A 60,397-nucleotide genomic window follows, 5' to 3' on the forward strand; every position below is an offset into this window, starting at 1 on the left:
GCAATTACAGAAGCAATGAGAGACCTTTAACATCAAATATGAAAGAATAGAACACAGACAACAAATAACAAGACATAATTAAAATACCATATTAAACTGCAGCGTAGCGTTAGAGGAGGAAATGCAGTTAACACATTGACAACCGAAGAATTCCAGATTGATGCATGCTCAAAGGGCAACGATCCTTTCCTTTTTCTTTTGTAATGGCGCTCTCTCTTCTGTTATCATTCTCTTCATTGATTAATGAGTGTACCGACGGCACCTTGTGATGGTGCTGCATCCACGTCTGTAAGGATTAGCCCTTTGCCGCTTGTTACAGTTGTAGTAAGAACTACCGCGACGATTGCAAGGGACCGAGTTAGCCCTTAGGGCTCCATAGCTAATGTACCTTGTCTTCTGAGCCAGCAACCTGTGATTGATCTCAGAATCCATCATCATCTCAGTGCTGAATTCGAATCCGTTATTGTCATGGCCTAAAGTGGACAGGCCCCAGAGGTCAGCATCATCCATCAAAGTTGTCGACTCAACAACCAAGGCCGTAGCCAACATGAGGAAAACAAGCCAGAACTTAGAACCCATTATGGGCATGGGAACAAACACAAGAGAGGGTTTTAAAATACGCCGACACCCTGCCCTTCCAAATAGAGGAGGGGAAGAGAAGGATACACAAAAAGAAAAGATGGGATGATTTTCAGCTTGTTGGGATAAAAGAAGGGAGGGATGGAGCTAGGAGGTGAAGGGTAAGATTTTTGGTTGTGAATTTGGGGGGTGTCCGTTTCTTACTCCTTGTTTCCATGCCAAGATCTGTTGATTTTAGGTTGTTCTTTCTATAGTTTAGGATTTGTGTTGTTGTCAACCCTTTTATTAGAAACCAATCTTTGTTGTTTTTGACTGTCCATTATTAGCAATCTGGATCCCCTTTTTCTGTCCTCCAACAATTTGCCTGTTCGTAGTGATGCTGGATGGAGACTTGAGAGAGAGGGTTGAGCTAGTTTTATGTGTCCCATGCATCACCCATCGAAAGTTGCTAAGAAAGGAGGGTATGAGAGGCATGGTGTACAAGATTCACAATACACAAAAAACTTTGGAAGCATCATGCCTGCTGCTGCTGCACACTTTAGCATAGTTCGGCTGTTCAAGCTAATACCGGTTGGACTGCGCTAACACCTTAATTCTTGGGCTATATGCATAATAAAAATAAAGATATATGCATGTTATTGTGTCCACTTTCCGGGAATTAACAAACCAAAATACGGAACTCAGATCATAATCTTCTTAACTCATAACGTAAAGCCATCATCTTTTAATGATAAGAGCATTTTTCATTTGTTCGATTTGCACAATCAAAATAGATAAAAAAAATTTAGAAATATTTAATATTGTTAAAAAATAAAGAATAAGTAATAACATGCATACATATATTTGGAATAAAATTTAAAAGAGAAATTCATACTCTTTTCTATATATATATTTTTTCAATCCTTAGAATACAAGACAAATAATTTATTTATAAAAGAAGAAGTGAAAATATTATAAAGAACACTAGAAAATTCAAGTTTCATGATAAACCAAGAGACTAAACTCAAGAATCAAAAAATATAAAAGATTCTAATGAGCATTCAATATATATAATTATAGATTTTATAACATTTCCCCTTAAATGACTATGTATTAAAAATATGTCTCATTAAAATCTTACAAAGAAAAATCTAATGGGAAAAAACCTAAGCGAAGAAAAAAAAGTACAATATTTTTGTGTGATTTCTGAATATTTTAGAATTTCATAGAAGATTTAATATAGATACTTCAAGATCCATATTTGAATACTTTAGGATTCACAAAAATAACAAATTGCCTTATTAAAACCTTGCAAAAAAAAAAAAAACCCAAAGGGAAAAATTTAAGCGAAGGAAAAAAGAGTATAATTTGCATTAACTTCACATCAAAAGTACATGTCTTATGATAAATCTTTAAGACTTTGTACATAAGTTTACTAAATTATCACTTGACCTGATTTGCTTGATATCAATTTTCCTTTCTATTGAAGCTCGCGACTATAAAAGAACTTTGGTGATATATGTTTTGTTTTGTCTCCTTTAATGTAGCCTCCTCTAAGTTGAGTGATGCAGGCGGCATTATCTTCAAACAATAATGTGAGACTATTTTCAGTGGTTGACAATCCGTATTTTTTGTATGTGTTGGATAATTAACCTTAGCCATATACATTCTCGACTTGTTTCATGGATTGCAATAATTTCTAAATGATTTGATGAAGTAGCCACTAATTTTTATTTGACAGATCTTCAAGAAATTGCAGTACCTTCATCGGTAAATTGATAACCTGTTTGTGATCTCCCTTTTATGGGGATCAGAGAGATAACCTGCATCTGCATATCCAATCAATTATGAATTTGATCCACTATAAAATAATTTCATTTTAGTTGTTCCACGGAGATAGCGAAGTATATATTTGTCCCCATTCTAATGTTTTTTTTTTATAGTGGAACTATATCTTGCTAATAAATTGAGTGCAAAAGCTATATCTGATCTTGTACAATTTGCAAGATACATGAATGTTTCAATAGCACTAAGATATTGTACTTCTAGACCAAAAATTTCTTCATCCTCTTCTAACAGTTGAAAAGGGATTTTTCTTCGCATCAAGTGATCAAACAACTATAAGTATACTCAAATGATAAGCATTGTCCATGTAAAAATACTTCAAAACCTTTTCTGTATATGTCGATTGATGAACAAATATTTCATTTGAAAGATGTTCAATCTGTAAGTCAAGATAAAATTGTCTTTTTGTGATCTTTCATCTCAAATTCATCTTTCAAATAGGTTGCAGTTTTTATGAGCTCTTCAGAAGTACCAACAAGATTTAAATCACTAATATATACTGCAACAATAGTAAATCCGGATGTGATTTTCTTAATAAAAATACATGGGCAAATCTCATTATTCTCAAACCCTTTTTCTAGTAGGTATTCATTAAAATGATTATACCACATTCGACCAGATTGTTTTAACCCATATAAATTTTTTTATAGTTTAATAGAATAAACATTTATGGGATTATCATAAAAAGCTTCAGGCATTTTGAATCCTTTAGGGATTTCCATATGAATATCTTTATCTAACAATCCATATAAATATGTTGTAATTACATCCATTAAACTCATATCTAGAGTTTCTGAAACTATTAAACCAATCAAGAATCTAAAAGTAATTGCATCCATAACTAAAGAATAATTTTCCTCGTAATCAATGCTAGGCTTTTGTGAGAAACCTTGTGTAACAACTTGTGCAACAAGTCATGCTTTGTATTGAACAATTTCATGGTTCTCATTTTGTTTTCAAACAAAAACCCATTTATATCCAACAGGCATAACACCTTTAGATGTATGAACTACATGTCTAAATACTTCATGTTTTGCAAGTGAGTTTAACTCTGTTTGGATTGCTTTTTTCCACATTGGCTAATCATTTTTATGTCGACATTCTTTGACAGTATGTGGTTAAATTTCATCATCACTTTTAGTGATGTCAAAAGCAACTTTAAATGCAAATACATCATTTATGACAATTTTATTTCGATCCAAAATCTCTCATGTGTGAACATAATTTATGAAGATCTCATTATTTTCAAGTACATGGATCTTTTTAAGAGATGCCTCTTCAGGAGATCTCTCTTTAGGAGGATCAATGTTAAGAGATTATTTTAAGACAATATTTATCGCATGTTTTATAGATGAGGAATCTTCAGGAGTACCATAATCTATTTGTTGTAATTTTTGTTCTCTATGATTTTTTTCCTTAGCACCAATAGGTCCTCCACGCTTCAGGTGTGGTATAGATTCATTTGCTACTATGTTTTTTGTCTTTTTTCTTTAGGGATTTCAATTCTAGATGGAGCATTTGCAACTAAAATATAGGTTTTAACCATATTTTTATTGTTGGTGAAAACTTTCGGCAATTGATTTGCAATATTTTGTAAATGAATAATCTTTTGAACTTCAAGTTCACATTGATTTGTCCATGGATCAAAATAAGATAACTTCGGGTTATTCCAATTAATTTATTGTCGTGCTTTAGGCGCTAACTTTTCTTTCCCTTCAGGTTATTCCAATTAATTTCTTGTAGATGAAATATATTTGGTGGTATACAAAGAACAAGTTATAAAGGAAAATATTTATGATAAGCACTTGATTTAATTCTAACCAATGATGCAACATGTAATATAGTATATCCCCATACAAATATAGGCAATTTTAATTTCATAAATAATGGTTTAACAATTAATTGAAGGCGCTTTGTAAATGATTTTGCTAAACCATTTTGAATATGTATATGGGCAACATGATGTTTAATATCAATTCCAATAAAAGTGCAAAAATTATCAAATGCTTGAGAAATAAACTCACCAGTATTATTCAAGTGAATTTTCATAATTGGATAATCAGAAAATTGCACCCATAGTATAATAATCTATGCTTTTAATCTAGCAAATGCAACATTTCAACTAGAAAATAAACAAACATATGGCCATTTACTTGATGCATCAATCAATACTATAAAATATCTAAAAGGTATACATGGTAGATGAATAGGTTCACATATATCTCCTTGAATTCTATGATGAAAAGATGATGATTCTATAACAACCTTTGATGGAGATGATTTGGTAATTAATTTACCTTGAGAACATGCAGCGCATGTATTTTCACTTGGTAAAAGAATCTTCAGGTTTTTTAAAGGATGTCCATGTAAGTTTTTAATAATTCATCACATCATTATTGATCCTGAATGTCTAAGTCGATCATGTCAAAGCATAAATATTTTTGGGTCGGAACACTTTTGGTGTATCACAACATTTATTTCAATAGATTTCATGATCATATAGTAAATTCTAGAAAAGAAAGCAAATAATTTTCCAAGTACAAGCTTCTGGCTTGAAATACATGAAATAATATAAAGATATATTTTTTTTGTCTTCATCTATTATTTTAATATGATAATCATTAACACGTATATCTTTAAAAGTGAGTAAATTTCTTCTAGACTCGGGTGAATGTAATGCATCTTTGATGTCAAGTTTTGTGTTATTTGGTAATAAAATATTAGCTCTTCTGAAGCCTTTATTCATGTCTGATGGACATAATATTTTAGTGACAACAGCTTTGGTTAATGTCAAATATTCAAAGTATTTCTTTTCCTTGAGAATTGTATGCGTTATTGCACTGTCTGCCAGGCATAAATCTCCATCATGAAAAGTCATGCTTCTATTCAAAATATAATTAAAGTTTATTATTTAACTGAAATAAAATTGACATTATTTATTAAAAATACAATAAGATAAATATCCTAATACAAATAAAAAAAAATATTAATCATCCTTAAGGATTCCACCACTAAGCATGCTATTTGTTTTACTGAGTTTTCAAAGAAATAAAAAAAACATCAAGATAAGCATTAACATCAAAATCATTTTTATGAATAAAATTAGTTTTAACTGTATTTTGTTTAAGAGAGGCTTGATATAAATATGTAAAATGTTTAGGTATGCGACAAGTGCGAGATAATGACTATGCATACCACACCTATGACACTTATCTTCAAGTTTATGCAAATACTTGCCCTTTTCTTGTTTGGGTTCAATATGTCTCCATTTCTGGTGGTATGGTGGGTTGTCTTTTGAAGAATTATCTCTTCTTCTTTTCCATTTATTTTCTTCATATCTATAACCTTAGTTCTTTCTTATCTTTTGGACAAATGTTTCATTCATTTCAGGAAATGGTTTAGAACCTGTGGGATGTGATTGATGATTTTTCATAAAAAAACTCATTATTTTGTTCAGCCACAAGAAGACATGAAATTACATTCTTTATATTGTTGTTGCAAGATAATATTTGAGGCATGAAAAGTAAAGAATGTTTTCTCTAACATTTGGTCTTCTGTGATATTTTTATCATATAATTTCAGTTGTGGGGTAATTTTAAAAAGAACTTAATTATATTCACTAACAGATTTAAAATCTTGTAACCTTAGGTGTAACCAATCATAACGAGCTTGAGAAAGTATGGTAAACTTTTGGTGGTCATATATTTCCTTTAGATTTTGTCACAGAACAAGGGGATCTTTTATTATGAGATATTCAACTTTTAATCATTCATGGAGATGGTAGTGAATAAAAATCATTGCTTTTGCGCGATCTTATAAGGATGCGTTATTTTCTTCTTTGATGATCTTTTCAAGATTCATAGCTTCCAGATGAATCTTAGTGTTAAGGATCCATGAAAAAAAAATATTCCTAGATATATCAAGAGTAGTAAATTCAAGTTTCTTCAGATTTGACATTATCTAAAAAAAAAACTTATAAAAAAATCATGAATATAAAAGAAAAAATAAGTCTTTTAAACTGCTATTTATTTATTTCTTTACAAATACTAGTTCTTCAAGAACTGTATTTGATTTATTTAATTTTTCATGAACTTACAATACTAGCTCTTCAAGAATTTTAAATGTTGATAAATAAAAAGGAAAGAAAATTTGTAAAAATAAGTTACAAAACTAAATATATTTCATAAAATATGAACAATAATGAAAAGAAAAACAATTGAAATTGATATAAACCATGTAATACAAGAATTCATGCACACCAAGATTTCAATATAAATTAAGTAGAGTGATCGCATTGATAATATGTTAAAAAAATTAAGAACAAGTAAAATTATATATATTTAGAATAAAATTTATATATATTTTTTCATTCCGTAGAATATAAGATAAGTAGTCTATTTATATGAGATAAAATAAAAATATGTAAGAACAATAAAAAATCAATGTCATGAAAAATTAAAAGACTAAACCTAAAAGTCATGGACTCTACAAGATTTCAATGTATATTCAATATATATAATTATAGATTTTATAACAAATATTGCTTATCCTATGTTTTTTCTTCTTCTATTTCTTCTGTGTGAACGTATCATTTTTCTTTTGACATTGTTAAAATTAAAATATGTCAAGAAATTCAAGAAAAGTGGGCTGTCATAAGTGGACTTTGAACATCACATTGAAGCTATTATTCCACAGGTCACATCCCCGTAGTCTATTTTACAAGAAAAACGTGTTAAAAATAAAATAAATAAATGTTTGGGTTAGTGATTTTTAAAAGTGTTTTTTTAAAAATATATTAAAATATTTTTTTTTTTAATTTTCACACTTCAAAACAAATCCCAAAAAGATTAACAATGCAGTCTCACATGGAATTACAACATTCTAAATTCAAAAGTTGTAAATTTCTCATCATAACTTGCTCTTGTTACCTTACCTAACAAATTAATAAAAAAAAATCCACCTGAAGCCATTAATGAGCTTTGAATTTGACAGTTGAAATCACGAAACCAAACATTAACTATGTAGACCCATGTCCACTTGATTTGCTTGACTTTCAATACATTTCCATTGAAAGAAAATGTTAACTCCCAGATTTAACGGTTGAGATTTTCCCATCAGCTGTACATATTCCCAATGGGTCCCAGGAGTCATGTACCAGGTCTATCATGATTCATGCGTACACGACTTGCTTCATGCAAGCTTCCCTTATCCAAAGGTGACCTTGACTATTGACTCGTCTACTTTCTATTTTTTATCCAATATATATATATATATATATATATATATATATATATATATATATATAGAAAGAGAGAGAGAGAGTAATTCTAATTTATCAGAAAAGAAAGGGTCTATCATGCAAGGAGGGGCAAAGATAGAAAATTATTTTAGAGGGGTAAAGGTTAGGAAAATCTTTTCAGGAGGACTAAAACTTAAATTTTATTAATTTTGGCTCTAAAATTTTAAATTATTCTAAGAGAAGCCAATTTTTTTTCCCCAGGGGCAGAGCCCCCTTTGTCTCCCCCAGCATGCCAATAACATCGAACAAAACTTGATACAAGAAAGGTTTTCTTATTAATATGTAAGGAGTGAGCTATAATATGTTTTAATAAAATATTTAATTAATATCTTTAGTTTAATAATTAGTCTATTTTAATATTTATTTATAACTTAATCTTTTCATTACTATTCAGTTTTTTCCTTAAAATATGATTGAATTTTATTAAGTTTTGAGATCTCACTAGCAAAGTGAGAGCGCATTTAAATAGAATAATTTGAATATTTACAAAAAAAATAATAACAGTCAACACGCATAATTAACTTATAATTTTTTAAGCCAAAATCTAACTTAAAAAAAATAAAAGAATTTAATTATAATTTACTCAATGTCAAGGGGAAAAACTAACACATCTTTGAGGAGCCAATTCATCATTCCATGATGATTTTTTAGCAATAATTGTTTGGTCATGGGGTGATGTTGTCTTTTGACACATATAAAAAATGAAAAGCTGCTTACGTATGCAACACACACACGTCAACCACTCCATCATTTTCTGGCGGCCCATATGGATGACTGCGGTGGTGGAAAAAATATCCCACTGTGCCATTGAATGCTTCTCAGCATTCTCTTCCTTCTTGACGGCACATATATGATGATGATGTCTGGTTTAGTGTCGATTTGATTTTCTTTTCTTCCCTTCATTTCTCTCTCATATGCCTCAGTTTTCGCTCTGTCCATGGAAAAAAAACACAACATTATTATTGGTTTTTGAGCTGCCCTTAGAAAAAAACACGATAGCCCTCGAATTTCTTTTCTTTTCAGATTTGGCCCCTGTTTTATTTGGAAAAATCACTTCAAATTAGAAAGTTTTTTTTATTTTTATCCTCCTTAAGTTTTTCATCTCTTGAATTTGTTCTCCACTCTTTTGATTTTTTTTTAAATGGCTTATAAATTTTATTTGTTTCTTGCAATTTCATCCCCATTCTTTTTTTTTCTTGGATTTTTTGTCAAAGTTTTTATAGTTTTTAATTTTATCCTTCAAATCAAATTTATGATTTTTTTCAATAGTAATAACATTTATTTCAGTTTGGTTTTTTTTTTTTTATTTTTTATTTGTTTCTTTTGCCATTTTATCAAATTTTTTATGGTTTTTAATTTTATCCTTCAAATCAAGTTTATGATTTTTGATATTTTATTAATAATAATTATGAAAATTACAGTAGTTGTAATAATAATAATTCTTGACATTCAATGGTTTTGGCCATAATGGCATTTTCCAGTTCATGCTTTACTGGAATAAAAACCTCATTCCACTTTATACACCCAGTGATGACATCATTTGACCTAGAAATATCAGTCTGTCAGGGAATAGTTTCTTCTTTCGAACCATATTTTAAGGTTTTGGTGATTTTATGGCCTTGTAATGGATCTTATAAACTAAAAAAATATAGAAGGATCACCCTGTATTTTTTTTTTAGTTTAATGTGGGTGTCAGGGTTGGCTTGCGTGTATCTTGACTAATCTCACGGGTCTTGAAGTTAACGACCATGTAAGCCTCCAATGGCCATCATATAAGTAACCACAGGGCTCGAATCTGAGACCACAGAGGAAGATAGGAAGATCTACTTTGTATTTTATAATTGTGAGTTTTAATATGAAAGACCAACACATCCAAAATGTTCCTATAAAACAAAGATACAATAAAATTTGGATAACAATTAAAATATTTTGGTCCACCATAAAGACGGGATTCAATGGTTCCTAACAAGCAGTCATTTAATTCTAGGAACCTAACATCTCTAATAACTATAAGAATTGCAATATTAAGTCCTTATTTAGACAAGGGTCTCACACCTTCTTGAACTAATCCTATATGGATGTAGTTATATCTTTCTATGCGGGTGTATAGAGTTCTGAGAAAAAAAAAATCTAAGTGTTTCATATTCATTGAAGAGAGGAATATCATGTTCTTCAGTTTTGATGGTATAATCCATTTTCTCAAAGAAATTGAACCTACTATGGTCATGGTATTCTTTTTAAGCATTAGTTAGGATTTCTCAATTATCATCGATGGCTTTGCTAAAATTCTCAATATTTATTTCTTTTTGGTTAGTCACTCCATTACAGGTAATATAAGTAATATACAGAGAAGAAAGAAAAAGTAATTGTATTTTGATATTTATTTATAAATTAATCCTTTCATTAGTTACTATTCATTTTTTTTTTATAAATGTCATTTATTTTTATAAATAGAAGTAAAAGTGGATTGATAAAGGGTCAACTCGAACAAATGGTTAACTTATAAATTTTAAAGTCAAAATAACTAACTTCAAAAAAAAAAAACAAGGATTTAATTATAATTTACTCAATGTATAGGGAAAAAAATTGATGGATTCCATTAGTATAAGAACTTTTTTAAAGCTACATTTTACTTAATTATACGATAACAAAAATTGACGTTTGGAAAACCAAGCACAAATCAAATACTGAGATGTTTGTTTTAGACTGTCATAATCTCATAAAAAAAAAATTGAAATAATTTATGAAGATAAATTCAAAATTAAAAAAATGTTAAAGGATTAAATTAATTAAAAAAATGAAAAAAAGCCTCCTCCTTTATTGTACATATAAACAGTGAAGGGGCTTGCGTGTACCCCAAATCTTTTAGAGTTCTACTAGATCATCACTTCTGTTATGTTGTGGGTTGGATCTATTTTTTAATGTAAAAAAATATTCAGGTGTTGTTAATGTTTTTTATAGCAAAATAATAAAATTAAACTATATAGGGATTGACCTTATATGACCTAGTCGACTTGATAGATTCAAAGACAACCCGAATGGACGATAAAAATGCAATTTGATTTTAAAAAAATTAGGATGACATCTTTTTTTAAAAAAATATTGAAACGAAAACATATTAGATTGACTTGGATCGACTCGGGCAAACCTGTCAAATCCTCTTCCTCTATCATGAGACCATGGTAACCCTATAGAAAACAAATAAAAAAAATATTAAACTCAATTCTCAATCAATCAAACGTTGAAGGATGAAATTTAAAATCAGATTCAACTAAAAAAATAAGTCAAGTCAACTCGGGTCATAAGACCGAGATAACCCTATAAAAAGTAAATAGAAATAAATTATGAAACTCAATTCTCAATTAACTCAATGTTGAAGGATAAAATTAAAAAAGACATAAAAACACCCGAGTAAACTGACCAAACCTGTGACCCGGGTTATGAGACTGAGATAACCTCATAAAATGCAAATCGAAACAAATTATAAAATCTAATTCCTAATTAACCCAATATTAAAGGTTGAAATCCAAAAACATTCAACTAAAAAAAACCCCGAGTCAACCGGCCTAACTCGTGACCTGAATCATAAGATCATGATAACCACATAGAAAACAAATAAAAATAAATAAATCTCAATTCCCAATCAACCTAATTTTGGAGGATTAAATTGAAAAAAATGACCCAAGTTAATCTAGGTTAACTTGCCAAATCCGAGTCAAAAATCTAGGATAACTCTATAGAAAGCGATTCGAAAAAAAATTATAAAGTCTGATTCCTAATCAACCCAATGTTGAAGGATGAAATTGAAAAAATAAAAAAAAAAATAGACAAAAAAATAACATGAGTCAACACGACTAATCTATAAAACTCGCGAACCGGCTTATGAGATCAAGATAACTCCATAGAAAGTAAATCAAAAATAATTATAAAGATTCATACCTAGTAAACTTAATATTAAATAATAAAATTAAAAAAAAAAAATTTAGAGACAAAGTAAAAAAGAGTTTGACTTTTCGCTATTAATTGCTACTATGAAAAAGCCTAGTACTTTTATTATATGTTAAAGATCTACAAGGTAATCTCGGAATTTTAGTGGTTGTGTTTGGGAATGTGGTGGTGTAAACAACGTTCTCTTAAATTTTGAAATTTTTTTTTGCTTAAAATAAATATTTTTTTATGTTTTCAGATCATTTTGATTTGTTGATGTTAAAAAGAATTTTAAAAAAATAAAATAAAAATTATTTTGATATTTTTCTAAACAAAAAACATTTTGAACCGTCACCTCTACCACAATCTCAAATACACCAACTTCACTTTTTCATAGCCGGTTTTAAGATATATTGAAGGTAATTTGACTAAAATCTAAATATGAGGGATCATATGTGTAATTTAACTTTAAATTGTGCTAATTACACATCATATGGATAATTTAATGGGGGGTCACTTTTCTACGCTAAAAATTTATTTGATGGACATATCTCTTCAAATAATTTTTTGTTAATCTAATGGTTGGCTTGGTGTATTTATTTATTTATTTATTTCTTGAGTTTAAACTTTAAAACTAATATCATATAAATTTGTTTTCTCTAAATATTGAAAGTGTTTTTTTTATTTAAATCATATAAAAAATGATTTATTTTTAATTAATGCATAAAATACCTCAAATATATCTTTATTGTTGAATAAAAAAGAATATCATAATGTTTAGACATTTTTTTTAAAGTAAGTGTTTAGACTAGAGGTAGCAGTTTAGTACTAGAATTTAGGATTCCATTAGAATTTATTCCTCATTTGAGATGTGTATTTAAAATAGTCTAGGAAAAAGATTTATTTTAATTAATATGTAAGTTAGCTCAAATATACCAATACTATTGAATAAAAAGAATATCATAATGTTTAGACAATTAAGAAATCAAGATTATATTTTAATTCTAATATTGTGTTTAGAATAATTACAAGGAATCAAAATTAAATTTAAATTTTTTAATGTAAAGCCTTTTTTTAAAGATGAAAAAAAATCATCAATAAAATCATTATTTTATTAATTAATGGGTAGCGATCATATTAAAACGATTGTGAAGGTGATGATATCAAAAAAATGTTGGTAATAATATTTGTATTATAATAAAAATAATATATATATATATATATATTTGTAGAATATTTAGATTTGTTTTAATACTATATGATATATACATATCTTAATATTGATACAAAATACACAAACACACACATATATGAATAATATTTGTTTTATTTTTTATTGATTAATAAATAATAGTAGATAATAGATATAAATAATTTATAAATATGTAAATTTCTTAGCAAATAAATAAAATAATAGACAGAATAAAAACATGGGAAAAAATGCAACCCGCATATAAACACGTTGCCATCCCTATTCCTAGCCTACCAGTGGGGTATGCTCAAGTGAGGTTAATAAATATTGGCTCTGCTGCTCGTGCTCCTCTCCTACACAACAAAACATAAATAAAATCGAGGGCCTCACAATTCAATATTTTGTCATACATGACTACACACATATATTGACTTTTGTTAGCATATAACATGACCCCTCAACCACCCTCCAGCCCCTCGCCATTGCACGTATGGCAGCTAAGCGGACCAAAACACACGCCGCATTTCTTATTACATGCTGGTATTATATCAAGAAAGAAAATTACCCTATGATATATATATATATATATATATATATATGAACATGGGAAAAATTATTGACTTGTTGTGTTATTCTATTCCATAAAGTTATTTAATTTTCTCTCAAAAGAGTGTTTGGGATGCGGTGCAAATCGCATTTCCTTAAAATTTATTTTATTTTTTGCTAAAAATTAATTTTTTTAGTTATGTTTTGAATCGTTTTGATGCACTGATTTTAAAAATAATTTTTAAAAAATATAAAAATATTATTTTGATGCATGTCGGTATAATCATTACTACACTTTTAAACAACATGAACCTGTTCTCGTTAAATAAATAAGTTAAGCAGTTTTTTTTTTTTTTTTTTAATAAAAGAGGAGAGAGTAAGCATAATCTATCGAGAACAAGGGGGCCCATCAAGCATAATTATTACTTTTTTTTTCCCCTTCTATGAGTGATATATCTTGAGAAAGTTGCAGGACAAAACGATGGATGTAGCTTGGATTGCAAGGGATCCTTCTCATTTGGTCAAGAGAGACTGATGATTGTGATGATGATCGTTCATGCACTGTTTTTTTTTTTTTTTTTATTCCTCCTCTTTACTATTCTCTTATGACTTATAAGCTAGTTTTCTATATATAGATAATGTTAGGTTACTTTTTCTAATCTGAAAAGACAAATAATTTTTTTTATTAAAAAAACTATTTCAAAATTATCTTAGAAAATATTTATTTTTATATTTATGTTTGTATTTCTTCAACTAAATAAATTACTTATTCTTCTTATTTTTATTTTTTTATATTAAAATATCAACCAAATATAACCTGCCTTTAGATAGACTTAATTTCAATACAATAAAGATTATTAACAAAAAAAAATAAAAAATAAAAAATAAAGGAGAATGGTGTTTATTGTAGCCCTCCTTCTATAATACTATTTACTTGAATAATTTTTTTTAAATTTTAATTTTATTATTTAATATTAAATTTATTAGAGATTGGATTACATAATTTTTTTAATTTATTTTTACGAGGTTATTCTAAACTTATGATCTAGATCACGAGTTTGATAAGTTAATTGGTTTATTTGAGTTCTTTTTTCTTTTTCTAACTAATTTTTTCTTTTTTAATTTTATTTTTCAATATTAGATTAATAGAAAAATAGATTTCATGATTTGTTTTGGTCTGTTTTGTATGAGGTTATCAAATTTTTATGATTCGAGACACGGGTTTGGTAGGTTAATCTTGAGTGGTCTGAATTGTTTTTTTATGCTTTTTTTAATCGATTTTTTTTAATTTTATCTTTCAACACCGAGTTGATTGTGAATTAAACTTTATAATTTGTTTTGATTTTTTTCTATTGGTTTATCTCAGTTTCATAACCCGGGTTGCAGGTTTGACAGGTTAATCTGGGTTGATCCGGGTCATTTTTTGAATCATTTTTTTTAATTGATTTTTTTAATTTTATTCTTTAAAATTAAGTTTATTAAAATATAAGTTTTATTAAAATATAAGTTTCATAATTTATTTTGATTAGCTATTTATGAGATTTAATATATGAATTAGCAGACTAACATAAATTGATCTAAATCGATTAATATAATGTTGTTTTAATGTTTATTAAAAAAACTCATATTAAATATATGTTTTAATTTAAATAATTTTTTTACTTCTTAACTCATTTATTTTTAAACTATCCAAGATAATGGAGACACTTCAAATTATTTTTCACAAGATTTATTTATTTTTATTAAAAAAAATATTAACTACGTTAAGATATTTTTTTTGACGTTAAGAAAAGTGCAAGTACTAACAAAGACAGTCTTATAAGCAGCCACCTCTTACTTTGCCTGTTTCAGAACTGAACCAGCATAGGTGACTAAACTCTTCTTGCTTCTTCCTATCCCCGCGCTTCTCTCTCTCTCTCAAAGCTGTGTACTTTTGGGTGGTTGTTTTGGTCTCAATTTGTGCTACAAACATTGGCTCCTACTTACTAACTTTAATGGAATTTCTCTTTTGTTTGTTTTTCACTCTTTAATTTCCTCAGGTGCTCCTTTTTTCTTTTTCCATTTTCAACTACTGTTCTTTCCCTTCTTTTTATGATCATTAAAGATCATAACTTTTATCCTTGTTTCTATCCAAGTTTCTTGATTTGAAGTGGGTTTCTTTACTGTTTCCGCTGCTGCCTGTTCAAATTTGATTCTTGTGAGTTTGGTCTGTGCCTTGATGGAATTCCCTGATTCTTGTTTTATGAATTTTTTCCTCTTTAATCCCTCTGTAATTATTCGTAAAAAAAATAAAAAATTCTCTTGTAGTATACTGTTGGCAAATTCTTTGTTTAATTGACTGGTTGCTTAAAGTCTACAACCTGTTGGCATCAATTAATTAAGCAATTCTCACTCTTGGACTTTTATAATGTTTGCTTTCACGCATCAATTTTGAAGATGATGATCATGTTCTAGGTGGATTATATGCTTAAAAAGGTTGAGTTTTACTTGTATTCTGCTACCACTGTCAATAATTTATAATTTTCAGAAGAGTTTACTCTATAGCTAGTCTTTAGGGATGATATGCCTCTTCAAGTTCTTTTAGGGTAGGCTGCATGATGTTTTAACTTTGGATGGTTTGAAAATTTTACTTCAGGAGTTTAATTCGACTTTAAGTACCGTTGATATTAGATCACTTGAGTTCTTTGTTGGAAAGTTTCTTCATATTTTCAATCAAGTTTGAATGCTTTGGAGAACATAATTCTTGATGAATGTCCACTTAGGTTTTTGTAAGTCCAGGTTGCTTGTTATAGGGAATTTCTCTCTCTCTCTGTTTTTTTTTTTTTTGCTATTCACTACTCAACATGATATCAGTTTTGGTTTGCAATGTGTTAACATCTTCAACATTTTGATTTTGATTGCCATTATAATTACTTAGGGGTGTCTTAGGACATTTCACTTCTATCATATATTTCCGTAGAGAGATTGTTAGTTGAATTCATTGGGGGCCTTTGCACGAGCTGTATCCTTGCTAAATATCATGAGCTTCGATATTTTGTATGTGATGACTAGAATACCATGAAAACGTATCTGGGATATTATCACGTCTTTCAAATTAGAATTTCTGGGTTTATTTTGTTCGCTTACATTCCCTCTACATTGTCTGATAAATGGCAGGTCAGGAAATTCTTTTTCTGCCAGTCATGGATACTAATTCACATCTTAACGATCAGAAAGAAAAACCAAGTCTTTTCGTTGAGGTAAATTTTGCAGCTTCATGCTCGTGTGTTATTCATCGCCTTTTACAATGAAATTCCTGTTCGTCCATTATTGACTCTTGAAATTGTGGTGGTTTAGGTTGCTAATTTAGAAAAACAGCTGTGGGCATTAATCCATACAAAAGGTCTATTGGACCCCAATGTTCAAGACTTGTACCGAAAAATCTGCTCTGGTTATGAGAGAATAATCCTTAGTGATCACAAACTGGGGGACCTTCAAGATACTGAATATTCTTTGTGGAAGCTTCACTACAGACATATTGATGAATATCGTAAAAGAATGAAGAGAAATTCTGCTAATGGAGAGACTACAACATTTGCGACACCACAAAGTGTGGTTGCTGCAAAAGAAAGCAGTGACAACCATGTAGTTGGATTTAAGTCATTTCTGTCTAAAGCAACTGAATTTTACCAAAATCTGATCTTCAAAATCAAAAGATATTATGGTCTCCCTGAAGATTTTTCCTTCCTTAGAAGTGGTGGCAACTCTGCTTCTGTTGAGCCAAAGAAAATGCAGAAACTACAATTTTTATGCCATCGCTTTTTAGTTTGTCTTGGGGATTTTGCTAGATACAGAGAACAATGTGAAAAATCTGACGCACAGAGTCACAATTGGTCAGTTGCAGTCGCTCATTACTTGGAAGCAACAATAATTTGGCCAGACAGTGGAAACCCCCAAAATCAGGTATATTCATGCTACTTCCTTGTTATGATATCAGTGGGGAAACTTAGAAAATGTCCTCAGACTTGAGAACTCATGGCTTTTAGAACTTTTTATGCTTATAAAAGCTACGGTCCTGGTTTCTATATATATGCATATAACCGACTATGTTCATTTTTAGTTGGCAGTGTTGGCAATATATGTTGGTGATGAGTTCCTTGCTTTGTATCACTGCATAAGAAGTTTAGCTGTTAAAGATCCTTTCCCTGATGCATGGAACAACCTTATTTTACTGTTTGAAAGAGTAAGACTCAAGCTCATGTTCCTATTTTCTTTTTCCTTTTTTTCTAAATACTATCACCTACATTGCTGTTGCTGCCGATTTTTTTTCTTCTTGGCGGTTCTCAGTTGGTTTCTGTGGTCTTTCAGAACAGGGCATCCCATATGCAATACCTTTCCAGTGAGGCCAGCTTTGATTTCTTACAACCATCTGAATGTAGCGTCCAGACTAAAGTACAATCCACTAATGATTTGTTGAATTGCAAGCCTTTGAAAGCTGAAGATGAAGGCTCAAGGGAGACAAATTTATGGTCTCTTATCATTAGAACAATAAGTTTCTTGTTCATAACAGCCAGGTACTCCTTGAAGAACATTTTGCTTCTACTAAACAGGTTTAGGGTTCCTGTCTAGATTTACTTATGTAATCATCTTTAATGACTCGTTCTTAATCTATTATGTGTAGCATTTGCTATGATGTCTTCTGGTTCCTACAGTAAATTTTCACCACTCTGGTAAAATGCTTGATATGCTAATTGATATGGAATTATCTATCCGGAGTAGTCTCCTTGATAATTGTTCTGTTGTCATCTTTTATAAAATTGAACGCTTGTCTTAGGTTGAGCTTCTGAGAGTTAATGATCTTTTAGTGGATTCACAAAGAACATCAAAAGAAGGTGTAAGAATTTTTTATAGGCATTACCATAAATTCTGAGCCAACAGAATAAATGCTTATGTTTGAAATTTTGGACAGAGAAACTAAACTGTTATCCTTATCACGAGGATTATTAGCTGAACATGATCAATGCATCCTTTCTTCTGAAATATGCTGTCACATTTCTAATTCAAGTTTTTTTTATCATATGCATTGCATTCTGCAAGTACCACTTCCACCATATGGCATGCTGATCTGAATTTTTGCTAACTTCTTAATAGTATTATCCTCTTATGAACTCCTTACTTTACAAAAGATGGTTGTATACATTACTAATTGCTTATTCAATGTGTGACAGTTTTGAGGATTTTCCTTGTACTTTTGCATCTACTATTAAAGAGGTCGATGTGTTGATGGCACTAGATGATGCAAAGCTAGAAGCTGCAATGGAGTCATATCAGCATATGAATTCAGCCAGGACTGGTCCTTTTAGAACCCTTCAATGTGTCTCAGTATTCATCTTTGTCATTGAGAATCTAATAAATAGCCCGGACAGAAAAGATTCAAAGGATAGAACTGAAGCACAGCAGCTTGTGTTAACACAAGCTGCATTGACTGCTTCGTTCATCTTCATGGGACGCCTTACTGGTAGATGTTTGAAGGTAGTTTTGTTGGACTCTTGCCCACTTTTACCAGCTTTACTCATTTTCGTGGAGTGGTTGGCGATTATTCTTGACGAACTAGAAACATATGGATCTGATGATAAAAGTACAAGCGCCATGTCTTATTTTTTTGGTGAGTTTCTTGAACTTCTGAAGCAGTTTGATGTTAATAGTAGTGAAGTCGAGCCTCCACGCAGCGTTGCCCTTTGGGAAGACTATGAGTTGAGAGGCTTTGCACCATTAGCTCGTTCACAGGTGCCATTGGATTTTGCAAATCATTGGGGACACAGGACCAGTTACAAAAATGGAACTCAATACCGTGCTAACCGCATTATTGATGCCGCAATAAAGATTGCAGACAGATCAAACAGTAATCACAAGTGGATCTTCTATGATAAATCTGGAAGAAATTTTTCTGTTGGAGGATCAGATAAATTTCCAGACAGGAAAGAGTCTGAAAAGACGGAGTCTGCTAGTGCTGTTGTTCAAGAGAAAGTGCCAGATCAGCAAATTTTCCATTTTACAGAAAAAAGTGAGAAAGCTATTCTCGAGGAGAAACCAAGTAGCCCTTTTGTGAATGGAAAATCTGTTTCCTTGGAAGAGGAAGAAGTAATTCTCTTCAAGCCTCTCACAAGATACAATTCTGCACCGCTTTATAGCTCTATCACCTCTAATGATCAAACACCTTCTGAAGACACTGGGGACAAAATTGTACCTGCCGAAGAATGCTTGCGACGTGCTACATCACTACTAATAGCACAATACCAGGGCCAGGGTGATCCTTCGGCATTCCATTCTGACCTCAGTAATTTCAGGTGCAACAAACCAATGAAAAAGCAGGAGCCCCTTGTAAAGGATACAGTAGAACACCTGCTTTCAGAAGCCTCTATCTCTCATTGGACTCCCTCTCTCAGCACCTCCATTTCTGCTGGGCCTCCCTCACTCAATGCCTGGGTCCTCAATAGAGGTTTGAGCAATGAAAGGGTGAAAGGTAAAAGTGACATGAGTAAACATAGCTTGGCACCTATTCAGGAAATAGCTTCAGCATCCATGAATGATCTCTGTATCAGTGAAACTGACTCTGTAATTAGTTTGGGGCATGAATCTATGACCCCACATCACTCTTTTCGTCCTTATTCAGCTCCAGTGCCTTCTGCCCCATTTCTTCCAGATGATGCTGTGCCGCTCAATGGCAGGCAATCTACTTTCACTGACTACAATAGCGCAGGAACCATCAACAGAACAAATTCTAATTATTTTGAGACACCTCAAGTGAGTGGCTATTTGAATTGGACTGGTTCTCATCAACCACTTGATTATGGTCCTGGAATTCCAGGATTCATGGATGCATACACACCAGTGCGTAGAATGACTTCTTCTGAATGGCTTCGTCAGTACAGGGAAAGTCAGAATCTCGAGCGAAGCACTAGTCACTTATGGCCAGTTCATTCGTATGCCATTGGGAACACTGGAAACTTCCATGACATGTCCAGCTCTGGTCTTTTCGATCAGCGGGGAATTCCTTGGGCTTCTAACCAATTAATTTATGAAGGGAGCCCTCCATTGCATCCAGGTTTTCCTCCTGTTTATGAAACCGTTGATCAAAGGAACAAATTCATTTATGGTTACCAAAGACCGAGCCCTTATGGATGTGGTGTCACGAATGAGCCAGAGCCACTCTTGCAGTATCTCAAGGAGAAAGAATGGCTGCTCCAGCAGGATCCGACATTGAGAGGTCCTACGTATATGGGAAGTTGAAACTGTCATACAAATCAGTCAATATGAGCACTGAACATGGCTGCATACCTTTGTCGGAGCTGCAGTCAGCATGTTAATGATCCATAGGCCGCAACTCTGATTTGTTAGTTGTTAACATATATGTGTCTATGTGTATGTATATGCATATATTTAGCCATTCCTCCAAAAGAAGAATAGCTTTTAAGAAAGTGTGCAGAAAAATTTCAGCCGTGTAGGAATCGTATATATATAGTTTGTCAAAATTGACATGTTGTATCAGTATCAGATAGTATCTGCCCTGTTATATATACAGGGCAGTGAAGAGAATGCTCTGAAACTTTTAACTTAAGAATTCATTTCAATTGTTAACCTGCAAAGATTGTATCGATCCGCTTTCGCGCTGTTTTTATCACTGATTTTAGAGAACAGCCCTCGACAAAGCTCAAAATGCATGGCTAAGACATAATATCAGCGACCTCGCAAAAACTCTCGAAAACATGGATAACTTCAAATAGGGACCCCATCTATGATGTGATTTTCAATCACACCCCAACTATTGATTTAATTACTAGTGTTATCCCAAAGCTGATACCCGATTAAACCGAAAAAATCGAACCGTGAAAAAAAACCGATTAAAATTTTGAAAAAACCGGCCGGTTCGGTTTCGGTTTTATAAGCCTGAAACCGAAAACACCAAACCGAACCGAACCCAAACTGAAAATAAAAAAAAAACCGAGCCAAACTGGAAAAACCGAGCCAAACCGGTTTGAACTGGTTTTTTTTCTAAAAAACCAAACCGAACCGAATCCGGTCGGTTTGAACCGGTTTCAGTTCAGTTTTGGTTTTTTTTAAAAAACAAAAAATTCAATTTAGTTATTTTTTTTAATAAAAACTGAACTGAATCGAAAATAATCACCCCTAAACGGAGCTAACATATGGAGGGAAAATTGACATATTTTATACATTGCTAGATTAATTTGGGTATAATTGAAAGTTTTAACATCGTACAAATGCATCTGCTGAGATTTAAGGACCTTTTTAATCGACTTTGTAGTTTCTAAATTAAAAGCTCATGATTCATCAAACATTTTTAGAACTAACAATATTTATGCTTAAGTTTAGATTTATCTATACGTATCACTGTCACTTGTGTCTTTCAAGCAGAGTTGTCAATTTCATTTAATAGATATTTTATTTTTTTAATTAAAATAAAATATTTTGATTTTAGCGTGTTTTAACGTGCCTTTCAGGGTTTTTCTATATATATATATATATATATATATATATATATATATATATAATTCAACAAACATAATTTAAAATTAAAATTAATTAATTATAAATTATACAATATAAATAAAATATCAAACAAATATAATTTTAAAATTTAAAATATTTTTAAATAATCAAGATTAAATAGAACTTTAACCAACTTAAATAAAATAACAATTTGATTTAACAGCTTTTCAAACCCGGAATGAAATATGTGAAATAAAACCGGAATATTCAAACCGAAATTTATCCAAAAAATCCGGAACAAACTGAGATTTAAAATGAAATAAAAATTATTCTATTCTATTTTATTTTTAAATTAATATAAAATATTTCAACCATTCCAAATAATACAAAACAGAATTAACAACTTGCTTTCAAGTACTTCCATTGCCATTCCATAGCCAATCTTTAGAACTTCCAGGACACATTGCTTAAAGTATTGCATAATATTGTGTTAACGTAAAATATTTTTTATTTAAAAATATATTAAAATAATATATATATATATATATATTATTTTTTAAAATTTATTTTTGATATTAATATATTAAAACTATTTAAAAATATAAAAAAATTAAATTTTTTAATATGCACAACAGTGGAGAAAAAAAAACTTACCATATTCAATAATATTATATATTTTAAAACGTTTTTCTTTTAATATATTAATGTTTATATACAGAAGAACACAGAAAACACTTTCTTCCTCTTAACTTATTTTTTTTCTTTGACTTAAAAAGTGAATTCTTTTTCTATTGATCAGTTTTCTATCAAATATGAGAGGAAAACAGGAAAACACTTTGGGGGCTAAGGGAGAACAATATTGAGCCATGATATTGTGCCAAAGAACTGTTTAACACGAATCCAAACAGCCTTAGCTTATTAGCCCAGTTCAAAGTATTCAACTTTCAAGTTCGTGTATCCTCTTCCTCTCCCTCCCTCTCTCTCTGTAAAGAATTAAAAATCTCAGATCTCAAAAACCCACGATCGATATGGAGAAAGACAAACAATCAGACATATCTTCAGCACAAGCAGTCTTACTTGGAGCATTAGCACCTGGGGTTAACGTATGCTGTACTATTATTATCGCCGTACCATTGTTACATTACTATGCAATCATATTGACCTTTTTTTTTTTTTTGTCGTTGTTCGAATTTCAGGGTCCAACATGGAACACATTGAAATCAGCATTTTTGCTGTTGGGTTTGTGTCTTGCTATGATGCTTGTCTTAGCTTTCTCTTCCAGCGACTCTTCTTTGGTAATTCATGTTGGGTTTCTTGTAACAATCACAGCTACCCTCTTCTTGCTTCTTAGCTGGTAATCTATTTCTTTTCTTAAAAATATCCTAACTTTGTTGAATTGAAACATGGGTTATTGTTTCTTAGATTGATTTGCTTTTGATTTTGGGACTTCTGTTTAGAGTACGCATAAGACCATTGTTTTGTTTTATTTTTTTGTATATGATTCCTTAAAAATGATTATTGCTTAAGCTTTTTATTTATCTATGTTTGTTTTTTGCATCTTGATCCAGTTAGTTTTGCCAGGCCTACAATTCTAACCTTAACTTATCCTCTCTTTTTTCTTTTACCAGTAATAAAATTTGTAGTATATTTTCGCAAGCTTCAGGATAATTTTCCTTAACAATGGTTTATGTTGGTCAGTAAATTCTAGTATCTATCGGTAAGGAATCTAATTGTTGCAAGGTCCCTTATGGGATAAGGCAGTTGATATAGGTTGTTGATAAAACCACCATAGGAATGGAGCCTTGCAAGGTGCCTTATGGGATAAGGCAGTTGATATAGGTTGTTGATAAAACCACCATGGGAATGGAGCCCCTTCGATAGAGCTTAGATGATTGGATTATTAGTTTATATGGTTTGTGACGATTTATTGTGCATGAACATCAGTGTTGGGCTCTGGAAGCGTAGTTTTGGTTGTGCAACTCATTTTCCCACTTGGTCTGTTTGAGGGGTGATTGTTAAGTATTGGATCTTCGATGTAATGTCAAAAAAGTGTCATCAGGGATGAAAAACACATCTTTAAGCTAAAGGGTAGAGAGATCTGCTGCATACATGTCATTTATAAGATTAAAATGCATGAATATATCAACATGGCATATCTGTTGCCCCATTTCTTTCCTGCACACAGAGTATCTTGCCTAAGAACAATAGTTGGCCTGCAAATCTGAACATCCCAAACATTTCTCTATCTTCTTTAGGGTTTGAGGAAATGGTGCTTGCTATGCCTTTTGGTTTCTACGACCTGTGCAGTATTGTGTTTGCATCTAACAACCCATATGGTGTCAAGTGATGGTTATAACACGTGATTTTGAATAGAAATTGATTGCTCTTTACTCAAGATTGCTAGTTCCTTGCTTGGAAGTAGATTGATTGAATTCATTCTATATGCACTGTCTTTATGCAGTCTAAACTGCTCACAGCAGTAGTTTTCTAGAAGAGGTTAAAAAAAACTAGAAATATTTGCCAATTTCCCCTGATTGATTTTTTAAACTGGCTCTAGTTGGAAAGCACTCTGGAACTCCAATTGTACTGCCTTAAAACTGTGTTAGAAAATCATGGGTATGGGTTTTCTATCCAATAACTGTTTGCAGCTGGGGCACAGCATCTGTTTGGTGCACGGATTGTTTATGCACCTTATGTGCTAGTGGATCTATCTGAAAATAAAATGATGATCCTTGCATGTTGGAATAAGAGGGCTTTCATAATCTGAGTTTTCTTATGGGCTTTTAGTGATTTCTTGACTCCGTGTAATTTAGCTGCCTAGATCGCCATTTAATTTGACTCCAGGATGTTACATGCACGCTCTAAGTAGCAAGCAAGGTATTCACTTGGGTGAGTTGATGGTGGTGCTTCTGAAGTGTCATTGGGGGCATTTACCCTTTATACATGTGCATGATTTAAATATGCTAAGAAGGAAGACCCTGAAGTTATGCTTGTTTCATTATGACCTTTATGGAATTCATCTTTGGGATGTAGTTGATTAGCCTCTCCTATTTGAAAAACCACCCCAATGAGCAAAATCATTTTTCAAATATAGCTGATAACACATTTTCAAGTTGTAAGCTTTCTAAAGCAGTTACATTCATCTGCAGGTTTCTTTCACAGACGGGTCTGGTTTCAATTGAACATCAAATGCGAGAAATGGATTTGGTGCCCGAAGATCAGGGAGCTAAGCAAAAAGAGACGTGATGTTTTTCTTAATATATATATCACATTAGAATTGAAGGCATAACAAAGAAAGATCTTTCAAGACTTCATCACCATCTAAAGGAAAAGATGGTTACAATATTCTCTACATTCATTCAGAGAGAAATGAGAAGAAAAGAGTGAAGGAACAGCAATCAAAGCATCACAGGTCTCCGCCCATGATTTCATGTGGAAATCTCGTCAGCAACCTTTGCTGCTATCATGTACTTCCTTCTTCTCCTTATCTTTGTTTTTTTTGGACTTGACGAAGCAGAAACATGAGCAACATGGCAAATGAAACAAGAACTTCATCTCTTTCAAGTTCCTGTGATTTCAGTTTTTGGAAAACCTGGTATATATATTATCCTAAACAGGAGCTCCTGCCCTGTTTTTTTAACCTTTCCTTTATCCATTTATTATCCCTCTGGATGCCATTCCTATCTTTACAGATGTAAAGATGCTTAACTTCAATTTCATATCGATGGCCATTGGTTTCTTATACTTCTTTATTTGGGTCATGTTGCATCAAGAAAAAGAGAGGGATTCGATTTGCAATGCCTTTCTTCAAAGAAATGCTTTCTAGGTTACAATTTTGATTCGGAATGGGTTTACGGTTTTGATTCCATTAAAGTGTGGAACAATCTAGGGGTCAACTCATAAACGAATGGTGATTATTTGATAAATGTCATCTGATTTTGTCAATGGAGTGTTTTTAATCATGTTTCAACTAGAGTTTTTTAAAATTTTAATTTTTTTGTTTTAAATTAATTTTTTTTATGTTTTTAATTGTTTTGATGTTTTTTTTGGTTAAAAATAATTTTTTTAAAAAAATATTATTTTAATATATTTTTAACCAAAAAATATTTTAAAAAACAATTATTATTATTCTTCCAAACATCTTCTAAATACATGAGCGCTATGGTGACTAGGTAATGGCAAGTACTTTAGGTTAAACTAGGCTAAAAACTTAAGAAAGGTTATATGAGAGATTAGACCTGGACTATGTTTCTACGTTTTGTTGTGCGACAAATATTATTATATATATAAAAAAATGTGAGTGTTAAAATATTTGAAATGGAGATTAAAAACATGGCTGTCGCACGTGTGTAGTGTCATAAGACTCATAACGATTATTCTCCCGGGTCAATATCTCTTTGGTAATGGGGAAAGAACAAAGAATTATTGTTTTTTATCAATAAAATAGAGATGAAGTCGCCACCTAGTATTTTTTCCACTAGAAATCTTAATTAGTCTTATAATCTAGATAAGAGCACAACTTGTGTATAGGAAGGACATATCGCCTCTAGTACACCTTATCTAAGGTAATCTACATTGTTTGTTTGTCTGATATAAATTTAGGTATTATTGTGTTTTCTAACCGTTGGTCTGTCTAAGATTTAAAAAAAAGTCTTCATCTATAAAGAGGTTCTTATCTTATCAGGTTAAAATCTAATCGTTTTAATGTTAAAAAAAATAAAAAAAATTGTTTTTTTATTAAATATCGAGAATACATATTACATATAAGTTCATAATCCCATATATTAAAAGAGAACAATTTTTTTTTTGGTGTTTTTGAAATGTATGTCAAGTTCTCATGGATTTAATAAACTAGTTATTAAATCCAAAATACAAGTAAAATAAAAAAAATTATTTTTTTGTGAAATTTTAATATGATAAAATATGCAAATTTAATTTTTAAGAGACTTTGACCATATGCAAATTAAAATAAAATTGTATTTTTGAAAGAAAATTTTGTTGTTGTTGTTTTTGTGGAAAGGAACTGATTTGTTTAATACTGAAAAAGCATCTCATGTATAGATCACAATTCCAAATATTAAATATGTGAGAGTAGAAAAAAACAGGAAATTAAATGCAAAATAATCTTTTAAAAATTAAAAGTTATTAAAAAATTGTGTTTTGCAAGATGTAAATAAAATATTTTTATCAAAGCTATTTTAACCATGATATCAATTCAAAACAAATTGTCATTCATAAACTCAAAATCGAATAACGCCAAACATCCTCACAAATCTTATTAATTTCATGAACTTATATTTAAATTTCATGTTAATTTAAATAAATCAACATCAATCCAAGAACAAAACATGAATCAAGATTTAATGTTCAAATCAACATAAACTCAAATCTAAGAATAAAATCACAATTCAATGCAAATTATCAAACCAAAAACACAAATGAATTCCAGTTAAATAATTTGTTTGAACAATCCAAAATTATAGACAACAATAAGCAAATTGTCTTAAATTTCACAATGTTATACCAATTTGTCCAAAAATAGTTTGAGTTTATAAATCAATCTTCTAGGACATTTGAAATGTCCAAGGTATACTGCAATAGACATTGGAAGACCGCTGGAACAGTGGCGGCGCGTGAACCACTCTTCACCATCTATACTAGTGCTTGGATTCATGCATTGCCGCTTCTAAAGGAAGGTGGGCTACTAGATATAAAGCGTCTCGATCTCCTTTTCACTCCTACATTGGCGGTGACACCCACCGCTGCTCGAGGAAGGGGATCTGAATATCTAAAAGTTTGACTTTCTCTATCCTTCAAATCTCTCTCATTTTCCTTCATTGTTGATTTCTTTATCTTTTATCCTCAATTGTTATAGACTGCTACAAGTTCATCAACGAAGGGTTGTCCGATGAAATCAAATCGGGTTAGATTTTTTTTCATTGACTTGGATTTATATTTTTTAGACAATATTGATGTTTTAAACAACCACCATCAAACTTTTTTCATCAAATAAAACTTGTGAATACCAATATCAACTATTTTGGTGGTTAGAATTGGAAAAAATAATGACCTTTTTCTCTTTTTGCTAGAATCTGACAATGCTCTCTCTCTTCTCTTACAAAACAAGAATTGAAAAATAATAAAAAATAATGTTTTCTACCAAATCAAATTTGAAGAAATTAAAGGACTAAAAAGGAATAAATTTGAAAATTAGGGGGACTAAATTGAACTTTTCTTCCCAACTTTGAACCCACCACCTATTTTTTATGCTTTTTCCACCTTGGGCCTCATTATTTTAATTTTTTCCTTGGTCAACAATAGAAAGAGCAACATTGGTGAATAAGACTTGGCTTTCTATCTATCGACAATTTGCTTGCTTGTTAATCGTCTATTTATTATGTGTTTGGTATGAAGTGTAAAATACTTTTTAAAAGTGTATATTCATGTTGAACCAGTATTCAATATGATTCTTGACCTAATTAATATTTTGTAGATACATGTTGATAAATTCCCAAACATATCTAACATTATTTATAGAGTCAGGGCGTGCATCTCTTATAAGAGTTTGTGACAGCCGGAGTTTTACCCACTCACCTGGACCCATAAAATGCGTTTTTTGGGGGACAAGGTTTCCTTGAATCCAAAAAAAATTAATAAATAATAAAGTATTATTTCAAATATTTAGAGGTACTTTTAAATGCTCTTATAGAATATCCGAAGCCTCATTAATGCTTCATTAATAAATTCGAGTTCTTTAACTATTAAAAAAAGTTACTTTTTAAAATTTTATAATATGAAACCAAATTTATATAATTCACATGGATAGTAATTGATGAATATTATCATCATTGATGCCATTCAAACCAATATATATGTAGTTTCGTACATTTTAGCTAGTTGTAGTTTTGTTTAATACTTATTTTAGTATTTATTATCTATCTATTTAAAGATTAATAGTTAATTATGCATAGTTATATTAGATTTTTTTTTCTTAATATATTCATCATGTATCATATCCTAAATTCCAAATTTCAGAACGGATATGTCTGCAATATGGTGTATTGTATTATAGTACATCCTAGTGTTAAAAGAAAATTAATTTTAAAGACATTTAATCTTTTTATTTTCTGAGTTTAAATTGATAAATTAAAAGAATTTGTTAAATTATTCTAAATATATTGTGCTTTTAAAATCTTCATCCATCTGGAAATTCCCTTTATCACCGAATTGAGGTGTTAGTTCTTATTTAATTAGCAAGCCTACCATATAAATTGAGGCCCAAATTACTTATATTAGAATTATAGTTCTTCATTGAGGTCCAAGTTCTTCATCCCATCTCTTGTTGATGCCCTGTCCTGAGTAATCATTCTTGGATATTGGACACACCCTTTTAAGTTCTTCGGGGTACCTTCATGTCCATTCCAGTGAACACAACTGGCTCAATTCCGTAAATGATATGGGCCTAGGCCGTGTTTGATTGCAGGAAAGTGAATTCCTGGAATTCACTTTCCTGCTTTTTCCATGTTTGGCAGCAATATAAGAAAATAGTCAAAAAAAAACTGAATTCCGGTCAACATTTTAGAGCCGTTTTATTAAAGGAAAGTGTTTTCCTTCTGATAAAGAAAGGAAAACACTTTCCTTTTTTCAGTAGGGCTCCGTTCACATATCACACAATCTCTCTCTCTCGTCAAAAACGTTTGGAAGCAAAAACAATTACAGAAACATTCACTGGACAATTGAAGCATTTTGCTTGAACAAGTTTAGGTATTTTTTTTCCTCTATTTCCTTTATATTTGTATCTGCTTCATAGATCTGTGTAAAAATTATAGCATTCCATTTCCATAAATTTGTTACCCATCATAAATTTTCCATAACATTTCCATAACACAGCAAAAATTCATCACGCAAGCCACGAAAAACACAATTTTTCCATGACAGTTTTCTTCAAAAACCACTCACATTCGGCAGTTTTATTCTAACCAAACAAACCAATTCAAGGCACTTGAAAATCCCCAAACTATGTTAATCAATCTTCCCCAGCAAAAAGCAGCCCCTCCCTGTTACCCCATCCGGATCCAGCCCCTCCCTTGCTCTGTTTTTTTTTAACAGTAGCCAGGTGAGAAAGAGGAGAACTGGGAAGGAGGAGCCTTGTTGCCCCTTGACACTTTGTCCTGCATCTGTGTTGAATATGTGCTTCTTTGTGCACAAATGGCGAGAGATACAGAGAGGGAACCGGGGCATGAGAGAAACCGAGAGGGAGAGGGAACAGGGGAAGGGGAATGAGAGAAACCGAGAGGGAACAGTGGAAATCGACCGAGAGGGAGAGGGAACAGGGGGAATCGTCGATCGAGAGGGAGAGGGAACAGTGGGAATCGACCGAGAGGGAGAGGGAGAGGGAACATGGAACAGGGAATAGGGGAATGGGAGAGGGGAATCGACCGAGAGGGAGGGAGAATGAGAGAGGGGAATGGAATTAATTTGATAAAGGAAGCTTTGAAGGAATTAATTTGATACGAAGTCAGGGGAAGGAAGCTTTGAAGGAATTAATTTGATACTTGTGAAGTCAGGGGAAGGAAGCTTTGAAGGAATTAATTTATGTGTTTGTGTGAGAGTTAATGAGGGGAATTACATATGGTCATATGATTATTGTGATTAATATATGATTAGTGTTTGATTATATTTCTTATGAATTGTACAATAAGAAATATATGGATAAATTTGTGGGACTATACCGGTAATTATATGGATTTTATTGTGCAATGTTTATTGATCGTTGTGAACTTATGAATTGTATAATTTTGATATTATACTCTTTGTAATTTTTATATTTACTTTTGTTTCTAAAATGTTGTACAATGAACTAAAAAATTGCATATTCTAAACTTTATGAACATGCATATCCTAATCATGACAATTTTCTCAACAAAAAAATTATCCAAAAAACCCATCAAAATATTTTTTCAATCTATTTATCTTTTAAACAAAACTTCATACCAAAAAAAAAAACCAAATATATAAGAAAAAAAATATAGTAATAGGTTTTACTTAAAAAATATTTCACAAGCTTATTTTTATATAATATGATATGACATATATAGTTATATTTTATAAAATAAGCTATGTATGAATATATATTATAATAAAAAAATTCATCATTATACTTTTTAGATTTTATTCTTTTATTGCAAGTGATTAAATATTTATATTAAATATTTTATATATATTAGATATACTTGAAAGAAAAATAATTCATTAATAAATTATTTTCCAGTTCATTTTCCATAACATAACCAAACACTGGAAAGTGTTTTCCAGTTCATTTTCCATAACACTACCAAACATCGGAAAATACTTTCCCAGAATTCACTTTCCAGGAATTCACTTTCCCCGAAATTCATTTTCCAAAAGGAAACAACTTTCCTGCAAACAAACGGAGCCCTAATTTATAGTTAAAGAAAAATAGTTAAGGACCAGTGAATTACTGTGCACAAAAAAAAAAATGATAATGTGGATTGTATCAATGAATTGATTATTTTGTTAGTTTTAAAAAAATTATTTAACTAGTTATTAGAGGCAAGATGATTTGTTTTTATAGGATCTATTTATTATTATTATATTGATCGGGAATAAATAAATCATAAAATAATTGAAGTACCCTTAAAAGAAAAAATAATATTTTAATCTTTTATTGTTGTTAATTTTTTAATTATATTATTAAATTAATCAAGATTATTGTATCGAATCGATAACCCAAGTTTCAAGTTTTTCTTGCTTATTTAAAAAATGCTATCATTACTTGGATATTTTTTTATATTAAAAAAAATTAATTCAATCCAAAACATTATCTAGTTCCTTCTAATTCTAATTTTGGATCATTAGTCATTAGTGTGTGTGTGTGTGTGGAGACACACATTTAATGAGTTGAGTGGAGTTGATATGATTTTTTTTTTTGGGTTTTTAATTAGCCAATCGCCAAGAAACAAAAGCTGGAAAAACAGCTAAGATAAGTCTACAAAAACCATATTTTGAAATTGTTGAGGAACGTCTATTAGACAGATGTGATCTCCTTTATTAGCATCTTATTGTAATTATATTATTATTATTAACAAACACTAAGTTGTGTGTCAAAAACAATGTAGTATTTTTAATGTTGATTATTTCATAAATCACTATGAATTAGAATAATGATTTTTTAAAAATAATTTGATCATCGAATTTCTTTTTTTACACAATTGAGCTTTTTTTATTCCAAATTAGCACCCAATTACGTAATTTTTTGGAAGAAGGGATCGGATTGAAAGTCAGAGGACCAAAGTTAAAATGGTGGGGTAAAATAGGTGGTGACTTTAAATTTCATTAAAAAAGTTTATTTTAGTCTCTCATCTTTTTCAGTTTATAGATGGTTGGTTCTTTTAGTTTTCAGAAATTCAATTTTGATATCAAAGTTCATTTCTTTTATTTTTCAAAAAAAAATTTTATGAGAGAAGAGAAAGAGAGAGGACTACTAGATTTCAATGTAGAGAGAGTAAATCATCGTTTACACTTATTTTGACTACCAAAATGGTTGAAATTGGTGTCAATGAATTCCATTCAATGAGAAGAGTCTTATATTGATTTTTTTTAATCCTTGATATTGCCTAAAAATAAATTTAAGTTGAGAATGAGAAAATTTATTCAATGAGAAGAGTCCAAGCGTGTGGGCTTAAGCTATTCCATATCAATGTCAAACACATTGGGCTCTTTTTTATATACAAATTTATGAAATAAAAAATTAACTTGGTTGATTTGATGATCCGGATTGCAAGTTCAATGAATTGAGCCATAATATTCAGTCTATTGTTCTTTTAGTTTAATGTTTTTTTGTCACTCAATTTAAAAAAAACACTCTTAGTTATCGATGATCTATTTTTTATTTAAATTAAAATTAAGAAAAAAAGTAGTTTCACCCTTTATTATCAAGGATTTGCTTTTGCTATCTCAGTCTCACACGCCTGTCATGGTTTTTTTTTTTAAAAAAAATATTTTATACAAAACAAATCACATGCGCTTTATTGTCATATAAGTCTATTAAATGAAAAATAATCCATGGAATAAAATATTTATTGAATCAGATGACTTGCATGACTTGTATCAAGAGTTTGGTTGGTTGATTAAAGTTCGCTTGTTTTTTAAAAAGAAATTGATTTTTTTTTCAATTTTATCCTTCAATATTGAATTAAATCGAGAATCGACTTCCTGTTTTTTTTTAAGATTATCCCCGCAACTTTTACATGTTGACGCAGAATAACCTAAGTTGATCTAATGTGTTTCCTTCTTAATGTTAGATAAAAATGTCATCTCATATACAACTGCTTTTAAATTCATGATTAAAATCTTTTTTTTTTAAGAAAAACAAACGTTAGCAATGCCTAGATTTTTTCTTGTTTGAATTTTTTTTCACTTCAACCAGTAGCATAATATAGGCCAATGGGTTAGTAAAAATACTAAGTCTTAATGTGTTTTTCTTATTCAATGTACATTTTGCACTCTTTCACAAAACACCTTGGATTATAATAGATAGTGTGGGCTAGTAAAAAAACTAAGTCTTGATGTGTTTTTCTTATTCAATGTATATTTTGCACTCTTTCACAAAACACCTTGGATTAGAATAGTCAGGTTTTTTAAAAAAATTTAATCAAGTTCTCGAACTTTGTTTTTGCATAATTGAACCCTTTTGAGCCCAAATTAGTGTTCAATTGTTTGTTTTTTTTTTTTGAAGAAATGGTTGAATTGAAAGACCATGGATCAAAGTAAAAAAAAAACAAGGAAAATAGGTGGCAACTTTGAATTTCATGCAAAAAGTTCATTTTAGTCCCTTTTTCTTTTTTAAATGATATGTAACAATCATTTTAGTTGTTAGAAACTCAATTTTAAGGTAGAACTTTATTTTTTTCATTTTTCAATCCCTAATTTGTTTGAGGAGAGAGAAAAAGAGTTGTTGAATTCTAATATAGAAAAAGAGAGTCATCGTTGACACCTATTCTGACCATTAAAATAGTTGAGATTGGTGTTAACAAGTTCTATTTGGTGATGAAAGTCTTATAGTAGTTGTTTTGAGTTTTAATATTACCTAAAAAACATATCTAAGTCGAGGCTGAGAAATTTTATTCGATTACATTTATTGATTTGAACCATTTTTTTAGGTTTATTAGGTTGATAAGTTGGTTTGTAGATGTTCTAAGAGTGTTTGTAGGTTATTCTTAAGATAAAAGAGGTTGAAAATAAGTTTTTTTGGTAAAAAAAAACCCCAAACCTTAATTTTTTGGTCACCACAGTAGTGATCGTAATCTGAGCTAGTTGATGACATGTCATTTGTCATATGGGGTGACATGTCTTCGACTTATTTTTAAAGAAAAAATAATGGTGGATAATAAGTTATCTACCCTTTTAAATGAGTAAAAAAGGCCGATGCACGCGGGCCTAGACTCTTCTTTTCAAAGGTTGGTGGGCCATAGGTCAGCGTGTTTGGGCTTTTTTTTTGCTCCTTTTGTTTTTGTTTTAATTTTATATTTAAGTTAAATATAGATTTATAAAAAATAAATTATTAAACCTGATTGAGTCCATAACATGGATTGAAGGTTTGACAGGCTAAGCTATAACATCAAAATTATTATTATTTTTCTTTTTTTTGTTTAATGTATTTTTTGTCCCTTATTAAAAAAATACAATTTTACCCTTTGTTATTGATGATTTATTTATTTTATTTACCTTTAAACTAAAAAAATATAATTTCACCATTTGTTATCAATGATTCATTTTTGTTATCGTAGTCATACATGCTTATCATGTTTTTTTCCCCTTTTTTTGAAACATATTTCATACAAAAAGACCTTTATGTGCTTCATTGTCATATAAATATATTAAATAAAAAAATTCTGGGATAAAAAATTTATTAAATCTGATGACTTGTATAATGAATTTAATTGGTTTTTTAAGTTAATAATTAAAATCTATTTTTAAAAAAGATACAGTAGCGCACTCGAAAGTACTAGTTAACTAACTATACCCTATTTAAATACCAAATATTTTTAATATTCAAGACAAGTTTACTTATTCAACAAGTATAGTTTCATTTTTGGGTATTTTTCTAAATTAACAATTTTTTTGTTGAGAAAATAGCATCAAAATTTTTTATTTTGGAAATAACATAACCTGAAAAAAATCACAGTTCTCACCTGCTATATTAAAAAAAAACCATATATAGAAAATGCTTGTGCAATTTTTTTAAATCTAATTCATTGTGAGTTTGTCAAATTTATTTTAAAAATATGCTAATTCTAAAAAAAAAATCTTCATTTTTATGATGCAGAAAGTAAAAAAGAAACAAAAACCGGCCAAATCCCAAAAAATGTCCTCTCAAAATTGATGACATGGCAAGATTCAATTGGATTAGTGACAAAATAATCCAACACAATACCCCATGTTTCCGTACAATAATAGGCTTGTATAAATCTTAGCCACCGTTTTAGGATGTAACCAGCCAGCCTCAGCCATTCCTTCCTGCGCCATTTTCTAGAGGATATATCCATCCATTGTTGTTACGGGTCTTTTTCATTTTCTTTATACCTTTTTTGCGTGTATTTTTTAGGATACAAAAAGCCAAAGCAGTTTGTTAGTCTCGTTTTATTTTGATTCTGCTTTGCATGGCACTGTCAGTCCTCCCCTGCTTTGCTAGCTAGCTAGCTACCTACCTACCTACCTACCTTTACCTCAGGTATCACCATTTTCTATCTACATGCTTTTCCTGTCGTAAAATCCATGTTGGTTTTAATCCCCAGATGCGTCTTCTTCTTTTTATCATTCCTAGCTATAAGGTCATACATGAGAAAGAAAGAAAAAAAAACCCATTATTTTTATATATGTGTGTGTGTTGTTGTTTTGATTTTTTTTGGTTGTGTTGTTGAAGTGAAGGTGGTCACTGCTGATTGTGGAAGCTGATCAATCAACATGGCTTCTCCTTTTGAAGGCTGGGATGATCAACAGATGTTAGTACTAATTTACGCTACTTATTTTCTTCTTTTTTAGAGTGTAGTGTACTCTTTATTTGATGTTTTGGGTTGTTATAGGCTTGACCAGTACTTGTATGATTACTTCATCAAAAGGAAGTTGCATAAAACTGCTGCAATTTTCAGGGAACAAGCCAATGTTGCTGCAAAACCTGTTGGTATGTGTGTCCTGTTCTTTCTCGCTTACTCACTCTTCTTTTACTGTCTTTCTTCCTTCTTTTTTTCTTTTTGGGCGTTCTTAACTTTTTTGCTTGTTGGGATATTTTAATCTGCTTGTTTGTTGATGAATGTCTTGTTATAACACGTTAAGTGCTAGTAATTGATATGCACTTTTGATTTTGATTATATTTTTTCAACTTTTATTGTTGTTTTTTGTTTCTTTAAAAAGGTTAAAGAAAAGGGATGTGTTTATTTATTGATTGTGCCCAGCTTGTAGGATATTGGAATCGATTGCTTTAATTTTTACTTAGTAATTAAGATGAATTAATGTTTTGTTTCTTGTTTTCAGAAATCAACGATTCAGCCCAAGGGTTTCTGTATGATTGGTGGACAATGTTCTATGATGTATATGTCTATAGGCAAAGTAGAAAGGGTCAGAATGTCAAAGGAAAAGCCCCTGTTAATGTAATGGTTTGTTGAATGATAACTTTTTCAGACCCTGCCTTTTTCATTTTAAGATGTGTTGTAGTTTGTGGGTAATACGCAGATGCCAGAGTGGAGTGGAGCGGAATGATGATATTTGTTTCTTTGGAATTTATTTTTTGTTTTGTTGCTGGGAACGATTAATAGGTTGGGGGTGGTGTGCGGGAGCAACATCCTTGCGGTACAATAAAGGAGTATTAATATTTCTTGAACGGTTAGGATTTTTAGGATGGTTTAGAGTCTATTATAAATAGATATCATATAATTTTATTTTAATATAATAAAAATGAAAGCTCTTCGTTCCGGTAAATGTAGAGACATTACGATAATTTTATATTCTTTCTAGTTTCTTTTCTATTACAATATTCATCTGCAGTTTTTTTTTACAACAAGATGGTTTAAGACATTCGTTTTGTTTTCTTTTCAGGATGAACAAATGTCACAGAATGAGAAAAGAAATGCGTATCAAATTGCGCCACAGTTAGCTATAAATCAGCTGAGGCATGGACAATTCCCTTCTGGTAGTGACTTTGATATGATGTTGCGGCAACCAGGTGCCTCTTTGATTGCTACAAGAATGTTTGAGGAACAGTTTCATCCTGTTAGAAATTATGATCCACAATTACAGGCATTTGATGTTAATAAATTGAATCTGTCAAATTCGGCTTCAGCGATCTCAAGGTATTTTTTCACGTTAATACTATGCTTCACTTAATTGGTTTCGGCTTCCTTCCATGGTTCCACTTCTTGTGCCTAAGAACAGCTCGACTTTTGGGTGTAAGGGAACAGTTTATAATGAAATTGCTTGACTGTGGAATGGAGTGTTGTGAATCATGCTATCAGATTTATGTTGTCACTCTGTTTCTAATTTCGTAAACCCTTAAGAGAAATGCATGATAGATCACTATAATTTGAAATTGTATTATAGTAGAGGGTGAATTGCACTTCTTTTTCTTTTTTAACTTTCTTTCATGTATTTCAGCTATTTGCCGCTGCAAGCTCAACAATTTCTGAGGGTATGGTCTAACTTGTAAGTTCCTAATATGAATATATATGGATAAAAGTGTAAATGAAATATAGACACTTCTCTCATGGGCAGGACAATAGAGATGGCATCAGTATTGGCGGAGCTAGTCCTTTAAGAATTAACCCGTACGGTGCACAAACAGGTAGATTCCCAATAACTAGATTACCTTGTGCAGATATTTTGTTCTCTGGAAAATCCAGGAGGTCACCTCATGTTTTAGTTTTGATATAGCTAAGAATGGATGAGTTATTACAGTTACCTTCTGTTTGTATAATTTCTTTGACAATGAAGCATTTCATTTTCAACCATAAAGGAGGAAAAATACCTCATAGTTTCTACTGTACAAATATTGCTTGTTTGATTATCTTGACATATCTAATGATCTCATGGTTCAATTAGTTACAAATGATACAGGAATAGAGTTCAATTAAATCACCAGAGTTGCACATTTTGAGTTTTGGTTTCGTATGTAAGGACATGGCTAGAAGAGATAGTTCTACGAGCTTAAAAATGACAACCATAATATTCACTGGCATGGTAATTTTCTACTTGACATGTAATTCCTAACTTTTACATTTGCAGGGATGGGTGACGGATGGCTTTCACCTAATCATCTGCAGACGTTTCCTTTATTGACGCAGCAACATCAATCAAGTCTACTGGTTCAAGCTTTGTCTCATACATCTAAAAACCTGAAATTTTCTTCTCCTAGTAGCCCTACCAATTTTCAAGGTCAAAGTCTGATCCTTCCAAAGAGTGATTTGAATATTGAAGATGCACAGGTTAGTGAAAATAATAGGGTTCATCTGGTTTGTTCCTTTAAATAGTAAAGGCATCATGCCTATAGTGCAACTTTTTTGTGTTATTTATCTTTATATGTGAACTACTTTGGATCTTTCATGTTAAGATTTCGCATTCCATCTAATGTTGGTCTACAAGACTACAACACAAGCTTCTATGTTACAACAAAAGCTTCCAGATGTATATTGTTATATATAAAATGTTGCAGTGTATAATTTATATAACTAGGGGTAGAAACCATTCGTATGTATGAATGAATAAATACTCATAATGAGATGACAATGAATTATTCACAGCACCTTACAAAGTCATCATGGACAAATTGTACGGAGTAGGATAGAACTACTAGTTATGGTAAAGCTAGTGAGTTCAATTTGATTGACAAGATGACTCAAAATTGTCTTGTTGACATAGATGGGCAACATAAAGGGCACAAAAAATCAACTGAGACTAATTATATGTCTCCTTACCTAGTGTTCATGATTAAAAAAATTGAAGACAGATAAGATACGCTGAAACTTTCACAATAACAGCTTAGAAGCATCCTCTCTACTACGTGAATTTCTTTATTTTTTAGACCAAATGTGACCTTTTTTTATACAGGAAGAAATTGTTATGAATAAACTTCCTTTTGTTCGAAATGGATAGCAGAAGCTCTGTATAAATATGTAACAGTGTTGTGTGCGAGGAAAAAAGGTCATGGAGTAAACTGGTTTAGGTTTTGATGGAACAAAATGCCCAATTACAGTTCATGTTACTGAAACTTGGTCTCGAATTTTTATTAGAAGAGGTGATTTTGTAGATGACCACAAACATTAACTAGGACCTTTTGATTGGCCCTGAGTAAATGTTCATGGATAAAAGATTTGGACTGGGAGGATATTTATCGAAGTTTCATACTTTTCTCCCATTCTGATATTTATCTGCGATTGAGCTAGATGAGGATCCAAATGAAACAAACTCAGGAGAAGCAAAACCAACTTGCTCAGTGTTTAGAGCAGCAGTTGACGGAGGTAATAATTCCCATTAAGCCATTCATATTCTTAGGCAACTAGATATTAATTCTACGTTAACTTTTAGTGAAGGCACGGTTCTTTTTATCAATACCTTTTTTTTTTTTCCTTTATGTTAAACTTCTAACATTTCCAGCTTTGTATCAGAATGACAGAAAGAGAGAGAGATTATCATATTCAAGAGCTGAAGACCAAACTTCGGTACGTCATACACCTTAGAAACAGATGCAGTGACCTTTTCCATTGGATCTCTTCTATCATGGAAATGATTTCAGGGTTTGATAGAGAGATAATATCATGTTTATTTGTGCCAGCATGAAATCTTTGTTCCGATTATAACTTTCTTTATGGAATGGGTATTCACAGGATTTTGCCAATGCTGAGGAAGATAAACCTGCGAATGAAAATGTAATTGAATCCTTTTTATCCACTGATGATGACCATGGTGATGGTATAGGAACTCCTTTAAGTACTTTAAAGCGACGTTCTACAGCTTGCAGTGAAAATGATCATAAAGGTATATCTCTTGGCAGATGAACCTCGTAAGTGATGTCCATCAGATTGTACTTCTGCCCCAAGTTAATCTTTTCGTAGAAAACGTAGATAATGTATGGAGAGTAAAATCCTATACATGTAGCCATAACTGTGAGCTATTTGTTGTTGATTTTACCTTTATGCATTGGCTAAATTAAACTCTTCAGCAACAAAGATTCGTTGTTCCTTCCCATTAATTTCATAATGCAATTATCTAATGAAAATATTGTTAAAGCTCAAATGTTTTGTAGCTTCATTCATGTATTAAGTTCCCTGAAGAAAGTAATATGAAGAAAGTTGAATTTAAAATAAATATAGTAAGTGATAAATTAGACCCTGTGTTTTCAGAAATATAATAACTTAGTCCTTCTGGTTTAGAAACCATAACTTATTCCCTTGACTGTCTATGACCATTAATTCTTTAAAAACTTCATTAGTATTTTTTAGAAAATGACCAAACTACTCCTAGGTTTCTTTAATTAATATATAGTCAAAAGGGTTTTTTAAGAAGAAAAATAACTGAATTGGTGACAGCTCTGCACTTTATTAATGGACGGAGGTGCTAAGTTATAAATGAAATTAAGAACTTATTGTGATATTGGATTTTTTAAACCGAAGGGACTAACTAATTGTTGTGCTAAAGGGACTAAACAATAATTTACTCAAAATAAACAAGGTTGAATAGGAAAAACATCGCTTTGGAGCTTGATTTTATCATTATTTAATTTGTGCCTCCAAGTGTTGGTCTGAATTTCATAAGAACCTCTAGCTTTTTTGAAATTTAAATTCGAAGTTCATGAACTTGCACATAATCTCTGGATGTGAAAAGTGGAGCTAACCATGGAATTTGTCATTTCCTTACATTTACTAGTACATAAAGTGGTTACACAGACATTCTCATTCTATTGAAAGTTGAGCTGGCAGTTGTAGTCTTGTAGAAATGTCCAATATATGGAAGCTGCGACTGTTTCAGTAATGATTACTTGGTAAGTAAATGACTATGTTCCAATACATTTGGCTTCAAATTGTAGGCTTCACTTTTGAAGAGATTGGTTGCCTCAGCTCAAGCAAAAGCAAGGTGTTGTGCTGCCATTTTTCATCTGATGGGAAGATGCTAGCTAGTTCTGGACACGAGAAGAAGGTAGTTGGAAGTTATCAATCTTTGAAGTTAGTGTTTAGATTTCTCTTACATCGACATCGTTTCAACTTTCAATAAATTTTGAGTTTTCCCATTTTCTATTGGCAGGTTTCCATTTGGAATATGGAAGACTTTCAAGCCAGTAATTCTTCCGAAGAACATTCTCATCTAGTTACAGATGTTCGGTTTAGACCAAGTTCAAGCATATTAGCCACTGCTTCATTTGATAAAACTGTGCGAATATGGGATGCAGCCAAAGTATGGAATACTTACCGCCACTTTCCTTGGATACTGTTCGTCTACTTGCTAACTTAAATTAATACCTTTTGGTTTCTCCTTAGAAAATCAGTACCTTCTCAAATTTTATGAGCAACAAGATATACTGTCACTTCTAATCCCACTTTTCTTGTTTATTTTCCTCGTTCCTTTTTTCCTGTCCTAGCAGACATTTTATCTTCCTTTTGGTTTATTGATGCCAACACCCTGAAATTCAATATAAAACACTCACCATTGCTATTCTTGTCCAGCATACTCGTACCATTGTTGGAAAATTCGCAAATTGATTGAATTTCTTCATGTTAAAATTTAAAAGATTTAAGCCACATTTATATACTCTACTGTATCTAAGTTGATGTTCCTACAGAGAACATATTTATTGTGTTCACTAATTGATATGTGATCTTGCTTTATCATGTTTGTTGTCCAAGAGATTGGCAATCTATACAGAAGAAAAAGTAGAAAATAGAAATAAGATTTCACAACAGGTCTTTTTTCTGGAAAGGAGGCTTGACGCTAGTTTTGAAGTGATTAGACCTGAAACTATGGAATTTCCCTCTTCATATAATTCTACTAAACTCACTCCATCTTAATTTCTAGAGAAAAAGATCCCAAGTGAAACTTGACTTATCTGTTATGCATTTCTGTTATTAAAAACCAAATCAATAGGTAAAGAGGAAATGGAGATTGAGATATTAGAAAAAATTTTGCTTCACTCCATTCAACAAAATCATTCAGTACTATCTAGCTATATTTCTTTTACTTCTCATGAGTAAAGTTGGTACTCTTACTTGGAACTGGACAAGGTGTCTGGTTGCTCTGTTTCTAAACCCACCATGACCAATCTTCTTAACTGTTTCAGACTCATGAGTATCTTGCTTAAATACTTACAGTTTGATTCACTCTTGGTATTAATTTGTGACTAATAAAGCTTTTGTAACTTGAATAACATGTTGTTTCATGAATACTGATATCCTCTTTCATGTGCAATGCAGCCAAGCATATCACTGTTCAAGCTACTTGGTCACGCTGAACAAGTGATGTCATTAGACTTTCACCCTAGAAAGGTAGATCTTCTTTGCTCATGTGATGGTAATGATGAGATCCGTTTATGGAATGTCAACAAGCGTACATGCATGCGTGTCTCTAAGGTCTGATCTTGATCCTGACACTCAATAGCATTTAGTAGTATCCATCTAGCAGTACAATATACTAGTATTTGAGATGACTTGTTTTTGGGTTTAATATTTATTTTCATTCAAGTGCTCAGAGTAAAATATGAATTTTTTTAATGACTACTAACTGTTTGCATAAATAACTTTTGTAGTATCGTTGTGTACTGGATGCTGTAACTAAGTATCCTATTGGCAGATGTGTTTTTGGCCTTGTACTCAACATAAAGAATTGTGTGACGTTCAGTGCAGTATTAGATGTCAGGTTTTATGTGATTATATAGCATGCCACTAGATTTGCATATATAATCAGGTTGTCAGTATGAAGTTCCATTACTGAAAGAGAACACCAGTGCATACACTATAAATGAATTGCACTGTCACAGCTCATTTAGTCAGCAAGCAGGTTTCATGATAATATATCCTGCAAAATTCCTTGATTCAAAACAACTATGTTGTAAAGTGTAATCTTTTGATGCAAAGAATATGTTTGGTTGTCAAGGTTCTGCTGAAATTTTGTCAAGCCTAACCTTCCTCTCTTCCCTATTACCGCAGGGAGCTACAAGACAGGTCAGATTCCAGCCAACTATTGGCAAATTAATGGCTACATCCACAGGAAACAGTATCAATGTAATTGATGTTGAGGTTGGCAACCTCGTGTGGAACTTGAAGGTAATATTTAAACGTTCAAGTACTTAAGTAGGATGCTAATCATATCTGCACCACGTCTGAGAACCAATTCCTGATTTTATTTTTTTGTCTGGAAAGGGACATTCCAAAGAAGTCCTTTCTATTTGCTGGGATACAAGTGGAAAGTATATTGCATCTGTCAGTGAGGACAGTGCGCGAGTGTGGTCACTGGTTGGTGGAAATTGCTTAGGAAAATTGCATTCAAATGGCAACAAGTTCCAATCATGTGCATTTCATCCTGGATATTCAATGCTTCTGATCATTGGTGGATACCAGGTAAGCAACTTTTCCAAGAATACTGCTAGTAATCTGGAGTGAGGTGGCAGTTAGACCCTATCCCTTCTTTGTCCGAGAGGTTGCATTTTGCACTTCAGAGGGATAGGCTTGCTGTTGCTGCCTATCTTCCATATATTCAATGCGAAATATATAAATGATTTAAATATAGATTTCTTGACTCAACAGCTATGAAATAAACCACATAAAGGAATCATTTTTACTTGGATCTGAATTTGCACTTCATTGAGGGTGTTCTTTCCGTATTATAGTTTTCTATACAAAAAATTGTCTTCAAAATACTAAAATTGAGGTTATTCTTTTTTAGGTTTATTTTTACATGCACAGCATTAAGTTTCTCTTTGGAATGTTCACTTGGCAATGAAAATATTTTTCTCGACTATTTCTGGGTCCTACATTATCATCACCCTGCAAGGCGATCTTTAACCATGTATGATGTTTTAGATCAGGCACATCCAATAACGGACCTGAGCCTCTTATTTAGTACAACCTCGCACAGTTCTACACAGTAGATGCTGTATTTAACAATAATTGAATCTCTCGCGTCTCGGTTTTTTGTTGTGATCTTTTATGTTGCAGGTCCTCTGATGAGATCTAATGGCTTGAGTTTGTTAACAGGTCCTAGAATTTTGGAGTCCAACTGATGGAGGCAAAACATGGTCAATCCCAGCACATGGTGGATTAATTGCGGCGCTTGCAGATTCAGTGGAGAATGAAATGATTGCATCAGCTAGTCATGACCATTGTGTTAAGCTATGGAAATAAGACATTATCGTCATGAATGCCAGCATGTCTCTGCGTGCCCAACTATCCACCTGTGGAGGTTTCTAAATTAGGTTCATCTTCTAAATAGATAGATTCACAGTGCCTTCAACGGTTTTATACAGAGGCATGCATGCATTGATAGCAGAGTCCAATTGTCAAGAGCAAGTACCCTGGCTGAACATAATACCTCCTCCTCTTCTTCTTCTTCTTCTTCGGCCCAAATATTTCGTCAAGTATTCAAACGTAGGTGTCATGGAAAAAATTTCAGTAAATTTTGCTTTTGGTATATTGCAGATACCCCTGCATTATCTTTACCAAGGAAGAATTTGAGCTTTCAATCTACTATACTATCAGTCTTCTGCTGGTAGTCCAACCGAACCTTACCTGTAATAAGTTTGATGATTGATAGTCTTACATTTTTGAGGGTATCAAACTGATCGGAATTCCCAGCTGTGATATTGGGTGCAGTTTTATGTCGTTTTCCTTGAACGGTAATACAGTTGCTGAAGAATTGTCATTTTATAACGTATGAAGGACCGTTTCCTTGATTCTTGGAACAGCACCGCAAAAGCAGAAATACATAATCATGGCAGTCCTAATCTAAACTCACCATCAATCATTTTAGAAGGCATACGTATTTGTTGTAGCCCCTCCTCCACAGTTTCAATGCCCAACGTTTTATCCACAAGTATTTCTTGCATGACAGGATTTTTATATCAATGAGAATCTGATCGTTGCAAAACCTGGAGAAGCCATAGAGGTAGAATGCTAAAACAGCTATTAACCAGTTGTAGAGTTTCCAATTACGATCTGCCAGATAGTCAAGGAAAGACGAACAAAATATCATTCAGGACAATTAAAAAACACACTTTGGCATGAAACATGAAAGACAAATGACTTAATCTTGTTCTTGTTTCTGCTATAACTACAAATACCTTGTACATAATGTACATAGGAGGAACAAAAATAAAGTTTGTTCAGGGGAAAAAAATCTTCAAAGCTCATTCAGAACACATCATTTCCACAGTTCTTCCATTGGGATCCCACGTTCACGAGCAACTTCACTGAACTGCCTCATTTTTTGCACTGCAACAACTGTGGCTCTGGCATTATTGAGGGCGTTCTTACTTCGAAGTTGTTTTCCCAATGCATTCTCAACACCTGCCATTTCAAGAACAATTCTCACAGCACCTCCAGCAATCACTCCAGTACCAGGTGAAGCAGGTCTGAGCATCACCTTCGCTGCCCCAAAATCTCCCTCAGATCTGCCATTCAGTTGTTAAAAATGCTTTGTTACTGAATAAGCTAATATTTGAAATTGTTTGATCCATTAAATCAAAACCCAAATGAGTAAAATGCAAGACATGCTCCAGTGAGCAGGGTAAAACAGGAGTATTCTTGTGAATTATGCATCCATCATGTTCCAATATCTTTATCATTCTCAAATAGGCACCAAAAAGGCTCTGGACATGCTCCAGTCTCATAGTAAATGAAAATTTATTTTCTTAGCAATCATACCCTATAACCAAGTGCATAAATGTCAGCAACTTCTTCTACTGGTGTAAATCATGTATCTTGTAAAGTTCAAAGTGACAGTTGCAGCTCTCAACACACATGCCCACAAAAACAAAAGTTCATTGTAGAAGAGAAAATAGAAAGCAATGCAGATGCATATCCAACCTATCTTCAGAGTTATAACTTGAAATATATGAGCCAATTGACTTGAGATGATATACCACATTCTTTTTCACCTCCTAGGCAAATACATCCTATTTCATAGGCGTATAACTTGAAACTATAGAGCCAATCGACTCCAGAAATTAGATTCACGTTTCACCTCCTAGGCAACAGGGTTCTACAGCAAGATTCTGTTCAGAATACTCCCATAAACTGCAGTTTTATTTAAGAATAACAAGAAGACTTAACTGAATAGCTTCTATCTCAAATTTTGCAAACTAACCATCTCCAAAACACCCTAAAATAGCTTCATATTCTCAACGAAACCAAACAACTTTCCTATACAAAAATTTAGATTTCGCAATCAATCAGACCCTAAAATCCTTAGCACCTACATATCCAAAACTCACTTAAAACCAAATATTCAAGAAAAATTTACCGTGAAGCATAGCCATCACACTTAAACAAAAATGCGAACAGAACCAAATGCAACCATCACCATATTAGCCCAGATTACAAAATCGACATTCACACTAATCAATAGAACCACATAAAAATACCAATTTCGACAAAAAAAATTAAAACTTTCAAGAAAAGAGACTTACCTATGAGGAAAAGTCAAGTACTTTGTCATAGGCACAGTAATGATATTTCTTCTAGCATTAAGAGCTGATTTCTGGACAGCAACAATAACTTCCTTAGCTTTTCCAACTCCAACCCCAACTCGACCTTGTTTATCTCCAACAATAACAACAGCTCTAAAATGCAACTGTTTCCCTCCTTTAACAACCTTAGTTACTCTCCGAACTTGAACAACTCTCTCGTCAAACCCATCTTTAATTTTCTCCTTCTTTACTCTTGAGCCCCACCCACTAGTTTTTTTAACCTTAGAATCCATTACATAAATATCCTTGCCTAAAACACTAACTCCACTATATGCAGGACCATAAAGTTCCTCGTAAGCTGCAGCAATTTCTTCTTCAGTTTCGATTGGACCTTCATCAAAGGATGGTGGAGGAATGTAGTCTTCGGGTGGAGTTGGTGGGTCATAAACAAATTCTTCTTCTGGATTAAGATTGTCAAAGAAGGAAGTGTCAATGTCACTCGAATTGGCTTTCGTAATTATCGTTATGATTTTGGGGTGATAAGAAAGGGGGGAGAGAAACGAGGATTTGGGTGAGATGGATAGGGATAAAGGGTGGAGTTTGGAGGTGGGCTTGATGAAGGAAAGGCGGGGTGTGGTGGTGGAGTGGAGGGAGAGGGAGGAGAGAGTTACAGTGGTGATGGCCATTGATGCGTGTACGTGGAGGATCAAGTGAGAAATCAGGGCTTATCCCAAAAGGAGGGGATAAAGGGCAAAAACAAGAGAATTATTTTGAGGACAAAATATAACTCAGTCCCTAATTTATACCTGTAGTTTCAATGAAGTAAATTAGTTCTATTTCCTTTTATTTTGTTTTACTTTATTCTATAGGTTTTTTCTTTTGAAAAAAAACCAATTTTAAAAACACACCTGATGTATTCAAAATAATAAATATTTTTAAATATTAGACTTTAAAATTGAAATTTAGAAAGTTAAAAGGAGAGAGTAAATTTTCTTGAGCTCCAAACCAACATCTGGAATTGATGATACCGGAAAGAAAAAATGCAACCTTGGCAGCACCTCCAAAATGGGCATAGGCTGCTGCCTGGCAGCAGCCCACACCAGAGCTGCCTTGGCCAGCCTGCACCGATACCACCTCGGGCAGTCCAGATTGAGGCTGCCTGTGTGAAGCTGACTCCCGAAATCATTTTTGTATAAATTTTCAGCTCATCCATGAATTATTTATTTTAAGCTCATTAATTTACTGTTTCAGTGAATAGTATAAGTCCAGTTTGTCCATGAATAGTGCCATGGCATAAGGCTGATGACAGCCCACCCTTGTGGCTGCTTTGGACAGCCCACGTCGAGGCTGCTTTGGCAGGCTAGCTCTTTCATGATTATTTTTCGTATGATTTTTAAAACATTCTTTTTACACGGTGCGTCATTTTTTATCACTCTCCTATTTCACCATCCAGACATAAAACACCACCCTGATGGTCGAAAGGGTAGCCGGGCTACGCCACCCAGTCGAAAGAGTAAGCTACACTGCTCTACCAGCCACTCTCGTGGAACAATTCTTTAAAAGGGATATAACACTCCTTTCTTCTTCTGTTTTTTTTTTTTTTTTTGGAAAAGGTTAAGTTATATAGATACAAGAAATTACAAGATACAAGAGGTATGTTACAAGTATTACAAATAACTTACAAGGCTAACAAAATAAAAAAAAAAGATAATGTAACTAGACAAGACCACTCAAGTTTTCACGTACAAGTAGAATCTCCATTACACCATTAATATCTAACACTAGCATCTAAAAAAAACACCCAGAAACATATTCATGACTACCTAACATTCTCCAATCTCATTACCACATCTCTCACAACAACATGTGCTGGGGTGTTGGCTGCCATTAAAAAAAAAACTCCCCGCAATATCAACCTCAAATAAAAAGTGGTTCAAACACAAGAAATTCCCAACAAGTTATGTTTTTTTCACCATAATCATGAACATAACACAAAAGAGCGTCATACACTTATGAAAAAAATAGGAAATTGATCTCAAAAGGATACCTTCAAGAATTTATACTGGATGAGATACAATATGATCAAACAAGAAAAAAATTTCATGATACACTACCTCAGATAAAATAAATCTTAGAAATTGTATATTTATCTTCTTTTGAATTATTTTAAAAAAATAATACATATTCATGTCTCCAAACATAAGATATCTCCATAAAATTACCTTGGCAAGATCTCCATTGAATCTCCATTATATCTTCAGATCTCCATGACCATTTGTCTCCAAGTACTGCGACAAATTGTCTCCAAAAGATCATGGATTTTTCTTTATAAAATGTTGATAAAAATCTCTCACAAATTCAAAAAATGATAAATATTTAAAGACATACCTATAAAGGCAATATTTTCGTGCAAGCATGGACATGGATAAAATTTTACACTGCAAGTATTCAATAGTGTCATGACCTAAGGTTGATGGCAGCCTATCCTAAGGCTATCATGAAGGCAGATTGACTCTCTTAAGATTATTTTTTGTATAATTTTTAAAATATTTTTTTATACGGTGTGCTTTTTTTTATTTTTTTATTGTTTTCTTGTTTTACCATCTATAGACAAATCACCATCCTACCAGCTGAAAAGGTAGCAATAGGCTACGTTTCCCTACTAGCCACCCACATCTAAACTTCATCATAATAAGTCTTGATGAAATATTAAAGTGTATCTCGTTCCACGAGAGACTTGTTACTACTCAGCCCTATGTTTTGTGTAAAATTTTTCTCCAATTTTATTAGGTATTTTTTTAAAAGGAAAAAAAAAAATAAAATAAAAATAACAAAGAAATTAGCACTCAACATAATGATATTTTTTTTACCTGTTTGTTTGTTATACAATGTTAATTTCTAAAAGTATCCTATTAATATCTCTAATTTGTATCTTTAACCAATTGACCTCTATTTTGAAGGGTTTTTATAAATATTTTAAAGATAATTGATTTATTCATAAAATTAAAAAGAATCACTTATTATTAATATTTTTAAGACAAAAAATATTTTGAGAATAATATAGCCAAAAAAATTTAAAAGGGCCCAATTAAAAATTCAAAAAGAAAATTTTTATAACCTTATAATTTTGTTACTATCTAAAAAAATAACACCCTATTTTTTGGAAAAAAGAAACTGACCCTGCTAACACTCAACCCCGTACATCCACGCGAAGTCATATTTTCAACAAGATTAGGAATGAAGTCCATCGAGTTCGATTATTTAAGAAAAGAGAAAAAAAAAACTTCATTAAACAATGCTGCATGCAAGTTATGTCAACAAGTTGTTAAGAAAATAAAAGGAAATACTTTTTTTTTTATAACTCGGGGTATCCAGGCCACCACGACTAATCTCCGGGCTCACTGAACACCCTGCAAGCTCAGTGGGCAGGTAAGACACCGTGGGGGTGACATGCATGCACAAAGAGGATCGAATCCTGGTGTAGAGGAAAGAAACAAGTCCCTTCCCCTCGCTAGGTCATGACCTAAAGTGCAATAAAAGAAAATACTTGTGTTAACAAAGACACTCACCTTTGCTAGCAAATGATTGTTTATTGATATGGGAAATAATTCCATTGAAAAGGATTATTTACATCAGAAATGCAATTACAAACCACCTCCCCAATTACAAATGTCTTCTCTTTAAATTTTCTTGTTCTTCCTTTTCCATGTTAAAAAAGAAAAAATAAAACAAGATAGGAACTTCTAATATCCAATACCCTTGTTAAAAAAGAATGTCTCTTCTCTATGTCCTCCTAAACATCAGGGAAAATATATTGCTAGCGGTCGTATTACAATCAACAACTGATTACTCAACCTTTTAGTTGCATCAACCATGCTTTGACAATGTTGTCACCCCATCTTCTTTCATGTTATGAATCTTGATATTTATTGTTAATGCTATCCAATTCATGATCATAGCGAAAAATTAAATCGGTAGACATCAGGGAGCACACCGAGACCAGTATAGCAGTCATCGACATGAGAATCATCTACCGCCTTCATTTTACCATTTGGTGAAGAAGGTTGCATAGCTGAAGATGCTGGTTGGGAATAGGTACTTGAGTTGTTGAAAGGATTGTTGGTTAGTTCGTTTTTTGTGTAAGCAGAGTCCGGAGGCACAGCCACGAGGCTGTTAGCTTCTTCTTGCTCCTTTTGGTCAAGTTGTTCTATAAGTAGTGCTAAAGATGATTTTTCTTCATCCCTAGCTTGGCACATATGCGGGGTGTATAGGCAGTTAGAGTTGTGGTTAATAGGCTGTGGTGTTTGAGATGGCACCGATGCTGGTTTTCCCACTTTTGTGATAGAGAAATACTGCTTCCTCGCATGAAAAAGACATCAACAAGTTATTCATGATTTTGCAATAACATTTGTTTGAAAACTAATCAGGCAAAGACATACACTTCACTTTATCAAACTCAACCTAGAGAGGACTTGGGGCAGATGCGTCTTGACTGCCCATCCAGGTTATCCATGGCTCACATGCATGCACAGGCTGTTAGGTTCTACTAGTACATGTAGTAGGCTATGGACGGCCAAATGGACCAGTCCTCGACAGGTAAGCTCAATCTAAATTCGACTGAAATTTTTGCACTCAAAACTTGTGTTTCAGATAATTTTATCTTTAATTATATGATGCACTAATTGTGTGTTTTTCTTTCAGTTGTTGGTAAAAATGCAATCTTAGTAACTCAATGTCATGCCCTATGTGTTCAGCCAATTAGGCATCACCGTACTGGTAGGACCCTCTCCTCAGCCCCACAGAGATAGCACTCGTGCCACCCAAGTGAGTTTCCAAGTTGTATATGGTAAGGCAGTTTAATTACCAACGCATCATCTGCTAAAATTGTCGTTTTTAGCGCAATTTGCCTGTCTTCATCCCTTCATATCCTTCCAAAGGATGTGTCAGCATCATAGAAAAGGTCAAGGGAAGCATTGTCACATAGCAAAACAAACTCGTGCCTTTTACAAAATTCAAATCCCACTTTTAAGTAATTTTTGGTCATAATCTAAATTACCAAAATCATTGCAGTAAGTAACAAGGAAGATAAACTCACGAGATTCTTGCTCTCATCCTCGTAAAGAGTAAGGAAATCTCCAGTCTCCAGCCCATTTTGCTTTACGAATTCTCCTGTGGAATGTAAAAGAGATACGTGTATTAGAGATTTAGAATGAAATAGATCCAAAATAAAGAGATTTAGCTGTGAGTTTACCTGTATTTTCAAGAACATACATCCTACTTTTGTTGTTAGACCAAAACCTATATAAGTCACCAACAGAGAAAAAACCTGTCTTTAATAGGCAACAGAACATCTCGGAGTAGTAGTTTAAAGGAAAAAGAAGAAGAAAAACGTAGCATCCAAAGGCTCACTTGAACTTTAAGGCCCACTCTTGGTTAGAGTATACATCTCTGAGAAAAAGTAGGATTCCTTCTTTATCATTTAGGACAGGAAGATTTTCCTCTACTTCTCTCTGGATTGACATGCAAGAAAAAACTTGAATATTAGAGGTTACCATCTCTGTAAGAAACACGGGAAAATGGAAAAGGAAAAGAATCTTTAGCATTTTTCGTTTTGTGCACAAACCGAGGAGTCAGGAAGAGATTAGTTATTGGGCAGTCTAAATCACATTCATGTTGCAGTGTTCAATAAGAGCAAGTCAAACATGGGTATTGGTCGGCTATTTTGCCTCGTTTTCTGTCTTTTTAGAAGAAAGGATATGATGAAAGAAAGGAACACAGAACCTGAAACAAGCAAAAAATCTGCATACGATCACAGGACACTAAAAAGTAAAAATAGCCTCATTCATCAAGGAAATCATACCTTTGGAAGAACAATTCTGCCAAGAGACCCAACATCACTATTCTTCAAGTCCTTCCTAAGCACCGCTCTGAGTCTCTGCACTCAAACAAGAAAAATTCTTAAACGACATAGAAAAAGATCCAAACTTCAAAAGATAACAGATAAAACAAAAAACATGAGTGACCAAAATTCATGATTTGACAAGAACCTACCTTGTTATCAGGTGTTAAGAACTCGTAAAGATCTTTGCTGGTATTGCTCCTGCTTCTTTGGCCACAAGTACTAGCACCATGCAAAGCCAATCTCCTTGCATCCATTATTTGAGTTGAACTAGCCCCAATAGAAGTTTTACTAAGGCTTCTTTGGCGTGCAAGTTTTCTCTTACACCTTGCCACCTTGGTCTTGTATGCATCAAGAGCTCTCCTTTCTTGCTCTAATTGGAACGCATTAGGCTGCAAAATGCATGATCTTTGCATTTCAAAAGCATTTTGGCCAGCCATGGCAAGACGGAAAGGATCTGCAGATGGTGTATGATGGCTAGGCTTCTCTAGAGAATGCGTGTATGGATTTTGTCGACTTTCACAAGGCGCTGGCATATAGTACTGTGGCGGAACGCAGTTTGACTGAGTTACGGAATTTGAAGGTACTGTTGAATGGTAGCTCAATGGTCCATACATAGAAGAGAACTGGGAATTCTGAGGACAACCCATTATTGCGTTGCTAGCATTGGTGGTATTGGTGGTGTTGCCTGTGCTGGTGAATAAAGTTGAAAAAAGGTTCTCCATATCAAAATGGACACAAAGAGAGTTGTGAATGATGAGTCTTTGGGGCTGTGTTACCGATCAGAGAGAATCCTGTGTGTGTGTGTGTGTGTGTGTTTGTTTAAGTAGGTGTTTTGATTTCTAGTGAGCATACAATCTGGTAAGAAAGGGTCATGGGCGGTGCGAGGTGCTGCCTGTTGAAACAACCCAGGTGTTAAAAGGCAAGATAAACTCGTCAAGAAATGCAGTGGGTTGAGTAGTAAGAGAGAGATTAAAGGCCATGAAGAAAGACAAGAAGGGAGAGAAGACTAGAGTTAACAAATACGGGTTTGAATAGAGAGTGCAATAGCGTGAAGAGAGTGACAAGTGGCCGGAGGGTGGTGGTTTTGGGATACCCAACTGACCAGTGAGGAACCTCAGACAGAGAGGCATAGGGTTTGAAACTTGGCGCCAGCTTTGATTTAAATGTGGCAGCCCTTGGGCCAACCTTGCACAGAAAACCATTCTATAATGGCAAAACAATGCATTGATGACCAAATGCCAACAGTCATCTCACTCCCACTCTATATACCATCTTTGCCAGTCTCTCTCTCTCTTCAGCACACACTAAGGCCAGTGTACCTAGCGTTGGTGAGAATGTTGAGTAGTAGGAAAAGTTAAAGCGTAAAGCCTGTGTACTGTGCTAGCTCCATGATTGTCTATTCTCATGCACAGGGATTCTACTGCCTTGAATTATTAGAAAGAAACTCACTGGAAATACTAGTTACTTATTTTAAATGAAAGGTTTAGGGTTTATGGTGAAATTCAACTTGCAGCACCTTGCACCGCCCATAACCCTTTCTTACCAGATTGTATGCTCACTTGAAATCAAAACACCTACTTAAACACACATCACTCACACATGCATACACAAGATTCTCTCTGATCGCTAACACAGCCCCAAAGACTCATCATTCAATACTCTGTGTCCATTTTGATATGGAGAACCTTTTTTCAACTGGCCCTTCCAGTCAGTTTCCAATTTTCGGCAGCACCGACGCTGAATCTTCTGCTCATATTGCATTTTCATTCTGTTAGCTTTGTTTTATTAACTAGAAAATTTGCTACTAAGTACTACTCTTGTCAGTTTTAGTAAATATTATATTTAAATTTTATAACTAAATAAGGGGTTATGTAATGTTAGGAATGTGAGTAAAAGAGGGTAATAATGTTTGGAATGTGAGTAAAATTGAGGGGCTAATACTGAAGTTGCAAATTGTTTGTCATGGTTTTCAGCCACTCCCTGGTATTTCCATTTTGATGCCTTATTTGGCTTAGTAGACATCAGGTTGGTCATGGCCTGAGGACCAAAGCCATCATCAAGTCCATCCTGCATCAAGTGAATGTATTTATGAGCTTAGATTTGGAAAATCAGAAAACATACAGTCAATACAAGGATTGAGTGACTAAAGTGAACATCACACTCACTAAAATGGCGACTAGTCAATGACACTTGAGAGATTAAAGGAAAGTTTGATCAGTCACACTGAAACTGCAAATCACTCAATCAAGACTCACTCGATCACAGGAATTATTAGTAAAATTCTTTTAAGCAAATTCTGAAGTCCTCTAAAATGCCAGGCAAGGCATCCCCAAGCAGCAATCATTATTATATTCAGACCAAGAGAAAGAAAGTAGCAAGATATAATACACACGCGTGCACAGACAAAAAGAAACAAAGACACGCAAGGATCTATTTGATTTGTCTCTTTGGACATCTACAAGACATGTAACATATGGAGATCGTAAAACAGACTATTCTTTAGAATCAGTCGTCAAATACACCAAAGAGTTGATATGAGGTGCCAATGCAATGGAACAAACACAAATAAATTGGGGGCTACATGCCAATATGAATGTGTTGGAAGTTAAAATGTGCTGATCAGTAAGGGCATCAAAGTGCAAGATTCGGATTATATTTGTCAAAATAAAATTTTCTTGATTAGATCTCTTTAGAGTTCATTGAGCATTAACTTTACTAGATTAAGCTACGCCCTCGGATAGAAAAGAGTCACCTTGGATGAGTTTGTTGTCAGCTCCCTCATGCTTTTCAACAGCTGAGATTGTCCACAGCTTAAAGCTGCTTCTAGCTACTGACTGCATTAGATAAAACACGAGATAATCAGTCCTCTTATCACGACCAATTGACATAACGTCTGAGTTTATGCTATTATGAAAAAGAAATGAGTGCTCCCATGTGTCTTGAAGATCACCTTTCATGCCATTTTTGTGGAACTAAAGTTGATGCAAATGTATTGATTTCTCATGCGCCAACAAAAGATTTAAAATTGAAAGATCTATTACCACATGAAAACCTCAGCCATTTCGGCTAACCTCTTGTTTGGGCATTAAATGCATGCATCACTTCAATTCCAACAGATAATTCTACCATTATAAATGGAACATCATTGTAGAGTTTCAACACATTGAAGCAGAAGGAACCACCAATTTTAAACAGAAGGTTTGTTTCCTAAGTTTTGTATGCATGCAGTGGTAGATCAAAGCCTTCCTTTTAACGGTAGAGACAGAAAATCTTCAACTTTAAGCCAAAATGATACATGAACACATGTAAAAGATGCATTTTTTCTTAACTTTCTTTGACAACTGTAAATCACAATCACAATTTTTCGAACTTCAATGGTTGCTTTAAGCAATGATATTGAAATTAAAATGACTATCATTATTTCCAATTTTGTCAATAGGCAATGGCAATGATATTGAAATTAAATATTTAGACCTCCTATGATCTTCATCCATACTGTTAATTTCACAACAAGATTTCCTATCAGATTCTTCACCTTGCATAACCACACTTGAATTACATGTTGTAAGAAATAAAAAGAAGCAGAATTTTGACAAGGATGCCTAAGAAGTAATATCGGCACCTGAACTTGCCAGAGAAATTTATTGTCTTAGGTAAAATCAGGAATATGATCTAGATATTAAGATATTCGAACCATACAAAGCAATCTAACACAAAAAAACATGAGATGATTAGAAGAATCAAATAATAGACATGAAAATAGAACAAAGTTTCTGCATGAAATCTACTTAATAGAGATATAAAGAGCACATTATACCCCAGATGGACATAATGAAGCATCTTGATTTGCATTATAATAATGATAGAGCAATATAGATGGAATGATATTTGCATGTCAGAAGCATGCAGAACTAGTGCACTTGACTTACAGCGCAACTAAGGCAAGACTCTGGAAGCTATAATATGGAAAATTTCCCATGTCAGCAAATGAAAATAACATTCATCGCCATTATGAATCCAATGGTTTCTTGAATTGAAAACTACAAGGATTTTGTAAGCAGAAAAGGAAGCTTAGCAATAACAAAAGTGAAGAAACTAAAGATGGATGGATGGACTTGCAAAGAGACTTTCAGCAACCCGTGTTTAAATAGAGTGGAGAAGAGAGCCTGCATGCAACTGCAAAAGCATCGATCCAACACCTGCCTACTTCCGTGTCAGTTGCTGCGACAGTCGAGAAGTTACTGCTAAACACGTTGAATAATGGCCAAAATGTTACGCTCTAAACGACAATTTAAGTGAGAAGCAATGAATTTGGCATTCACAGCCATTTTGTTTGTATTTTATATTCAAATCACTAAAGCACTTTAATTATCAAAAAAATTAAAAAAATCAGTAAAACAGCTTCATAAACAAGCAGATTGGCAACATCCAGAAATCATATATCCTACAAAGCCCATTCACGCAGTTCGTATTCATCACTGAGGTTGGATAAACCTTTAGGAAGATAAAGCATGAGAAATAGGGAGACATCAAAGGTCAAAAGGTGATTTAACAAATTTAATTTCATATAAGAGTTCTGTATATTCTAAGAGTGCAATGGGTCACGTATAACATCACTAAATGCAACTGTGTAAGTGTTCTAGATATGTTAAGAGTTGAAAGGAGCATTAATGAACTTAACAAATTGTGAGAGATCTGGATATGCTACGAGGAAGCATTATAAGCATAATTGGATGGACAGAAAAGGAATTCATTTATGCAGATCAGCATATCCACCTCCTCAGAGCAAATTTCTCAACATTGAGTAGCATAGCATTCGGAGGCTGTAATATTATTGATCTTTTTACAGCCAAGTCAAATTCCAATAACATTCAAGCCCAGCATTATTAGAATGTTAATTGACAATGTATCATCGAACTTCGGTTTTCAGAGGTCGATCAACAGAATTTCTAGATTAGATTTAGAAAGCTCTTTTTAAAGGTTCCATTAGTTTTCAGAACTTTGGCTTTTAAAGTTTCATTTGAATCATTAATAATTTAATAGGCTAGTTGGACTAAAAGGACCTCGTTTTCCATTGCAAAGACACAATCTTGGTTACAAGATTCTTATATTATCACATAAACAAACTCAAACAGAAACTTACGATGGCTCAAAACAAACAATCAGGTTGGTTTGGCAAGAAGAAACTTCCACATATCCCATAAACTGATAATACAATATGAATTAATGCATTCCATTCGAAAAGGATCTTCATCTCAGCACCTTTCTTCATTGTTGTTTGTTAGGATGGCATTTATGATGGTGTCAAGCACCTCCATTTAAATTCAAGAAGTTTTCTTCTTATGACCAGATAACAAATCAGGCATCCTAGATGCAATGGTTTCTGTTTTAACAACACTCTTGCTACAACTGAACTTGTTGCTTCAATTCGCTAGAGGAAAATCTCAAAACTACCAAGTCATGTCAAAGTATGGATACTCTTTTAAGTTTTGCTCCACTTAAACATTTCATTGTCAGCCATCAGTAGAAATTCTGGAAATTCAATAACAATAAAAAGTGGTTTGTAATGAAATTCTCCAGGGCATTTAGCAAACTAATTACCAAGGCATTAAAGAGTGACGTAAGAACTGGAAATTAAAGGCAAAACACATGAACTCCTCCCCTCTTTCTACAACAAATAAGTTCCAACGTAATTATGCATATCAACTGCTTGTAAATTTTCCTGAAAGAAGAATAGTTTGGTGGACCATAACTACAGGTTAAATAAGAGTTTGTCGATGAAGTCCCGTGCAATAAGTTTATAGGAAGCAGCTACCTAGACTATCAGTCGCCTCTATACACATGGACATCTTTTCTTAATCTGATCTATGAATGAATTATGTGACTCCACTCCCTCGTATATAACCCTTTGAAGTACGTCTAAAAAACTTAATAAAGACTTTTTGTTTGATCACACGATGGTAGACAAAAAGAACACCAAGTCAATGAGGCTGTAGTTCAACTGACACCCATGCTCTGATATCCCCTAGTGGTCTCGGATTTGAACCTTTCTCTCCTTTGCACCCAAAGAAAAAAGAAAACAGAGATAAAAGTGAAAGAGACAGCGGAGGAGAAGTTGTAATTGTGATCGTTACCTGAAAACTGGTGGTAAAAAAAGGAGTTGTGGGGGGGCAAGGCATGTATGTGCCTGTCTGTCTCCCTTTGAAAATTGTTGTGATGGGTCGTGGAATTGAGAGCGTTGAAATAGTTGAAATCAAGAGTGACCGAATTGGCAAAGCCTCGTTCAGCTGAGTAAATTGCCGTCGAGCAGTAGAAACCGGGTGCCTGACAGTTTCAAGTCTAGGATGCCTTTTTTTTAATAGTTTTTATTTGAAATAATATTAAAATATTTTTTTTATTTAAATATTACAATATAAAATTTTTTAATTTAATATTTTTAATTCAAAATATTTCTAAAAAACCTCTATATATATATATATATATATATATATATATATATATATATATAAACATAATCATTTCCAAACAAGATTTTTATAATTTTTTTATTAATGTGAATATTCAGATCAACTTGCATACATCTCAATTAATTTTATAAATTTTAAAATTAATAATCATATAATATTTGTATTGTTGTAGTTTTAAAATGACCTCTAGTCACAAGTGTAATTGTTATAGACAACCAAGAAACTCAAGCACTGAAAAAAAATTTCACATGATTTATAAATTAAATATGTTATCAAAATCATGTGAAATTAAAATTTTTTATATATATTTTTTATTTTTGTATTTATTGATGTAGTTTATAATAGATCTAATATCCTAAATATGATTAACAATTTCTTTATTTGGAGAGATCATTATCAAGTGAATAAATGTAATACCTTAAAACATGGTTACAACCTTAAATGAGTATCATTTTTTAGTCAACATGTGGCTTGTTATATGAATGAGAAAAATTAACAAAATTTATGGTACTTAAACACTCTTAAAGCTTAGATTCTAGAACTTATGGCTTAGAAAGATAGAGTGAAAAATAAAAAGAAAAATTTGAAATTGAGTGGAAGTTAGTTAATGGAAAAAAATAGTAAGGAAGGAAGCTAAACGTATAGCCCAGTATAGAGAAGTTGTTTTCAAGTTGCTAATAAATAAGCATGATAGCCTTAAACTGTAGAAGAAAGCAATATGAGATCAACATAAATAAGATGTTGAGTCGTTTAATTGTGAACGTAAAGATTTCATAAATAAAATGGAGCAAAAATGCTTTGAATAGTTCATTAGGATCCAGAAGGAACATGCAGATTTCTTGTTGGGCATTAAGATGGAGAAGAGGAACTAAAAACACTATTGATAAAAAGACGTGTAAAGATAAAAAGCTATTTAAAGGATAAATAAAAATCTTTTGAGCCATAAAAGAAAAGCGAGCTTTAACATATTGCTTCTCTTAGAGAAAGGCATAAAAAGAGTTGAAACAAGTTGCTCTATATATAAAGAAAATAAATAATAAGAAAAAGAAAAAGGTCTTTAAAGGATGCATCACAACTAGTAGATGATCAAAATGCATTTGCAACATCAACATATAATGATCAACAATCATAACGTGTTAGAAAAAAGCCTATATCGATGAGTGATTATGAGGTAACTATAATCAATCAATCCGATAATTCACTTACTTATTTTGCTTTATTATCATATTGTAATCTTGTTATATTCGATAATGCCGTAAAAGAAACAAAGTAGAAAAAGATAAGAATAATGAAAGTAATGTCATTAAAAAAAATTCGAAGTTGGAGAACTTTTTGAAAGAACAAAAGATCATTAATGTAAAATGGATGTTCAAGACAAGGTTAAAGAAGAGTTCATCATTTTTAAACTGGGTGTTTAAAAATATTTGTTTAAGGGAGAGATTGTTAGATATTCTTATAATTCTAATCTAAGTTGGAATCTTATTAAAAAAGGATT

The 60,397-nt window shown here is 32.5% G+C and overlaps 5 protein-coding genes across 18 annotated transcripts; 3 read left to right on the plus strand and 2 right to left on the minus strand.

Moving 5' to 3' along the window:
• The first annotated feature begins 15,215 nt into the window (after nt 1-15,215).
• LOC7477396 (nonsense-mediated mRNA decay factor SMG7-like) lies at nt 15,216-21,001 on the plus strand. 7 transcript variants are annotated; one of them, XM_024599677.2, is made up of 7 exons: nt 15,241-15,406; nt 15,503-15,564; nt 16,524-16,606; nt 16,704-17,309; nt 17,467-17,589; nt 17,715-17,920; nt 18,575-21,001. In XM_024599677.2, the coding sequence occupies exons 3-7, from the start codon at nt 16,550-16,552 to the stop codon at nt 20,634-20,636; spliced, it is 3,054 nt and encodes a 1,017-aa protein (XP_024455445.1). In that variant the 5' UTR covers nt 15,241-15,406; nt 15,503-15,564; nt 16,524-16,549; the 3' UTR covers nt 20,637-21,001. The 7 variants fall into 7 exon arrangements, with proteins under 7 accessions (XP_024455446.1, XP_024455445.1, XP_024455443.1 ...); XM_024599678.2 differs by lacking the exons at nt 15,241-15,406; nt 15,503-15,564 and adding an exon at nt 15,216-15,234; XM_024599675.2 differs by having other exon boundaries at nt 15,241-15,564.
• Nucleotides 21,002-22,617: 1,616 nt separating this feature from the next.
• Nucleotides 22,618-25,494, plus strand: LOC7477395 (uncharacterized). The gene is made up of 3 exons (XM_002305752.4): nt 22,618-22,957; nt 23,051-23,208; nt 25,004-25,494. The coding sequence occupies exons 1-3, from the start codon at nt 22,883-22,885 to the stop codon at nt 25,098-25,100; spliced, it is 330 nt and encodes a 109-aa protein (XP_002305788.1). The 5' UTR covers nt 22,618-22,882; the 3' UTR covers nt 25,101-25,494.
• Nucleotides 25,495-35,386: 9,892 nt separating this feature from the next.
• LOC7456789 (transcriptional corepressor LEUNIG) lies at nt 35,387-44,799 on the plus strand. 4 transcript variants are annotated; one of them, XM_052452432.1, is made up of 17 exons: nt 35,387-35,607; nt 35,800-35,878; nt 35,960-36,057; nt 36,408-36,529; nt 36,969-37,222; nt 37,524-37,557; nt 37,641-37,710; nt 38,151-38,350; nt 39,308-39,382; nt 39,530-39,583; nt 39,749-39,899; nt 40,948-41,057; nt 41,163-41,312; nt 42,326-42,481; nt 43,058-43,174; nt 43,271-43,468; nt 44,105-44,799. In XM_052452432.1, the coding sequence occupies exons 2-17, from the start codon at nt 35,841-35,843 to the stop codon at nt 44,249-44,251; spliced, it is 1,974 nt and encodes a 657-aa protein (XP_052308392.1). In that variant the 5' UTR covers nt 35,387-35,607; nt 35,800-35,840; the 3' UTR covers nt 44,252-44,799. The 4 variants fall into 4 exon arrangements, with proteins under 4 accessions (XP_052308392.1, XP_002305786.4, XP_052308393.1 ...); XM_002305750.4 differs by having other exon boundaries at nt 36,408-36,523; XM_052452433.1 differs by having other exon boundaries at nt 35,805-35,878.
• A 230-nt stretch (nt 44,800-45,029) lies between these two features.
• Nucleotides 45,030-47,272, minus strand: LOC7456788 (30S ribosomal protein S5, chloroplastic). The gene is made up of 2 exons (XM_002305093.4): nt 46,534-47,272; nt 45,030-45,516 (listed from the first exon to the last, which is right to left on the minus strand). The coding sequence occupies exons 1-2, from the start codon at nt 47,217-47,219 to the stop codon at nt 45,267-45,269; spliced, it is 936 nt and encodes a 311-aa protein (XP_002305129.1). The 5' UTR covers nt 47,220-47,272; the 3' UTR covers nt 45,030-45,266.
• A 2,831-nt stretch (nt 47,273-50,103) lies between these two features.
• On the minus strand, nt 50,104-58,831 carry LOC18097478 (B3 domain-containing transcription factor LEC2). 5 transcript variants are annotated; one of them, XM_024599107.2, is made up of 10 exons: nt 58,570-58,831; nt 56,573-56,676; nt 56,365-56,475; nt 55,188-55,269; nt 52,585-54,502; nt 52,394-52,468; nt 51,943-52,043; nt 51,785-51,831; nt 51,629-51,702; nt 50,104-50,885 (listed from the first exon to the last, which is right to left on the minus strand). In XM_024599107.2, exons 5-10 carry the CDS (start codon nt 53,155-53,157, stop codon nt 50,487-50,489), a joined length of 1,269 nt encoding a protein of 422 aa, XP_024454875.2. In that variant the 5' UTR covers nt 53,158-54,502; nt 55,188-55,269; nt 56,365-56,475; nt 56,573-56,676; nt 58,570-58,831; the 3' UTR covers nt 50,104-50,486. The 5 variants fall into 5 exon arrangements, with proteins under 5 accessions (XP_024454875.2, XP_024454874.2, XP_024454877.2 ...); XM_024599106.2 differs by having other exon boundaries at nt 56,573-56,679; XM_024599109.2 differs by having other exon boundaries at nt 56,365-56,656.
• Nucleotides 58,832-60,397: the final 1,566 nt, after the last annotated feature.

The sequence above is a fragment of the Populus trichocarpa genome, chromosome 4, assembly GCF_000002775.5.
Source record: "Populus trichocarpa isolate Nisqually-1 chromosome 4, P.trichocarpa_v4.1, whole genome shotgun sequence".
In the NCBI taxonomy this organism is placed as follows: Eukaryota; Viridiplantae; Streptophyta; class Magnoliopsida; order Malpighiales; family Salicaceae; genus Populus; species Populus trichocarpa.

Bases quoted from the DNA above. Each gene is read 5' to 3' on its own strand.
- LOC7477396 (XM_024599674.2), top strand. From the start codon at position 16,517: ATGGCAGGTCAGGAAATTCTTTTTCTGCCAGTCATGGATACTAATTCA. The intron at 17,590-17,714 runs GTAAGACTCAAG...GTGGTCTTTCAG, and splicing joins TTATTTTACTGTTTGAAAGA to AACAGGGCATCCCATATGCA. The intron at 17,921-18,574 runs GTACTCCTTGAA...AATGTGTGACAG, and splicing joins TTCTTGTTCATAACAGCCAG to TTTTGAGGATTTTCCTTGTA.
- LOC7477395 (XM_002305752.4), top strand. From the start codon at position 22,883: ATGGAGAAAGACAAACAATCAGACATATCTTCAGCACAAGCAGTCTTA. The intron at 22,958-23,050 runs GTATGCTGTACT...TTCGAATTTCAG, and splicing joins CATTAGCACCTGGGGTTAAC to GGTCCAACATGGAACACATT. The intron at 23,209-25,003 runs GTAATCTATTTC...ATTCATCTGCAG, and splicing joins CTCTTCTTGCTTCTTAGCTG to GTTTCTTTCACAGACGGGTC.
- LOC7456789 (XM_052452432.1), top strand. From the start codon at position 35,841: ATGGCTTCTCCTTTTGAAGGCTGGGATGATCAACAGAT. The intron at 41,058-41,162 runs GTAGTTGGAAGT...TTCTATTGGCAG, and splicing joins GTTCTGGACACGAGAAGAAG to GTTTCCATTTGGAATATGGA. The intron at 42,482-43,057 runs GTCTGATCTTGA...CTATTACCGCAG, and splicing joins CATGCATGCGTGTCTCTAAG to GGAGCTACAAGACAGGTCAG.
- LOC7456788 (XM_002305093.4), bottom strand. From the start codon at position 47,219: ATGGCCATCACCACTGTAACTCTCTCCTCCCTCTCCCTCCACTCCACC. The intron at 45,517-46,533 runs GTAAGTCTCTTT...ACTGAATGGCAG, and splicing joins TACTTGACTTTTCCTCATAG to ATCTGAGGGAGATTTTGGGG.
- LOC18097478 (XM_024599110.2), bottom strand. From the start codon at position 53,157: ATGGAGAACCTTTTTTCAACTTTATTCACCAGCACAGGCAACACCACC. The intron at 52,469-52,584 runs GTAGGTTCTTGT...GTTTGAGTGCAG, and splicing joins TCTTAACACCTGATAACAAG to AGACTCAGAGCGGTGCTTAG. The intron at 51,832-51,942 runs GTGAGCCTTTGG...TGACTTATATAG, and splicing joins GAGTGGGCCTTAAAGTTCAA to GTTTTGGTCTAACAACAAAA.